At 43.3% G+C, this 59,593-nt stretch overlaps 2 protein-coding genes across 3 annotated transcripts; both read left to right on the forward strand.

Moving 5' to 3' along the window:
• The first annotated feature begins 11,660 nt into the window (after positions 1 to 11,660).
• Positions 11,661 to 44,829, forward strand: LOC119909429. Of its 2 annotated transcripts, XM_038727677.1 has the most exons (7): positions 11,661 to 11,977; positions 12,114 to 12,312; positions 12,788 to 12,946; positions 13,572 to 13,743; positions 13,926 to 14,026; positions 18,988 to 19,170; positions 43,581 to 44,829. In XM_038727677.1, the coding sequence occupies exons 2-6, from the start codon at positions 12,256 to 12,258 to the stop codon at positions 19,165 to 19,167; spliced, it is 669 nt and encodes a 222-aa protein (XP_038583605.1). In that variant the 5' UTR covers positions 11,661 to 11,977; positions 12,114 to 12,255; the 3' UTR covers positions 19,168 to 19,170; positions 43,581 to 44,829. The 2 variants fall into 2 exon arrangements, with proteins under 2 accessions (XP_038583605.1, XP_038583606.1); XM_038727678.1 differs by lacking the exons at positions 18,988 to 19,170; positions 43,581 to 44,829 and adding an exon at positions 14,114 to 14,636 and having other exon boundaries at positions 11,813 to 11,977.
• LOC119909419 (interferon-induced protein 44-like) lies at positions 33,675 to 44,826 on the forward strand. The gene is made up of 8 exons (XM_038727646.1): positions 33,675 to 33,782; positions 34,051 to 34,098; positions 34,213 to 34,246; positions 34,445 to 34,640; positions 42,056 to 42,202; positions 42,326 to 42,497; positions 42,705 to 42,805; positions 43,398 to 44,826. Exons 2-8 carry the CDS (start codon positions 34,053 to 34,055, stop codon positions 43,575 to 43,577), a joined length of 876 nt encoding a protein of 291 aa, XP_038583574.1. The 5' UTR covers positions 33,675 to 33,782; positions 34,051 to 34,052; the 3' UTR covers positions 43,578 to 44,826.
• Positions 44,830 to 59,593: the final 14,764 nt, after the last annotated feature.

Below are 59,593 nucleotides of genomic sequence, written 5' to 3' on the forward strand. Positions count from 1 at the left end.
TGCGCATATGCGTATGAGCACACATTAAAGCGCGACGTGGCTTTCTTTTCAGTGCTGCAGTTTATAAACATCAAGGCAGGTCGGCTGCTCAGCTGACAGAGAGATTCACTGCAGCTACACATGAACCTGCTCACATCAGACTGAGACAAGAGAACACAAGTTTACCTGACTGCTGTTCGTTAAAGTCAATCTCATTGAGTTATTTTCTTTTCTTGTGCCCAGAAGCATAGTCCCTCTTAGCCTTCAACATTGACTAGTTTTTTGTGACATTTCATATCGTAACAATGTCACTTTTCACATCAACAAGCAGTTTTATTTTGATATTGTAAGCAGATGTTGCATATATATTAATGCTAACGTGACCGGATGTTGCCAACTGTTGCTAACTTGACCGCGAAGCACTACACGTCCAAAAACGACGCTAAGGGGTCTTGAATTTTTCACTGGGGCACAGCACATGGATACAGGAGCACGTGCCCACTAAAAAGGGTCTAACGACTCCTATGGTGCACACAATGAATCCTAAAATTACCACCAGGCAACATCTTGCCTTGAACATCCCTGCATTATATAAATGGAAACACAAGAGGTTGTATTAATTCAGCACGTTACACATTCATTCATGTATTACTTGAACGAGGATACATCACTTACACATTTAGGTTACTGGTTAAGCGAGATGGTTGGTAGAAGTACCCGGAAGTAGACATGAACTAAGGTACAGGACTAAGAAGTAAAACACTGAACTGGGAACCAAGACACAGACAGACATGAATGACAGACAGAGACAAACGAGCGAAACCCAAAACACAACAGACTATATAACAGATACTGAACTGATCAAAATATCAAAAACCCACAGAGAGCTAAACTAAACATAGCCGACAGGCAGAATGTGACACAGATGACTACTACTACTACTACTACTACTTCTTCTTTTGCGTACGTATTCAGCATAGTGACTAAACACACTTGGTAGAGCAGTTTGTCTGTTTGGGCTACTGTAGCCTACATTTCTACATGGCGACGTCCATGTAAGAGGAGACACGGTGTATGTACATTTACATTTACTCATTTGGCAGACGCTTTTATCCAAAGCAACCTACATTTGAGAAACAACATACAAGAATCAACAAAGCATCAAATACAGCACGAGATCTACAATGGACAATACATACTAGTAAGAGCAGCAATAAATACTAGTAAGAGCTGTTAGCACATATCACATCAATGGGGTAAATACCTTGATGAAGAAAGAAAGTTAACAAAAATGCAATCAATACAAGATAATAATAAGGAGATAGAAAAAGAAGAGCACAGGACGTACATGTTAGAGGTTAGGAGTTGTTATAGGAGGAGTTGGAGTAGGAGTTGTTATGAGAGAAAGTGTTCTTGGAAGAGATGAGTTTTCAGGAGCTTCTTGAAGTTAGAGAGGGACGCCCCTGCTCTGATGGCATGTGGTAGCTCGTTTCACCATCGTGGTGTCACAGATGAGAACAGATGTGTGAAGGGATGGCAGAGCCAGGCGGCATTTGTTGGAGGAGCGCAGTGGCCAAGAAGGAACGCAGGCTTGTATTAAGGAGTTTAGGTAGATGGTGCAGACCCAGTAGTCTGTATGCAGCATTAGGGACTTGAAATTCAGGAGGCCACGGGGAGCCAGTGGAGGTCACTGAGTAATGGAGTGACATGAGTCCTTTTGGGCTGATCAAAAACCAGACGTGCTGCTGCGTTCTGAACCATTTGTAAGGGTTTCACTGCACAAGCTGGAAGACCTGCTAGGAGGGTACTGCAAAGCAGAGAGCAGAGAGCAAAGCGGCATGACCAAGAGACAGCAGCAACATGGTCTGAAAAGGACAGCTGGTCATCAATCATGACACCCAAGTTTCAACACCCTGGTGATGGTCATATAATTAGAATATCATCAAAATGTTGATTTATTTCATCAATTCCATTCAAAGTGAAACATGGAAATTCTATTCATTCATTACACACAGACTGATATTTCAAATGTTTATTTCATTTAATTGTGGTGATTAAAACTGACAACTAATGAAAGTCCCAAATTCATTATCTTAGAAAATTCGAATACTATACAAATACAAAAAAGAATTTTTAGAAATGTTGGCCAACTGAAAAGTATGAACATGTACAGCACTCAATACTTAGTTGGGGCTCCTTTTGCCTGAATTACTGCAGCAATGCGGCGTGGCATGGAGTCCATCAGTCTGTGGCACTGCTCAGGTGTTATGAGAGCCCAGGTTGCTCTGATAGTGGCCTTCAGCTCTTCTGCTTTGTTGGGTCTGGCGTATCGCATCTTCCTCTTCACAATACCCCATAGATTTTCTATAGGGTTAAGGTCAGGACAGTTTTCTGGCCAATTAAGAACAGGGATACCATGGTCCTTAAACCAGGTAGTTGTAGCTTTGGCACTGTGTGCAAGTGCCAAGTCCTGTTGGAAAATGAAAACTGCATCTCCATAAAGTTGGTCAGCAGCAGGAAGCATGAAGTGCTCTAAAACTTCCCGGTAGACGGCTGCGTTGATCTTGGACCTCAGAAAACACAGTGGACCAACACCAGGAGATGACATGGCACCCCAAACCATCACTGACTGTGGAAACTTTACACTGGACTTCAAGCAACGTGGATTCTGTGCCTCTCCTCTCTTCCTCCAGACTCTGGGACCTTGATTTCCAAAGGAAATGCAAAATTTACTTTCATCAGAGAATATAACTTTGGACCACTCAGCAGCAGTCCAGTCCTTTTTGTCTTTAGCCCAGGCGAGACGCTTCTGACGCTGTGTCTTGTTCAAGAGTGGCTTGACACAAGGAATGCGACAGCTGAAACCCATGTCTTGCATACGTCTGTGCGTGGTGGTTCTTGAAGCACTGACTCCAGCTGCAGTCCACTATTTGTGAATCTCCCCCACAATTTTGAATGGCTTTTGTTTCACAATCCTCTCCAGGGTGCGGTTATCCCTATAGCTTGTACATTTTTTTCTACCACATCTTTTCCTTCCCTTCGCCTCTCTATTAATGTGCTTGGACACAGAGCTCTGTGAACAGCCAGCCTCTTTAGCAATGACCTTTTGTGTTTTGCCCTCCTTGTGCAAGGTGTCAATGGTCGTCTTTTGGACAGCTGTCAAGTCAGCAGTCTTCCCCATGATTGTGTAGCCTACAGAACTAGACTGAGAGACCATTTAAAGGCCTTTGCAGGTGTTTTGAGTTAATTAGCTGATTAGAGTGTGGCACCAGGTGTCTTCAATATTGAACCTTTTCACAATATTCAAATTTTCTGAGATACTGATTTTGGGGTTTTCATTAGTTGTCAGTTATAATCATCAAAATTAAAAGGAATGAACACTTGAAATATATCAGTCTGTGTGGAATAAATGTATACATTATACAAGTTTCACTTTCTGAATGGACTTACTGAAATAAATCAACTTTTTGATATTCTAATTATAACCAGCACCTATAGTTTGATGTTGATGTAGATAGAAATGTCTCATTCTAAGGTAAGGTACAACGTAACGGTTCATTATGTAAGATCTTTCTACACCACTGAAAACATAGCTATGGATATTATTTTGCATTTCTGTCACTAGATCCTCCTAAATATTACACACTGGACCTTTAAGCTCTTTGTTAAATTTTGGTAATTGTTTTAGAGTTTTTTAAAGTTAAGAAATCTGGTATCTGCAGTACTGTAATAACCTTTGGCCAACCTGCCTACATGTGCACTCACTGCTCATAAACATGTGTTATGAGAGGAGGCCTGACAGGAGGGGTGAGATTTATCATTACCTTGCTGATAAATAATACAAAGTGCAAGAGTTTAAATAAGGATCAAATCTTGAGTTGCTGGTTTCTCATCTTGGAAAATGGTTTAAACTCACTTTGCTTTTTAACTTTCATTTTAAAAATGAGAATGTACAAGAACGTTTGCTGTGGGGTAGCTGTAGGGGTAGCCTCCCTTGTGTTGATGCAACAACAAGGGAGGCAAGCTGCCGTATGAAACGCCCCCGATTCCTACAGACGCTGAAGGGTACCTTTAGCGTAAAATCCTTACGCTTTGTCATGCTGACTGAAAGCGTCAGTTATGACGCATTGAGATGAGAACGTCTGTCTCATGTTGTCAGCACTAGTGCTGTCGGCCGGTGGTGGGTGGAGCACTGAATATCTTTCCTCAAATAAAAGTATAATAGTACTTGGTTAATAAGTTACTCAAAATTGACTTTGTGTGTTGTATGTGTATTGTTTGTGTGTGCCGGCCAGAGATCATCTCTTTTTAGAAGAAGAAAGTTTCATCCGCTGTGCATCATTGATGCGAGAGCAGCCTGTTGTTGAATGAAGTACAGTAATCCTACATGTAGGATCATGTGATTCAGCCCAACAGGACGGTTTTATCCACCCATATTTACTTTCTTCACCATGCATCTCAATAAATATTGTTTCCTGAATACATAACAACTACTGAGGCAAAGCCAAGGTCATTTTCACCGTGACATTCTATTTCACAGTCAAGGATCACAAATAGCAACTAATGTTAATGACAGAAAATAAATTATTTCCATCAAAAGAACGCTCTGAGCAACGAGAGGATTCTGGTGATATACCAGAATCAATCCTGTGACCATCTGATTTTACTGTGTAGCCTACATTTATTCTGCATGGACTAAATATGTTTTTAATACACTTTTTTTTACTGTTTTTTACTTGTTTTACTGGTGGGCCGCTGGACAAGTGGGCTGATAAACCAAATTGTGTTCAAATAGCTGCAGTTGAAAGTGATTAGTAAGTGGCTTGGTTGATTGGCCCATAGTGTGTGGTTACTGGTTCAGTGAACATGATGAAATAGTTCAAAAGCAGACCTAACCTCTAGCTCGGTCATTTGTGCTTCAAAAAATGGATGGATAAACATGTGACACAACACAAATGTGGTGCTGAAAAGCTGAGGGAGAAAAAAGAAATTGCTCGAGACAGCAAAACCAAAAGGGCCAGGGCCTTCCCAGTACGGGTTGGAGCAAGTTTCTGCAGCTATAAACAAAGTGTACACGTCATGAGCTTGAGTGTTTTTTGGTACAGATAGGAATGTTGTTCATATAAAATGTTGTTGTTCAAATACAATTTTATTTAGATGGCCAGTAGATTGTTGGTTTTTTTTGCCCTCTTTGGTTGCAGGCAGTATTTCTTAATTCTGCATTTGTCTAGCCTGACTAACAAATTGGTGGGTCCAAATTTTATTGCATCGATCATCTATTAATATGTAAATTATAGATGCATGGTCCGGATAGCCACTAGGCCGCAAGTAATTATTGATTTGTTGAGGAGAGCTTAAGTTTGAAAGGTCTCTAAAGACCCAGAGACACATGCTTGGACACATTGTTTTGCCTCTAACCAACATCAAGTCTGTTCAAGTCAAGTTCCCTTTCAGCAGAAGCAAAAACTTTGCTCAGAGGAAAAGAATGTTTGGATCTTCCAGTAGATAACTTTAGAAAAACAGATTCTGAAAACTGAAAGTAAAAGTCTTCTGTGGTTTATAGAGGATGTCTGTTAAGTCACGTGTTTTGGCTGAGGCGTGGAGGTGGTATGTAAATAACACACTAACCAGAGGTGACACTAGCATCAGACACATCAAATTCTTTCACTGTCTTTCAGCTGACCAAAGGTACGTTTCTATGATGTCCATGGACTTTGTTTATGCTTGTAAAACTGATCATCAGTAAACAGAGAAACTGAAGAAAATATCATTGTAAAATTAATCAACATACAAGATGACCTATTTTTTATAAGAAACTTGTTCTTCTGTTATAAAGTTTCTGTTTTGTTTACTCTCTAAGTTATTTATTGTAAATGTTCAATGTAATATACTATATAACATTAAGATTAAAATATCCAACCAGGTCATTTTGGTTTTAAAGCAAAAAAAAACCTCAGAGTAAATGCTTTACTTTCCAGCAATGGGAGATCCACCTCCACGTAAGATGGAGATTTACAGATTTTGTTGTGGTGGCAGCCCGGCTGACGGTGAGTGTCCAGGTTCCCCTTCGAGGGAACTCGAACTGCGTCGGTTACGACACTATGGGAACGCCTCTAGGCGAAGCAGGTCTGAATGTGAATGAAATCACTCCAATCCTATTGGCCTGTTGCTAGAACGGTAAGGTGTGACGGAATAACCGGAGGAGTATAAAGCACACCTGTACACACTCATCATTAGCTTTTTTCTATTCAGCAGGCGCTCTGTATGTTGTTTGAAGAAAGCTCCAGTCCTACAAGCAGTGTGTCTTACCTGAAGAAGAAGTCTACCAGCATATCCGGCAACCAGATGTACAGAAGGTGTGTTTTTTCTTGCCCTCGGTACATCACGGATGGAGATTCTCATGAGATGTGTGTCTCATGTTTGGGGATGGAGCACGCACGGGCAGCTCTCGAGGGGGCTGCCTGCGCCCGTTGCGAAGCCCTTTCCGTGCGGGTACTGAGGTACAGCATGGCTCTCTTTCCGAGGATGGCCGGATGTGTTTTCCCCGTGGTGTGGGCCCTGCGGCCGCTGAGGCGGCCCGGCGGCTTCACTCATGGGTTCACAGCGTGATCTGTCGGAGGATTTCGGGACAGCTGAGGCTTTTTCCCGACCTTCATCCGCTGGCTCCGACGCTTCCTTTCCTCGTTCGGGAGCCCATTCTCGGCTTCTCCTGCTCGCGGATTGGATCCGGAGACGCTGCAGCAATCGGACTCCGAGGAGGCAGACGTGCTCAGCGCAGTGGACGATGACTTCCGGGTGTCGGGGCGGCGTCATCTGGCCGCGCCCGACTATGACGTGCTGCTGGAGGTGGTGACTAGAGCCGTGGCTAAGCTCAACATCAACTGGCCACGGGAGGAGCAGACACCACAGGCTAGTGGTAGCTTGATGAAAGGTTTCTTAAGCACCACACGCCACCTCCACGCCGGTCTCTGCCATTCTTTCCTGAAAAGAAAGTGCATGATGAACTGAGTAATCATGGGGCAGACCCTTCTCTACATGGCTTTCCACACCCCGATCACTGAACTACAGTAATGTGATGGGGGTTAGGGACCGTGGTTATGGGAGGATGCCTCGGGTGGAGGATGAGCTTGCGAGCTATCTCTCCCCTCGACTTGCGTCCTCCCTGGAGAAGCCGGCGTTACCATCCAAACCATGTCGCACCACATCCACGCTCGTGGGGAAGGCGTACATGGCAGCGGGCCAGGCAGGTGCGAGCTTGCACACCACGGTGCTTCAAGCCTACCAAGCCAACCTGCTACAGGAGATGGTTCAGAGGGGGGGTCCCTCCGAGGAAGATCTGGCGGAGCTTCGCAGAACCACGAAGCGTTAGACGCAGTGCGAAGCATTCCGCCAGTACCTCCCTCGCCGGTCTGGACCCAAGGCAGCTGAGGCTGCCAGGCGTAGGTCCCTTCCCTCTACGAGCTCCTACGGAGAGGAGAGGAAGCAGAGTGTCGCTTCTCGGGGGCCCCCCCGAGGAGCTGGGGCAGCGAGACCGTCATCCAGTCCCGACGGAGCTCAGGGAAGACCGGGGTAGGGGAGTCTTTCTCCCCTCCCGTACCCCCCCCCCCCCCCCCGGAGGCCGACCGAGGTCCCCTCCGCCGTGGCAACAGGTGATGTTATCCCGCCGTTTACACGTTCAGGACGCACCTGCCACCATCGAGTCCGCGCCGTACTGCCTGCCCCGAGGGTCTGCAGGCGGACGGCACTCACCGTGGATCTTCGGCGGCTCCCCCCTGCCGTTCTGGGGCTTCAGGGGTCCACCAGAGGATCACACGAGACACCGACCACCAGCCCCGAGGGGCTGGTTCCGTTGGCAGACTTTGCAGACGCTTGGCGGAGCCTGACGAACATTTCTCCGCGGGTCCTGCGCACTGCCATCGATGGGTATCGACTACAGTTCAAAACCCGCCCTCCAAATTCAACAGAAGAGAGGGGGTGGTTTGGACTGTGGTCCGCCCGGAGCAAGGTCCGGTGTTGGGACAGGAAGTTCGTACTCTGCTGAGGAAAGGGGCCGTGGAACGTGTCTCCCCCCCAGACAGAGACGCCGGTTCTACAGCCGGTACTTCATAGTCCCCAAGAAGGACGGAGGGCTGCGTGCCCTATTTTGGATCTGCAGGTTCTAACCGGTCTCTGAGGAGATTCAGGTTAAAGATGCTCATCATCCCCGCCACCGTGACGCACATCCAATCTGAGGATTGGTTCGTCACGATAGATCTGAAGGACGCCTATTTCCAGGTCTCCATCCATCCTTCTCACAGGAAGTTCCTGAGGTTTGCCTTCGGGGGTGTGGCTTACCAGTATCGGGTTCTTCCATTCGGCCTGGCACTTCCCCTAGCACATTCACCAAGTGTATGGATGCAGCACTGGCCCCGCTGAGGCTCCGGGGCATCCGGATTTCAACTTCATCGACGACTGGCTCATCCTAGCCCAGTCTCGAGAGTTGGCGGTTCGGCATCGAGATGTCGTTCTGACTCGTCTGCGGCGTTTAGGGCTGAGTCTCAACGCAAAGAAGAGCGTGCTGGCGCCCACCCAACGGGCTACGTTCCTAGGGGTTGCATGGGATTCGACAACGATGTGGGCACAATTGTCTCCGGCACGTGTCGACACCATATTGGCTGCCGTGAAAGGGGTGAAGTTAGGCCACGCCATCACTATGAAACACTTTCAACGATTGTTGGGTCTCCTGGCGGCTGCGTCCAGCGTAATACCATCTGGACTGCTGCACATGAGACCCCTGCAGTGGTGGCTAAGGCACAAGGGTTTTTCCCCGAGGGGAATCCTCTCCGTCTGGTTTGGGTTACGCGCAAGTGTCTTCGTTCCCTATCAGTTTGGAAGGAAACTTGGTTCCTGTCCCAGGGGCCCGTGCTGGGAGGGTCTTGTCGCCGGCTGGTTATTTCGACAGACGCCTCCCTCACGGGCTGGGGCGCGGTCATGGACGGCCGCTTTGCAAGGGGATCCTTGCAGGTGCATCGATCCGAGTGGCATATCGACTGTCTCGAGATGTTGGCGGTGTTCCGGGCTCTAAGGAGTTTCCTGCCCGATCTCCAAGGCCACCACGTCCTGGTTCGTTCCGAGGAGAACAACACAGCGGTGGTGGCCTATCTGAATCACCAGGGCGGTCTGCGCTTGCGCCCTCTGGACAGACTGGCGCGTCAGATCCTCCTGTGGTCCCAGCAGAGGTTACTATCGCTCAGGGCGATGTATCTCCCGGTGACGCAGAATCAGGGAGCAGACCTGCTGTTGAGGCAGGGGCTGAGGCCTGGGGAATGGAGACTTCACCCCGAAGTGGTGGAGCTCTTGTGCGAAGAGTTCGGCCCCATAGACGTGGATCTGTTTGCGTCTCAAGAGACTACGCACTGCCCGCTATGGTTTCTCTCGTTCCTCCAGCCCCGTTGGGTCTGGACGCCATGGTACATTCGTGGCCGAGGCTACGTCTGTACGCTTTTCCCCCAGTCGCTCTGCTCCCGGGGTTCTGGAGCGGGTCCGCCAGGACTATGTCGGCCTACTGCTCGTAGCCCTGTTCTGGCCAACCCGGGTGTGGTTCTCGGACATCATGTCGCTCCTGGACGGCCCGCCGTGGCGGGTCCCTCTGAGGAGAGACCTGCTGTCCCAGGCGCAGGGCCGGGTTCTTCACCCTTGCCCCGCCATATGGCGACTGTGGGTCTGGCCCCTGAGGGGGCACAGTACCTAGAGGCGGGTCTAACAGCCGGAGCAGTCGAGACCCTCCTGAGCTCCAGGGCCCCGTCCACACGGAGGATGTACGGCCTGAAGTGGAGTGTTTTCTCCACTTGGTGTAGGGAGCGGTCGGTGGACCCTGTTACCTGCCCGGTGGTTCAGGTACTTGAGTTCCTCCAGGACCGGTTCTCTGCTGGTCTTTCCCCTTCCACCCTCAAGGTGTACGTGGCAGCTATTTCATCTTTCCACACCCCTCTGAGGGAGGGGTTCTTGGGGAAACTTCCCTTGGTTGTACTTTTCCTCCGTGGTGCCCGGAGGATGAGACCTGCGACTCGGTCCAAGGTTCCCACTTGGGATCTGGCAGTGGTTCTTGGGGCGTTGGCTGAGGCCCCCTTCAAACCCCTGGAGTCAGCTGAGGCTAAGCACTTGACCCTCAAGATGGCCTTTCTCCTTGCTATCACCTCTCTGAGGAGGGTGGGGGAGCTCCAAGCGCTTTTGGTTTCCCCGCAAAGCCTGGAGTTTGCCCCGGGGAATATTAGGGCTATCCTGCACCCTTGTTCAGGATACATCCCTAAAGTGCCTTCTTGTGCGGCAGGGTCCACAGGGTCCACAGGACGGGAGACTTCATCTGCTCTGCCTGTCAGAGCACTGAGTATTTACACTCTGAGGTCCTCCCGTTGGAGGAAGGCTGACCAGCTGCAAGTGTGTTTTGGGTCTCCCAGGGCCGAGCTCCCTGCATCCAAACATACTATTAGCAACTGGATTGTTCAGACTATTTCCCTGGCCTATCAGGTGCGCGGTTTGCCTTCACCTGTGGCTGTGAGGGCTCATTCTACCAGAGGCAAGGCGGCCTCTCGAGCCTTCCTTTCCGGGGCCTCTTGCAGGATGTTGTTTAGCGGCTGGCTGGGCCACTCCGCACACATTCATTCGGTTTTACAGTCTTGACCTTCCTTCGGCACCTGGCACTCGTGCGCTCTCCTCTTAGTCGTGCCACTTTATTGCACACAGGGGCAGGCGGGGTTTTCGGCACGGTTTAGTGGGTATCTCGTTCCCATAGTGTCGTAACCGACGCAGTTCGAGTTCCCTCGAAGGGGAACGTCTCGGGTTACGTATGTAACCCTGGTTCCCCGAGAAGGGGAACGAGAGACTGCGTCGGCCCGCCGCACCTCTCTCCCCGCCTGAAGCGCCTGCTTCATAGTTTAAGCTAATGATGAGTGTGTACAGGTGTGCTTTATACTCCTCCGGTTATTCCGTCACACCTTACCGTTCTAGCAACAGGCCAATAGGATTGGAGTGATTTCATTCACGTTCAGACCTGCTTTGCCTAGAGGCGTTCCCATAGTGTCGTAACCGACGCAGTCTCTCGTTCCCCTTCTCGGGGAACCAGGGTTACATACGTAACCAGAGACGTTTCTGCCTCTTAAAGGAAGTTTTTCCTTGCCTCTGTCTCCTAGTGCTGCTCTTGGTGGGAACTGTTGGGCTTCTGTAAATAGCATCATAGAGTACGGTCTAGTGAGATAACTGTTGTTGTGATTTGGCGCTATATAAATAAAATAAAATTGAAGTGAATTCTGTTCCCTTTCCATTTAAAAGAAAAAGCAGAAGCAAAAACTTTGCTCAGAGGAAAAGAATGTTTGGATCTTCCAGTAGATAACTTTAGAAAAACAGATTCTGAAAACTGAAAGTAAAAGTCTTCTGTGGTTTATAGAGGATGTCTGTTAAGTCACGTGTTTTGGCTGAGGCGTGGAGGTGGTATGTAAATAACACACTAACCAGAGGTAACACTAGCATCAGACACATCAAATTCTTTCACTGTCTTTCAGCTGACCAAAAGTAAGACGTTTCTGTGATGTCCATGGACTTTGTTTATGCTTGTAAAATTAATCAACATACAAGATGACGTGTTTTTATAAGAAACTAGTTCTTCTGTTTAAAAGTTCAGTTTAAACTGTTTTTTGTTTACTCTCACAAATCACATTTACAAGTTAGTTATTGTAAATGTTCAATGTAATATACTATATATAACATTAAGATTAAAATATCCAACCAGGTCATTTTGGTTTTAAAGCAAAAAGAAAAATGATCTTTAAATGTGAACTCGGAGTAAATGCTTTACTTTCCAGCAATGGGAGGAAGAAATTCTAAACCTGCAGATCCACCTCCACGTAAGATGACTTACAGATTTTTATTATTTAATCACATGTTGCACTGTGATATCAGTGATCAAACATTTTGTTTTGTACTTGTCAGTTCTTGATACGCCATGGAGAAACATAAACTGGGAGTGAGTTTGTGTTTTTTTATATTTCACAGAACCTAAAAAGCTCAGTTATTATTTTTTTACTCTTTTACTGCTCAGTTGTTGCACGTTATCTCAGTTTTTGTTTTGAATGTGATGTTAAGTTTCCTTCCCTGAGCAGAGACAAACGGAGCGCTTTGCGGTATGTCAACAACTACAAACCCCAACCTGAAAACCGGCAGCTGAGGATTTTACTTCATGGTCTGGTTGGAGCTGGAAAGTCCAGTTTCATCAACTCTGTCCGCAGCGTGTTAGAAGACAGAATGTGCAGTCAGGCTAGGGTGGATAATACAGCTTCTACCTTCAGTTGCACCAAAACCGTATGAAGAAAAGTTTAATTCTGTTGATATAGTGAGTAGGAAATAATCTCAAATGTACTGTATATGCAAAGCTTTGGAAATGTTTATAAAACCTAACAAAGCTAAGTAACCATTCATAGTCCTCATCCCAACAACTAACACTGATGCCGCTAGTTCTGTGCACATAAACGGTTTAACACATTGTCCAAACAGACTGAAAGCAGCACATTATCAGCGCAGCAACTTCAGCCACAGCTCTGCATCCTGTTTGTCCACACAGGATGTGGTCCGTCACAGTCCAGTAGTTCCACATTTTGGCAGTGCTCAAAAGTCAACATACAATCACTGTACTTGCATGTGTAAAACTGGAAACATCGTCAGAATCTGTATGTTTAAATGTTTTAATATTGATGCAGCAGAACCAGAGATTACATTACCCACAATGCTAAAAGACTACATGCTTAATAACTGCGTTTTGTCTACATGTGGTTCACAGTACACAACCTACAGGATCCAAAAAGGAAGCAGGAACACCTTTTACCCGTTTGTCCTCAATGACATGGCAGGCCTGCGAAACACCAGCTTCAAAAACAGAAGAAATCACATGAAAGACGTCAAACGGGTGATGAAGGGACATGTGAGAGACGGTTACACGGTAGTTACTGCATTTTTAAAACTTTGACATTATTTAGTTAAAACAAAACAGTTAATCAGTTTCTCATTATATTAATCTTAGTTATTGACATCTTTTAAAGGGTATTTTCCAACCTGGACCCTATATTCCCGTGTCTTTGTGACTTACTGGGACAACATTTTTGAAACTGGTGCAGTTTTAATCTAGTGCGCTGCAGTTGGCAACAGTGAAACAGAGCTGTAATCTTTGCACCCCGTCAAAGTATGTCCTCTAAACAGTGGCGTGTCCAGACGTTTTTAACAGCAGTGGCATGAACTACTTCCGTGCACTCACACACACAAACACACCAGAATAGAATTCCCTTAATGTCCCCACTGCTCATATTTATGTTTTAAAGGGTTGAAAACACCAAAGTCACACAATAACACAAATAAACTAACCAATCAAGGCAGCAGTAGACCAGTAACTCCTTCGTTCAGCGAGGTAAAAGGCGAGGTCTGGCTTTGACGAGAGTGATGTAACATTATAGATTAAACAAAAGGTAAGTTTGCCCAATTAGTCACATTAGACACAACAACATGGGAAAATAGGATCCAGGTTAAAAAGTAATGAAGTTACCTCAACTAGATCTGACTTTGTTTTTCAGTTTAATTCTGAACGTAAGATATCAAAGGAGGATCGATTCTACAACACAGATCCAACTGCCAACGACAAAGTGCGCATTCTGGTTTGTGTCATTGATGCCAGCACAGTGTCTCTGATGAAAAAAGATGATGTAGAAGCAATACAGCACATCAGGGAGGAGGCCAGTGATCTGGGTGAGAGCAGAAATCAACTTTTACATTCGTATCCACACTGAGGTCGATGGAACCAATAATTCAAACACTCGGATTAATTTACCTCCTGTAGGTTTCTATAGTAGTAGAACAGCAGCTGTGGTCTGGCTGGATAAAAGTCAAATGTAATTGGTCCACCTTAATGTTTCCTGTTCTCCTGGCAGGAATTCCTCAAGTGGCCGTCCTCACCAAAATTGATGCAGCTTGTCCTGAAATCAAACAAGATGTAAAGAACGTCTACAGGAGCAGGAAACTGAAGTCATTGGTAAGTTTTTATGAGTTTACACATCTCCACTTGGCACAAAGCTCTGAGCTGTAATTTGTGAACTGAGATGTGATTCTTTTATCTTAGATGGGGACGTTCAGTGCAGAAGTGGGTTTTCCCATGAACTGCATCTTCCCTGTGAAGAACTACCATGAAGAAACCGACTTAGACAACGACACTGACTCACTGATCCTGAACACGCTGACGCACATCCTCGACTTCGGAGAAGAGATGCAACAACAATAAGACGATGCGTAATGTTCACACAGCCATCCATCATCTATAACCACGTATTCTGCGTAGGGATATCATTCTATGACATTCAGTAGATCTTTGTATTTCTGTTTGCAGCTTTTTTAAAACATATACTGTAGACTACCTACATATTCATTCGCTGTATTACACGCTGTTAATTATTCAAATGAACAAACCATCATAACTTTATTTTAAGCTCTTGTAGAGCTGAAGATGCAAAATACATATTTCTTTGGTTTGTAAATCTAAAACTTCTTCACACTGGTAATGTCTGGTAATTCATCATATTTCCCTTTGATGTAAAGGTGCAGTGATAAATAAAATACTCATAGTGAGAAAACACAACCAAATACAGTTGTTGCCATTTGTGACTTTTATAGTCGGCTATCTGTAAGTGGTGCAGGAAAATAGGCTAAAATGTCTGTTTTTGGACAACAAGCGCGTCCCAAACAAGCAGCGAGCTGCTGTGCTGGAATGGATTGTGAGCTGTAGTTCCCCTGATAAACACCTCGATCTCTTTGGCTTTTACAGATAGGCTCTTTGCGGCTGGACGGTCTCTGCGTCAGTCTTGCAAGATTAAAGCGTGATGAGATTTCTTCTCAGGTTAAAAACTATTTTGCGTGATTTACACAGTTGACATTTTCAGAACTTGTTGCACAAGGGGTCTTGACAAAGCAACCATATGTGAAGAGATGGAAGTGAGAACATGTTGGTGTTGTCATGGCTACAGGTGTGCAGGAAGCCTTTGAGATGTTGACACCTCTACGCATACCTGATGCATTAAAATCAGAGGACATAATAAACTCAGCATATTCTGTCTGTGATTATGCCAACGTTACATGGTGAACAACAAATTAAGAATACAGAAATCCTGTGAGCTCCCACACATACAGAGAAGTGAAGATTACTGAGGTGATGACAGCTTGCTACTGTAAGGAGGCCTTAATGCATAACATTCATCAGTAAAACGCCAATACTTAATCAATATACCTGTTAAAGTGTATAGTATATATTGACTTTACTGTTGCTGCTCTAGAAACAACATTTAGTTATATTTACAATATTCAATTCTAATCCTGTCTGAATTTATTCTAATTAATGTAACGTTAATCTGGATTATTTTAACAATTTATGTATTAATTGTGGTAGACGACATGCGAAAAGTAGAACATCATGTTGGATTTGAATAAGCAGCTTGATCTCAGCAATCTTTGTAATTTTAAGTAACTTTAGTGAGATATTTTAAGCAGCAATAAAAAACAAATGTCTTTGGTTATTAAGCGTTTAACTCTCAAAACCTTAGTTAATCTTTGTTTTAAGGAGTGTGTATAAATAGAGAAGTGAAATTCGGATAAATGGAGGACCACACGTATTATTTAGCACAAGAGCCGACAGAGCGTCGGCCACCGTAGCTTCTCCTCCGATACCAATACGGAAGTATCTGAAACTGCAATTCATCGAGTGGCCACTTGAGGCTGGCTGCAGAAGGGAGTCAATCTCCATTGACCCCTATGTTAAAAAGCCCAACTTTACAGCAGAATAAAACATGTTTACAGCCTGGTTCAAAAAATGGTTTTAGTGCATATCGCTAAATTTGCCCTTTGTGACAACTGTGAGGGTGGTGAATTTTTTTTTTATAACTCACCTGTTTAAATTATATTAAGCCTTAAAATTCTGCATTATTTGGGGTGTGGCCGCTTTGATTGACAGAAGCCAAAATGTAACGCTATTAGATTAACCTTAGTGTTAGACATTAAGGTGAGAATGCTTTGAAGAAAAGGCGTCTGTGTGAAGTTGTAAAGGCTCAGCTCTCAGTTAGCTGACGTTATGTTAATGGTAAACTTTACAAACAGGCAATGTGAGATTTAGCTACCTCCTGTAATGGAGTTACTGTTCAGTCAGATACTATTATAAGTGCTGAACCTGAACCCGATGGACACGAAGGATTTAAAGGCAGAGAGCCGAGCGGCTGCGGAGTTCTGCCTTAAACTGTCACACCGAGGAGCACCAATCCCATACATTTATCTGACGCTTTTATCCAAAGCGACTTACAATTGCTATACATGTCAGAGGTCGCACGCCTCTGGAGCAACGAGGGTTTAAGTGTCTTGACACAAGGTGGATGGCTCACTGTGGGAATCGAACCCAGGTCTCCCACACCAAAAGGCAAGCATCTTATCTATGCGCCATCACTGCAAACAGCTGATCACTCATTTTCTGTGATGAGTGATCAGCTGTTTACAGTGTGAGGAGTTGGTTTTACCTCTAGATGCCACTGAAACTTACATACTGAACCGCAATACATTTTCATTGTTATGCAGATGATACTCAATTATCTATCGATCAAGCCAGATGAAACCAATCAGTTCGCAACTTTGAGGCCTTAAAAATGTAAAACCTGGTTGACCTGCAATTTTCTAAGCCAAAACTAGCTTAAATATCACAGTTTGTGATTTACAGATAAACCTTGATAACTGAGCAAGCTAGCTCCACCTTCTCATCTGAATATGATCTCTTTTGGCTAAAAAAAAAAAAACGAGATGGCGACGGCCAAATGCCAAACTTGAGGCTTCAAAACGGTAGTCAACAAACCAACGGGCGACGTCACAATGGCTACATCCACTTCTTTTATACAGTCTATGCAGGCTGGATTACTGCAGTTCCTTATTATCAGGCTGCCTGAATGTTGCAGCACGTGAACTTACAAGAATCCTTCTGCACACCTACAAAGCCCTTAATGGTCAGGCACTGTCATATTTTAGGATTAGCAAGTGATTGTAATCCAATACACTTTTTTGTTAAAATTAAGTGACTATTTCCTCAATAGCTCTCCGTTTTGTATGTACCGCCTTTTCCTTGCCAATGTAGCCAAGTGCTTGCTCATGGTGGGAATTGTTGGTTGTCTGTTAATAAAATTACAAAGATTATGGTCTGGAACTGCTGAATTCTGCTTTATCATGAGAAGTCTAATGAGATAACTTCTGTTATGAATTGGAGCTATAGAAATAAAATTTCATCGCAGATATTTACATGTGCATTATTCCGGTTTGTGTTGTGCAGACGTGTTGTGGAATAGGATATTGTGTAAATAAATATATAAAAATATACCACAACAAAGATGAACAATTAACAACACATATGTCCAATGTGCATCATATGAAATGAAATAATATTTACATGTGCAGAGACGATTGTATTATTTGAAAGGGGGAGTGTCAGTGGGGGACCTGGGCCTTGTTAATGAGGCTGCAGACGGGAAGAAGCTGTTTATGTGGCGAGAGGTTTTGGTCCTGATGGACCGCAGCCTCCTGCAAGAGGGGAGAGTCTGAAACAGTTTGTGTCCGGGGTGGGAGGGGTCAGCTGCAATCTTTCCTGCTCGTCGGAGGCGTACAGGTCCTGAAGTCATGAAGTGAAGATTGCAGCCAATCACCGTCTCTGCAGAGTGAATGATACGCTGCAGCCTGCCTTTATCCCTAGTGGTGGCAGCAGCGTACCAGATGGTTGAGCAGCAGAAGACGTACATGAAGCAAGAATGGGAAAAGATTCCACTTTCCAGCTTCCAGCTGTAAATCAAATAAAAAAGTTTGATGTGTTTCCAGCAGTTTAGACATTAATGGCTGTGTGATGTGTTATTTTGAGGGGACAGCAAATTTACACTGTTATACAAGCTGCACACTCACTACTTTACTTTCACTTTCACTACTTTTTTTCGTAGCAAAGTGTAATTTTAGTGTTTAGTCTTTAGTGTTGTCACATGAAAAGATTTGATCAAATATTGACAAAAATGTGAGGGGTGTACTCATTTTTGTGAGATACTGTATATGCTCGCTGGGTATTAATGTGTCTATGTTTGCTCTATAGTGGTAATAATATAATAACTGCCCTTTTCTCCATATGTGCTTTACAGTACACAACCTACAAGATCCAAAAAGAAAGTCCACAGTCATTTTACCCTTTTGTCTTCAGTGACATCATGGGTCTGGATCCAAACAAAGGTGTCAAAGTGGAAGACATAAAACAGGCTTTGAAGGGACATGTGAAGGACATATTGAATTGTTGTACGCAGCCTCCCAATCCTGACAACAGAAAGTCATTGTTGCAACAGATATCTTGTCTTAGATCAAGCCAACTTCTGTTGATGTTAGCTAACCGCTAACGGCAGTCTCCATTTTCAGTTTCACAGTAAAGGCCTACCACTGCATGTGGTGGTAAAAATTGCTATTATGCTTAAATTACTATTATTACTTATATGCATGCTTAATACTCAACCTTCTTTGTTATTATACTGTCCAATATGCTGTTGAATTGTTTTCTTCTTGTTCCCTTCCCAAAGTTTCAAGGCTGAGAAAGGCTCCTCTGTAGACAAAACATTTGTGCCATTGTCTTAAAAAGTTTATGCAGCTCTTTCCACATGGTACACATCTGAGCCAGCTGAACTCTGTTCTTTTCTCATTTTTAATAAATTAGCCCAAAACAACAGTTTGTTGTAGCCTAATTATTTTATTTGTTCAATTCTCCACCGGGAAATATACAATTTCCACGACACTGCCTTCGTTGTAAAATGCATGGATCGGTTACGTTTGGCCAACACCTGATCCACTTAATAAAGTTGTTATCAGTTGTCCAGTCCAGATTGGTGCAGTGAGCACAAAAAGCCTTTAAAACTCTGAGATGTTAACTGAGCTGTTGATCTTTTTAAACTGTAGATGGAGCAGTTCAGTGCAGAAGTGGGTATTCCCATGAACTGCATCTTCCCTGTGAAGAACTACCATGAAGAAATCAACCTCAACAATGATGTTGACTCGCTGCTCCTGAGCGCACTGACAAACATCATCAACTTTGGAGAAGACGGCATCAACTTCAAAAAGAGTCAGTCTGAATGTTGAGACATGCTCCTCAGTGTTCTCAGATAACAGAGGTCCTGCATACTCAGCAGCTATAATACCAGGTGTGTGCTTCATGTAAAGTGCTGCCAGTGAATAATGTAGCCAGAAGTTCCTTTTTACTGGTGGTGTTCAGCTTCATGTTGGGTCAGCAGGACATTTTTATGGATCAGGGTAACAGATTGATAATGTCATTTGAAATGGCATTGTTACTTAAGCTGTTTTTGTTTTTTGATGTGGAGTTTTTTTTTATTTCTTTAATTGTGGTGATGTGCTTTTGGATTTTAGTCTCATGCTTCTTTCTGTTTTCTTTGTTTTCTAACATCGTGGGGCCATGTTGAAAACAAATGTTTTCCTTTAGATATTCGTACTGTGCCTGATAATCTATAAAATCAATGTTTGAATGCAGCATAAAAAGGCTGTATTTCATTACAAACAATCAGGTTTTATAACAATCTTGTATATGAATTCCTGATTTTTTGAATATTTGTATGTTTTAGTGTAAAGCCCCTGAAAATGTGGCTTCAAATGTTTTTAGTATTTCTTCCCAACATGAAATATTTATGACTAAATTAGCAACAATTAAGGTTTTAAAAAAACAAAACAAACATCTTTGGTTATTCTTTCTGAAGAATCTAACAGTCAGAACCTGAGCTAATCTGGTTCTATAGGAGTGTGTGTGTGTGTGTGTGATCAGATTTAACTGACTAACTATTTGAGTCCTGCCCACTCAAATCAGAGAAAATTGTGAAATAACTAAAAGTGCTAAAAACAGAATGGAGTGTTCATGTAAGATTTCATCGCTTATAATGAGTAGCTCTGAGAAAAACTAAAAGGGGTTCGTTATACTGTATCAACATTACTTCACAATCAGTGTCTTTTAAGTCTTATTAAATATATAAATATAATACTATGTAGGAGAATATTAATGCGATTTATCAGACATTTACAAGCTGCACAATGTAAAGCTTCAAACATTTTGTTTTATTGCAGCATAAAGAAAAAAAATGACACATTCATCAAGACGATTCTATTGTTCCTGTTTGTTTGTGTTGTAAATGCTATTTTTATCTTCTCTTTAAGGTGGAATGTGCAGGAATAAGTGTCTTTATAAGTTACTGAATTTTAATCTTAACAGAACAAAGTGAAGTCTTAACAGTGAGCTGCTCTCATAACTTTAATTAACTTTTTAGTGGACTTCTTTATCATGCATATATGTGTGAGGCCTTAAATTCAGAGATTAAAGGAGCCCGAATTTATATTAAGGAACATATAGAATACATCTAGAATAATAACACATCTTTACAGACTTTTGTTTTGTTCACTTATGAGAGATGAGTCATTAAAATCAGAATTTACATTAACTCTCATTTTGATTAATTTAATCTCTGAAGCTCAAAAACCCTCCTCTACCTCAGAAATGCTCATATCTGCTCATCACATGGTCACAGCGCCTCTCACAGGCTGAAACACATCGTTACAGCTTAAAAATTAGAGATTAAAATTTTTTAACCATCTAAATAATCTGCAAGCAGACATTGTCCTACTACAGGAGACTCATTTACCCAAGACAGCAGATAAACTAACTTCACCACAGTTTCCTCACTCGTATTCAGCCTGTTATCAGACATTTACACTCCCACCAAATCCTAGTACTAGTAGTAGTAATCCTAGTGCACTTTAACTCGACGAACTAAGCCATCACTACTTTGAACAGTCTCAATCACTTGTCCAAGTTGCCACTGATTTCTTGGGAGATTGTCATCTTTAATAATGACAATATCATTCACTTTGAGGTTGCGCTGAGGTGAGTGCCATTTCTGTCTTATGGACAAGTTCAACAGATACTCCTTTTTCCAGTGGCTCCAAAACTGTTCGATAAGATACTTAACTCTTCTCCACCTTTTTGTCGCATACAGGTCCTCCTTGACAAATACTCCAGGAGGAGGAAGAGCAACTTTAGATTTCATCAGTATGAGGTGATTCGGTGTTATAGGCTCCAGTGCCTGAGGATCATTGATTCCATCCACTGTTAATGGGCGGCTGTTAACAATAGCCATGGCCTCATATAGCAGTGTTCTGAGGGAGGTGTCATCAAGTCGACCTGGGCACTGTGCAAAGGTGGCATTCAGCACGTTTCTAACAGTTCTGATCTGGCGTTCCCAGACACCGCCTGCGTGACTGTCAGAGGGAGCATTGAAGACAAATTCTAACTGCTTCTCAGTCAGGAAGATTTCCAGCAGCTTAGTGTCACATTGTTTAAGTGCTTCCTTGAGCTCATTCCTGGCGCCAACAAAATTAGAGCCTTGGTCAGAGCGTAGTTGTTGAACAGCTCCTCTCAGGCTGATGAAGCATCTCAATGAGTTGATGAATGAGTCTGTTGACAAATCTTCGAGCATTTCAATATGAACAGCTCTAGAGTACAGACATGTGAAAATCAAGCCGTATCTTTTGTATTCTTTGCGGGCTTTCTTTACAATGAACGGGCCGAAACAGTCCATGGCGCTGTATGTGAAAGGTGCTGAGGCTTCGACGCGTTCTTTGGGAAGTTCGGCCATTTGCTGTGTCTCTGTCGGCCGTCGCAGTTTCCTGCAAAACACACAAGCGTGTATCAGCTTAGCAACCAACTTGCTCCCACCAATTACCCAGAATCCGTTGGCCCGAAGCTCCATTAAAGTCTGGCTTCGCCCCTGATGATATGTCTTAGCGTGGAAATGGGACACAATCAGCTTGGTGATGATAAGATGACTGGGTGCTTAACTTTGTGACAGAGCGATGACTGGTTCAATCTCCCACCAACACAGAGGAGTCCTTCAGACCAGATAGGGTCGAGACGGAAAAGAGAGTTTGATTTTGGAAGGTCTCTTTTGCCCTGAAGCATCTTTATCTCCTGGGGGAAGGCTTGCTGCTGTAAGATCTTAATCACTTCGTCTGCAGCCTTCTCACGCTCCTTAACAGTCACATACTCACTGTGTTGTTTCTGTTTAGACCCCAGCCTCTTGATTCTTGCCACCGCCTTAAGAATTGTTGTCCAGGAGGAAAACTGACTCAAACGCCTGAGGATGTCATTGTAGTTTTTGACTTCTGTTGCAAGCACCTGAATTGTCTTGACTTCTGGATCACCCACGAGTAATTCTGATGGCACGAAGACCTCGGGAAGCATGATCTGCCGGGTTTTCTGCGGTGTCTACATAGTGCCACTGACTGGGATCATTGTTATCCCTTATCAGCTGAACACGGTTCGCAACATATATGTGGAACCTACGGGCATCATTGTTAATGTACCCAAGCACAACTTGTGAATCTGTCCAGAAAACCTCTTCATCAATCTTTATGTCAAGTTCACCTTTTAACATGACACTGACTTTTGTAGAAACCACAGCTGCCGCGAGTTCTAGCCTCGGGATACTTGTGACCTTTGAGGGTGCAACTCTTGCTTTCGCCAACACGAGACTGCAATGGACTTCATCCTTGTCATTTTTATACCTGAGGTAAGAACATGCACCGTATCCCACGCAGCTGGCATCCGAAAAGTGGTGCAGCTCTACTCTGACAATGTTGTGGAAGTCATATGGGTGGTAACATCTCGGAATTGAAACCTCTTTCAACCTGTGAAGCCCATTTATCCACTCCTCCCACCGTGGCCTCATATCTTCTGGGAGTGGATCATCCCATCCGATGCCTCTGTGACACAGCTCTTGAAGTATACGCTTTCCAGTTAGACTGAATGGAGCGATGAATCCAAGTGGGTCATAAAGAGAGGCAATGACAGAAAGGCAACCACGCCGGGTTGAAGGCTGATCTTTTAAGTTGCTGCTAAAGCTGAAAGTGTCCGTTTTAATCGACCATTGAATGCCGAGTGCACGCTCTGATAGGGTTGGATCGAGTCCCAGAGGTTTGATGGTTGCTGCTCTTTCTGAGGGATCTAAGGTGGCGAGGGCTGCTTCCTCATTTGAGTTGAATTTATGGAGGCGTAGGCCTCCTCTTTTGCACAACTCCTGTGACTCAGTGATCAGTTTCTTGGCTTCCTCGACCGATGGGATGCTGACTAACCCGTCATCAACATAAAAGTTCTTCTCTACAAATGTTGATGCCAATGGATAGGTAGCTTTGTGTTGCCGTGCCAGATGTTTCAAGCCAAAATTGGCGCATCCTGGGAATGAGGCGGCTCCGAAGAGATGAACCACCATCCTGAATTCCTGTGGTTCCTTCTCCAAATCTCCACCTTTCCACCAGAGGAATTTCAGATAATTCCGGGACTCAGGAGTAACCGAGAACTGATAAAACATTCTTTCGATATCACAGATAATCGCTACGGCCTCCTTCCTGAAGCGGCAAAGAACTCCTACCAGAGGATTGATAAGATCAGGCCTAGTTAAAAGAGTGTCGTTTAGAGAAACCCCATGGAATTTGGCTGAACAGTCAAATACAACCCTCAGCTTGTCTGGTTTTCTGGGGTGATAGATGACGTGATGCGGAAGGTACCACTCAGTCTCTCCAGCAGATGTTGTAGGGGCAGGCTCTGCATCACCCTTGTTAATTGTTTCTTCCATGAATGTTTTGTATTGATTATAATATTGTTTGTTGGTCTTTAATTTCTTCTTAAGGCACTGCAGGCGAACTGTGGCTAGTCTCTTGTTGTTTGGTAGGTTGGGTGGACTGTTTCCCTTGAAAGGGAGGGGCATCTCATAATGCCCATCTTTCTTCTGTGTGATGTTGTCACTGAGGAACTGTATGAAATGAACATCGTTCTGGGACGCATATTTATCTTCATAAGCTCTCTCTGTGAAGTCTGATTCTAGGGCTTTTAGAACATCTGTCGCCGATGGAATTGGCAGTTCTTTTACTGTGAGCCAATGCACAAAGCTCTGACTTCCTTGTCTATCTAGGTGAGGGTTTGATGAGCCTATGATACTCCATCCTAGTTTTGATCTCTGTGCAAACGGTTGATTTTTCTCCCCAATGATGACCTCAAGAGGAGCCAGTGCTGATGGACAGTCATATCCAATCAGGAGCCCTACATCACATTCTTGAAGGGGTGGTAACTTATCTGCCAAATGTCTGAGATGAGGCCACAGTAATGCGGTTTCCTTGTTGGGATGTAAGACTTGTCCACCGGGATAAAGTCACGGCTGTAGGCCTGCTGTACTTGGATGTGGTTCTTAGAGTGCAGTCCTCGAACTTGTAGACCATGGACGTTCTTGCTGGATATGATTGTGTCAATAGCCGTCATAGTACTCAGTTTCAGTTTTACTGGCTGGGCATCCACGTTCAGTTTGTCAAGTACATCTTCTAAGACAAACGTGGAGTCACTCTGTGTGTCCAGTATTGCATATGTAAGTACTTCTCTGTGTGGCTCTTGTATTGAAGACACAAGGACTGGGACAATACTTGAGGTAGCGGCAGCACGTTGTGTTGATGTATGGGACACGACCTTGTGCGTTTCCAAGATTGCATGGTTTTCTGTGGTATTCGTTGTTGCTTCCACAGGTCTTTGTTTCATGTCATCGTGCAAGCAGGTTGGGTAATGACGGCTGCATATGTTGCATGTGTGTCGCCTCTTACAATCTTTGGTCATGTGACCCTTCCTCAGGCACCCAAAGCACAGCCGATTTTCACAGATGAATGCCCTCTTATCTTCAGCACTCTTTGCTGCGAAGGTGGGACACTTGATGATGTTATGAGCTTCACTTTTACAGACGGAGCAAGGTGATTTTGGTTTACTGCCGTTTGTTTCTTGTTTCTCCTGAGCGAAACTCTTCGTTTGTGCTTTTGTATTGAAAGCTTTGGCTCTCTTTAGTGATCTTTCATCTATGGCCTTGAAATTCATCAACAGTGGAGAAGCAATAGGGTTACAGGCTATCCGTGCCTCTTTGCTCAGGAACTTTGTGAAGGATGCAAGGTCTGGATAGCTTCCGCATGTGTCAAGTTCCTCTACAACAATTCGACTCCACTTGCGCACTATCCATTCTGGTAGTTTTTTGAGCAACTTGTGGTTTTACTCACAATCATTAAGGATAGCTAATCCTTTGACGTGTGGGATCGCCTCAGTGCAGCCTTGGAGGAAGTCAGCGAACCCTTGTAGAGCTAATGGGTCGTTTGTGTTGATTTTTGGCTATCTCATGAGCTTATCTCGGAAAGCCTTTTGAATGATGAACGGGTTCCCATATCTGTCTTGTAAGGCTTTCCATGCTCCATTGTATGCGCTCTCTGAATCTCGATAAAAGAAACCTTCTACAGCTTTGCGCGCCTCTCCAGCAAGATAATTTTTGAGGTAGAACATCTTCTCACTTGGTGGGAGAGGTTTTCGGTCAATAAGAGCTATGAATGACATCTTCCAATCTGTAAACTGTAAAGGGTCACCACTGAACGTGGTTGGTTCGGGAACCGGCAAGCGATTCATGCTTAATGAGCTGGCGATTGCTTGGGCTAGACTGACAGACTCCTGGGTCATTGTCACTTCAGGAGCAGCTTGGTGAAGTTGGAAGGATGCAGCATCAGGATTTAATCGAGGTTCAGTTTCCGTTCTGTAGCAAGCAGAGTTAGTTTTGTCAATCTCCTCATCATGGTTCTCAAAACCTTCAAAATCATCATATGCTCTCACACGAGCTGCTGCTATGGCAACGTCTTTTGCTGCTTGTAACTGCTGCAATTTGGCTCTCTCTTGTTCCAACTGTTGTTGCATTTCCACCTCTTTTTGTTTCATTTCTACTAACATTTTTGCCTCTTTAAGTTTCCATTCATTCTCTAACTTGTGAAGATGTGCTTGCTGTGCTTGGTTTCTTTCATGGCTTTTGATTGTTCCAGCTTAGCCGCAAGCTCTGCTTGTGCATCTACTCTACTGCTGTGGGTACTGGCTGAGCTGGAGTGGTTGCTCAATCTCTCCGGTGACTCCGCAGAGCTTACCGTTTCAGTTTTAGTGTGGACAAAGACAGACCCATATTCATCTTTGCTTAATGTTTCTCTTACCCTTTCCTTCTCAAGTTGGTCATTATAATCTTGATTAATGGTCTCTAGATGGTTACTTATGAGGTCACAAATGTCTTTTGTTAGCGTAACACAGGCATCCATTTTCTTTACAGTCTCTGGTGTGGTGTTACCGTTACGTAGGATAGGTTCATACTGCTGGCCTACGTCATCATGCTTTGCTTGAATGTCTTGCTGTAATTCATTAAGGTCTTCTGATGAACAGAGGGTTTTTAATTTTTTCCTAGTCTCCCTTACTACGAGCTTCCAAGAGTCATAGGTCTTGTTAAATGCTTTCTCACGTTTTCTGGTGTCTTGGTCATGCATCTCTTGGCCTTTCTCTGTTAGCTTTCTTTCACGTGAGCTGGACCTGCATGGTGTGTCTTTACGTGACATCTTGTTTGTTTGTGCTGCTGCTTTAAGTCGAGTGTAGCCTTTGATTGTCCTACGCCTGAATTTGCACTTGTAAGCTGCAGTTATCTTTTACTACAGAGTAATTTTTATGCCAAGCGTTAACAAATTATGGACATCTAAAAGGATTTTAGCATAAAACTGCAGTAACAACAAAATTCACCCTTCAACCTTTTCATAAATAGACATGACACAAGCACATTGGTCTTGAAATAGTCACAATTTTTAGAAGCGTTAGGAACTGAGAATTAGCTCACAAGTTATTTTGACCTTATAATACCACGTTATTATTTAAGTCACTTCAGTTATGCTGTAAGTTTGCGTGTGAAGAAATTGTCCATTTTTTAGCCTCTTTGCTCCTTGGCATCCAGTGTCTCTTTTTGCATCTCTAGTTGTACCTTAAGCATGCTGTCCATTTCAAGTCTTGCCTGGGTGCAGGAGTTGGATGGAAGCGATGTAAACTGGCTGGTATCAGGTTGGTAGTTGGACCTCGGATGTGATGGCGTCACCTTCTCACCAGGGATGACAGGGCTGGTGCAGCGATGAGTTTTCACTGTAGCGGCCCCTTGGATTTATTGATCAAGACGCAGAGAGTTTCAAACGGGTGTCGATTTATTATTCCTTTCAACGTGCACCATGAACACCGTGAAAACTACAGAATAAAACAGAAGAAATACAAAAGGCTTCTATGTAGCTTCACAAATAATTTGCACATAAATTGTGTTCACATATTAATCATGTTTACACACAATACAAATCATTTTAACTAACAACCAATATGAATATGAAATGAAATGTTTTTAAGCCTTTATGACAAATAAATATCACATGCTTTTAAATGAAATACAATAGAAATAATATTGCTTTTATATTGATGACATGTGCAATATGCATGATCATATCTTCTCATCACATGGTCACAGCGCCTCTCACATCATTACAGCTTAAAAATTAGAGATTAAAAATTTTTAACCATCTAAATAATCTGCAAGCAGACATTGTCCTACTACAGGAGACTCATTTACCCAAGACAGCAGATAAACTAACTTCACCACAGTTTCCTCACTCGTACTCAGCCTGTTATAACTCAAAACAAATTTATGATACATAGAAAAACACACTTCAAACATAATACCACTACTATTGATCCAGAAGGTCGATTTATTATTGTTAACATTTCTTTTCAAAATACTCCTTTATGAATCGCCAATATCTATGGCCCGAATGTTGACGACCCCTCCTTTTTTCATGCTTTCTTCAACTCACTCTCTGCTAACTCAGACACAGCTCTTATATTAGGAGGCGACTTCAACATGGTATGTAATCCAGCAGTTGACAGGCTCAGTACGGCAGGTGGTCACCGTATTTGGAAATCAACAGACACCCTTAAACAATACATGAGCGATTTTGGTGTCTGCGATGTTTGGCGTTCTCACCACCCCACTCTTAGAGAATATACCTTCTTTTCACCAGTCCACCACTCATATTCTCGCCTTGACTATTTTTTGGTTAGCAGCTCAATTATGACATTTCCGACACTCAGATTCACCCTATCACTATCAGTACTAAAAAAAGGGTCACACGGCCAACTAGTGGTTGGAGACTTAATGCATCATTGCTTAAAGATCTAGATTTTATAATGTCTTCTTTGGGAGGCAGCACAACAGTCATAAGAGGTAAAATAATCCTGCCTTAGAGATCTCGTGAGTTAGAGCTAGAACAAAAAATAAAAACAGAAACTACCCTTGCTGCCTCCCCACAGGAACACATGCTGAATGATCTGAGAAAATTAAAACTTGAATTAAATGAAATTATTGATAAAAAGACCCAATTTCTGTTGCAGAGACTACGCTTGGAGAACTTTGAACATAAATCCAGCAGATTCTTAGCCAACCAATTGAAATTGAATAAAGATAAAATAACAATTTCCTCTTTAAAGAACTCAGCTGGGAATCTGACTCATAACCCAGAGAAATCAACAATGCATCCACAGATTTTTATAAAATTTTATATACACTGCTCAAAAAAATAAAGGGAACACTAAAATAACACCTCCTAGATCTGAATGAATGAAATAATCTCATTAAATATTCCTTTCTTTACATAGTTGAATGTGCTGACAACAAAATCACACAAAAATTATCAATAGAAATCAAATTTATCAACCCATGGAGGTCTGGATTTGGAGTCACACTCAAAATCAACATGGAAAACACAAGTTTACCTGACTGCTGTTCCTGCACTTCACTCTCATTGAGTTTTTCTCTGCTCGTGCCTAACCCTATTCATCCTCTCATCAAAGTTGTAAACATTCGCGTTCACCCTTGACAAGAAAGTGAGGCAGGGCCGTCCAGCTCTGTGCTGGACTGTCTCTGCGTATGCTACAACAACTAAAAATACTCAAGTAAAGAACAGATACCGATTAAAAACTACTTAAGTAGCCTACAGTAACAAAGTACTTTGTCAGCAGGACATTATTATGGATCAGGGTAACAGATTGATAATGAAATTTGAAATGACAATGAAACTGTTTAGTATTTATGTTGAATGTCATCTGATTCTCTGTGGGGGGTTTTTGTCTTTCAACATCTTGAGACCATGTGGAAAACACGTGTTTTTACTTTTATCCCTTCTGTGTCTGACAATCTATAAAATCAGCCAATCAATGTTTGAATGCAGCATAAAAAGGCTTTTTTCATGATAATCCATCAAGCAACACCAATAGGATTGGAGTAGTTTCATTCATGTTTCAGCCCTGCCATGCCCAAAGGCGTTCCCATAGTGTCGTCACCGACGCAGTTCGAGTTGCCTCGAAGGGGAACACCGGGCCCCAGGTGGCTCCAATACATGTTGATGACGACGACCCCGCCTCCTGACACCTACAACAGAACACACACATAAACACTCCACAACCTGACAAGGTTTTTAAAGGGTTAAAAATACCACCATAACACAATATGCAGCAGTAGACCAAGTAAAGTAAAACTATTATTTTTATCAATGGAGTCTGGTGGCGTTGACGAGAGTGATAGTTCAATTCAAATTCAATTCAATTTTCAATTCAATTTTATTTATATAGCGCCAAATCACAACAACAGTTATCTCACAGCGCTTTTCATAAAGAGCAGGTCTAGACCGTACTCTATTTACAGAAGCCCAACAGTTCCCACCAAGAGCAGCACTAGGAGACAGAGGCAAGGAAAAACTTCCTTTTAAGAGGCAGAAACCTCGAGCAGAACCATGGCTCAGGGTGGGCGGCCATCTGCCTCCACCGGTTGGGGTGAAGGGGGGGGAGAGAGAAAGAGAGAGAGAGGGCAAGAGAGAGAGCGAGAGCTCAGTGCATCATGGGAAATCCCCCAGCAGTCTAGGCCTATAGCAGCATAACTAAGGGATGGTTCAGGACTCACCTGAGCCAGCCCTAACTATAAGCTTTATCAAAGAGGAAAGTCTTAAGCCTACTCTTAAATGTGGAGATGGTGTCTGCCTCCTGAGGTCTATAGTTGGCTAAAACATCCGGATCAAGTTTGGGCTTTTTCAGAAGAGGTTTAATTACAGCTACTTTAAAGTACTGTGGTACATAGCCTGTTGATAAAGATAGATTGATCATATCTAGTATAGAGGTGCTGACTAAGGGTAAAACATCTTTAAGCAGCCTAGTCGGGATGGAGTCTAAGAGGCAGGTTGATGGTTTAGATGAAGAAATTATTGAAGTTAGTTGGTAAAGATTGAGGGAAGCAAAACAGTCTAAACATGTATCTGGTTCTATAGCTGTTTCTAAGGTTCCTGAGTTAAGAGATAAGTCGGTGCCAGTTGAGGGCAGGTCTTGGTGAATTTTGTCTCTAATAGTTAGAATTTTATCATTAAAGAAGCTCATGAAATCGTAACTACTGAGAGCTATGGGAATACTTGGCTCAATAGAGCTGTGACTCTCTGTCAGCCTGGCTACAGTGCTGAAAAGAAACCTGGGGTTGTTCATATTTTCCTCTATTAATGACGAGTAGTACGCTGCTCTGGCATTACGGAGGGCCTTCCTACAAGTTTTAAGACTATCTTGCCAAATTAAACGAGAATTTTCCAGTTTGGTGGAACGCCAATTCCTCTCAAGTTTCCGCGATATTTGCTTTAATTTGCGAGTTTCAGTATTATACCATGGAGCTAACCGTCTTTGTTTTAGTATTTTCTTTTTTAGAGGGGCTACAGAGTCGAGTGTCATTCGCAGCGAGCCTGCAGCACTATCAACAAGATGATCAATTTGGGAGGGTATGAAATTAGCATAGGAGTCCTCTGTTACTTTGTGACTAGATAATGAATTTAGAGCTGATGGAATCGCATCCTTAAATTTAGCTACAGCACTATCAGACAGACATCTTGTATAGAAATTTTTGCCCAATGGCGAGTAGTTCAGCAATACAAACTCAAAAGTTATGAAACAGTGGTCGGACAAAGAGGGATTCTGTGGGAACACCACTAAATGTTCAATTTCAATACCATACACCAAAACAAGGTCGAGGGTGTGGTTAAAACAGTGAGTCGGTTCATGAACACTCTGAGAGAAGCCGATGGAATCTAACAGAGAGATGAACGCAGTACTGAAGCTGTCATTCTCAACGTCCACGTGAATATTAAAATCCCCTACAATAATAACTTTGTCCGTTTTAAGGACTAAAGTTGACAAAAACTCTGCAAATTCAGATAAGAATTCAGAGTACGGGCCAGGTGCTCGGTACACTATAACGAAGAGAATTGGTTGCAGTGATTTCCAACTTGGGTGCGAAAGACCAAGAACAAGGCTTTCAAATGAGTTATAGTTTGGTTTAGGTTTAGAGCTGATTAGTAGGCTAGAGTCGAAGATAGCTGCAACTCCACCTCCTCGGCCTGTGCCTCGAGGAATGTGAGTATTAATATGACTGAGGGGTGGATTCATTTAGGCTAACATATTCTCCATCACCCAGCCAGGTTTCAGTAAGACAAAATAAATCAATATCATAATCTGATATTAGTTCATTTACTAGTACACCTTTAGAAGAGAGAGATCTGATGTTTAAGAGTCCACATTTAACTCTCCTATTAGTTTGCACTATTGCTCTTTTGGTTTTAATTTTTATGAGGTTTTTATGCACAGCTCTTCTTCTGTTTACCTTTGATTTAAATAATTTCGATGGTCGGGGGACAGACACCGTCACTATAGGATTTTCACTAAGTAACTCCTGAAATGGAGGAGCAGAGAGGTGTGTTAGACTGCGATTCTGCCTCCTGGTCTCAACTCTGGGTTGTCATGGATTTGGTCCACTAATAAACTTGGCCAGATTTCTAGAAATGAGAGCTGCTCCTTCCCAAGTGGGATGGATGCCGTCTCTCCAAATCAGACCAGGTCTTCCCCAGAAAGTCTGCCAATGATCTACAAAGCCCACATCACATAAACACAATCCCAGGTTTCTGTTTAAGACTGTGGATCAGCTGGTAAACCCAACCCCTCCTTGTGCCTCAGCTGGAAGTAATGATGACTGTGAATTGTTTTTATCTTATTTTACCAATAAGGTGGTGTCAATCAGAGCCCCTATTACCCCCGCGGCCTCTTACTCAGAGGTTCCTCACCAGCAACAAGAGAGTTTTAACCAGTTTTATCCCATCGACTTGTCTGAGCTTTTGAAAACAGTATCACAAATGAGAGTGTCCTCCAGCCCACTTGATGTAATACCTACAAAGTTTTTACTGAAAGTAATGGATTCTGTTGGGCCCCATTTGATCTCTGTTTTCAACAGCTCCCTATCTACTGGTTGTGTCCCTGATTATTTTAAAACGGCTTGCGTGAACCCACTTTTAAAGAAACCTGGTTTAGATCCCTCCCTCCCACAAAATTTTAGACCAATTTTAAAACTGCCTTTTATTGCAAAGATTCTAGAAAGAATTGTGTCCAAACAGCTGCTCACTGTACTGGAAAATAACAAAATATTTGAAAAGTTTCAGTCTGGTTTTAGGAAGTACCACAGCACTGAGACTGCCCTGCTTAAAGTCACCAATGACCTTTTAATGTCTGCTGATGAAGGCATGTGCTCAGTCCTTGTACTCCTGGACCTCAGCGCTGCTTTTGACACCATTGATCACAACATCATGTTAGACAGACTGAGGCACTGGGTGGGGATCTCTGGTACTGCCCTAGAATGGTTTTCATCCTACCTGTCAAATAGGAAGTTTTGTGTGTCTGTAAACAACTATGTCTCATCGTTCTGTCCAGTTAAATATGGTGTGCCTCAGGGGTCGGTCTTAAGATCCATTTTTTTTTCCTTGTATCTGCTTCCCCTTGGACATATTATCCATAAACATGGTATTTCTTTTCATATTTATGCTGATGACACACAAATGTACTTGCCTGTCAGATCCACAGACCCTGGAATGCTGAGTTCACTTAACAACTGCCTTAAAAAATGGATGTCAAATAATTTCCTCCAGCTGAACTCAGACAAAACAGAAATTCTGGTCATCGGGTCCCAGCTGATGGCAAAACAAATACTGCCATCTGCTGGTTCCCTAGTAAAGAGGTTTCCACGTACCTGACCTTAGGGGATCATCCCCCTGCATATGGAATATGTAACAGTGGAGAGATAGTCTCTCCACTTAGAGAACCAAGGTTACAAAAACTATTGTCTGTGAATCATCGACCCACCCACAAATGCAGTTTGAAACCATGCAAAGAGGAAACTGTTTATAAACCAGATCCAGAAACTTTTGCAGCCTGCTGTGGACCTGAGCTCATTTATAGGAGTCAAAATTTTTATTTATGTTTGGAAATCATGGACGCTGTGTCCTCCGGGCTAAAGAGGAGAAGGACCATCTGTCTTTTAATAAGTGAACAGTGTAAAAACCAGCATCTGTGATGGTATCGGAGTGCATTAGTGCACATGGCATGGGTGCTGAACAATATAGGTTTTGGAGCAACGTATGCTGCCAAGTAGACAACATGTTTTGCTTATTTCAGCAAGACAATGAAAACAAATTCTGCATGTGTTGTCAGAGTGCTACATTCATCTCAAAACTGTATTGCTTCAAAAGAAAATGTCTTGCACTGTGAAACTGAAACTGAAAACGTGTGGTTTAAGGGCCGGAAGAGACTAAGGGGAGGTTCTCTTAAGATACGTGCGTCTTCATAATGAAAATTACATAACTTATGTCTACATAGATTTCTCCCTTAGTCCAAGGCTCATATTCAGTCTTTCACTTTGTTCCAGGACCCAACAACACAGGTACTATGCTTCTGTTCCATTCATCCTCAAATGTGTTAATGTGTGTTTCCTGTGATTGTGACAGTGCTTTATATCTGTCTGTTTTAATACCAGCATCGTGATTATTGAAGAATAAAAATAGGACCATTGTACGAACTGATGTCAACATGACAAAATGAATCATATTTTAAGCTTTTTTTCATTGTGTTCCAGGTGTTTTTGTTTTTTTAGTTTTGAATAAATTCTGATAATATCTAATTTTGATGTATTTAACTATTTTATCCTACAGCCATGGGAGATAAACCCTCCAAATCAAATGCATCCAAAACTTCTCCACGTAAGATTGTCAAAAAAAATTTCTTATTTTTGGATTATTACATATTGATGCAAGAAGAACTGTGTTTTTTCATTATCTTTTGTCTCATGTGAACATGTGTTGTGTATTTGTCAGTTCTCAACGAACCATGGAGGACAATAAACTGGGGGTCAGTGTGTCCATACCATCAATGTTAGCTTGAAATTGAAATCTTTCACAGCAGAAACCGCAGAAATTTCCTTGTGATTGATTGTTTGTTTTTCCCTTTTTCCTTGTTTGATGTACTCCTGATTAATTTCTCTGTTAATATGTGACATATGTGGGAGTTTTGTCTATACTCTGATGTAATGTTTCCTTCCTTGAGCAGAGACAAACAGAGCAATCTACAGTATGTGAAGAACTACAAACCTCATGATGGAGGCCAGCAGCTCAGGATTCTTCTTCATGGATCAGTTGGAGCTGGAAAGTCCAGTTTCATCAACTCTTTTCAAAGCCTGTTACATGGCAGAATGTACACACTGGCTTTGGCAGATAACATCTCTCACGACAGTTTCACCAGGAAGGTATGAAGAACCTTTCATTGTGTTGATAAAGAAAATATCACAAATTCATTATTCCCTAATAAAAACATAGCAATTATATGGTGTATTATTATAACTTCATTACTTCATTATTATTATATCATTTTCAACCAGCAAATACAAATTGCCTTCTAGAGGTTTCTGCCTTTGCAGTGGGAATAAAAGTAAATAAAGTGTTATAACAAAAGTCAAGGTACATTGAGAACATCAGCAGTTGGGATATTTTCCAAAATGCAATGCCAAATGCAATATCTGTGATTTGTTAATTCATGTGAAAATTTATTTAACTGACAAATATACAAAGAACAGTTTTTCAATAATTTTACTGACCAGCTTAATTGTATTTTGTAAATATAAACAACATTTAGACAGATGCATGTTTACCATTGGGTTACATCACATTTCCTTTTAATAACACTTTCTAATGGTTTGGGAAGTGAAGAAACTAATTGTGACAGTTTAGCAATTGGAATTTTTGTCCATTCTTGCCTGATACAAAACTTCAGCTGCTCAACAGTCTGTGGTCACTGTTCCCCTTCGAGGGAACTCGAACTGCGTCGGTTACGACACTATGGAAACGCCTCTAGGCGAAGCAGGTCTGAACGTGAATGAAATCACTCCAATCCTATTGGCCTGTTGCTAGAACGGTAAGGTGTGACGGAATAACCGGAGGAGTATAAAGCACACCTGTACACACTCATCATTAGCTTTTTTCTATTCAGCAGGCGCTCTGTATGTTGTTTGAAGAAAGCTCCAGTCCTACAAGCAGTGTGTCTTACCTGAAGAAGAAGTCTACCAGCATGTCCGGCAATCAGATGTACAGAAGGTGTGTTTTTCTTGCCCTCGGTACATCACGGATGGAGATTCTCATGAGATGTGTGTCTCATGTTTGGGGATGGAGCACGCCCGGGCAGCTCTCGAGGGGGCTGCCTGCGCCCGTTGTGAAGCCCTTTCCGTGCGGGTACTGAGGTACAGCATGGCTCTCTTTCCGAGGATGGCCGGATGTGCTTTCCCTGTGGTGCGGGCCCTGCGGCCGCTGAGGCAGCCCGGCGGCTTCACTCATGGGTTCACAGCGTGATCTGTCGGAGGATTTCGGGACGGCTGAGGCTTTTTCCCGACCTTCATCCGCCGGCTCCGACGCTTCCTTTCCTCGTTCGGGAGCCCGTTTTCGGCTTCTCCCGCTCGCGGTTTTGGATCCGGAGACGATGCAGCAATCCGACTCCGAGGAGGCGGACGTGCTCAGCGCAGTGGACGATGACTTCCGGGTGTCGGGGCGGCGTCATCTGGCCGCGCCCGACTATGACGTGCTGCTGGAGGTGGTGACTAGAGCCATGGCTAAGCTCAAACATCAACTGGCCACAGGAGGAGCAGACACCACAGGCTAGTGGTAGCTTGATGAAAGGTTTCTTAAGCACCACACGCCACCTCCACGCCGGTCTCTGCCATTCTTCCTGATTTACATGATGAGTAAATCATGGGGCAGACCCTTCTCTACATGGCTTTCCACACCCCGATCACTGAACTAAAAGCAAAAGAAAAAAAGAAAAATAGAAGAGACAGTAATGTGATGGGGGTTAGGGACCGTGGTTATGGGAGGATGCCTCGGGTGGAGGATGAGCTTGCGAGCTATCTCTCCCCTCGACTTGCGTCCTCCCTGGAGAAGCCGGCATTACCATCCAAACCATGTCGCACCACATCCACGCTTGTGGGGAAGGCGTACATGGCAGCGGGCCAGGCAGGTGCGAGCTTGCACACCACGGTGCTTCAAGCCTACCAAGCCAACCTGCTACAGGAGATGGTTCAGAGGGGGGGTCCCTCCGAGGAAGATCTGGCGGAGCTTCGCAGAACCACAAAGCGTTAGACGCAGTGCGAAGCGTTCCGCCAGTACCTCCCTCGCCGGTCTGGACCCAAGGCAGCTGAGGCTGCCAGGCGTAGGTCCCTTCCCTCTACGAGCTCCTACGGAGAGGAGGGAAGCAGAGTGTCGCTTCTCGGGGGCCCCCCGAGGAGCTGGGGCAACGAGACGGCGCTCTCACCCTCAGCCGTCTGAGAGACGCGATCTGAGGACCGTCATCCAGTCCCGACGGAGCTCAGGGAAGACCGGGGTAGGGGAGTCTTTCTCCCCTCCCGCACCCCCCCCCCCACCCCCCCCGGAGGCCGACCGAGGTCCCCTCCGCCGTGGCAACAGGTGATGTTATCCCGCCGTTTACACGTTCAGGACGCACCTGCCACCACCGAGTCCGCGCCGTACTGCCTGCCCCGAGGGTCTGCAGGCGGACGGCATCCCGACTCACTCACCGTGGATCTTCGGCGGCTCCCCCCTGCCGTTCTGGGGCTTCAGGGGTCCACCAGAAGATCACACGAGACACCGACCACCAGCCCCGAGGGGCTGGTTCCGTTGGCAGACTTTGCAGACGCTTGGCGGAGCCTGACGAACATTTCTCCGCGGGTCCTGCGCACTGCCATAGATGGGTATCGACTACAGTTCAAAACCCGCCCTCCAAATTCAACAGAAGAGAGGGGGTGGTTTGGACTGTGGTCCGCCCGGAGCAAGGTCCGGTGTTGGGACAGGAAGTTTGTACTCTGCTGAGGAAAGGGGCCGTGGAACGTGTCTCCCCCCCAGACAGAGACGCCGGTTCTACAGCCGGTACTTCATAGTCCCCAAGAAGGACGGAGGGCTGCGTGCCCTATTTTGGATCTGCGGGTTCTAACCGGTCTCTGAGGAGATTCAGGTTAAAGATGCTCATCATCCCCGCCACCGTGACGCACATCCAATCTGAGGATTGGTTCGTCACGATAGATCTAAAGGACGCCTATTTCCAGGTCTCCATCCGTCCTTCTCACAGGAAGTTCTTGAGGTTTGCCTTCGGGGGTGTGGCTTACCAGTATCGGGTTCTTCCATTCGGCCTGGCACTTCCCCTAGCACATTCACCAAGTGTATGGATGCAGCACTGGCCCCGCTGAGGCTCCGGGGCATCCGGATTTCAACTTCATCGACGACTGGCTCATCCTAGCCCAGTCTCGAGAGTTGGCAGTTCGGCATCGAGATGTCATTCTGGCTCGTCTGCGGCGTTTAGGGCTGAGGCTCAACGCAAAGACGAGCGTGCTGGCGCCCACCCAACGGGCTACGTTCCTAGGGGTTGCATGGGATTCGACAACGATGCGGGCACAATTGTCTCCGGCACGTGTCGACACCATATTGGCTGCCGTGAAAGGGGTGAAGTTAGGCCACGGCATCACTATGAAACACTTTCAACGAGTGTTGGGTCTCCTGGCGGCTGCGTCCAGCGTAATACCATCTGGACTGCTGCACATGAGACCCCTGCAGTGGTGGCTAAGGAACAAGGGTTTTTCCCCGAGGGGAATCCTCTCCGTCTGGTTTGGGTTACGCACAAGCGTCTTCGTTCCCTATCAGTTTGGAAGGAAACTTGGTTCCTGTCCCAGGGGCCCGTGCTGGGAGGGTCTTGTCGCGGGCTGGTTCTTTCGACAGACGCCTCCCTCACGGGCTGGGGCGCGGTCATGGACGGCCGCTTTGCAAGGGGATCCTGGCAGGTGCATCGATCCGAGTGGCATATCAACTGTCTCGAGATGTTGGCGGTGTTCCAGGCTCTAAGGAGTTTCCTGCCCGATCTCCAAGGCCACCACGTCCTGGTTCGCTCCGAGGAGAACAACACAGCGGTGGTGGCCTATCTGAATCACCAGGGCGGTCTGCGCTCGCGCCCTCTGGACAGACTGGCGCGTCAGATCCTCCTGTGGTCCCAGCAGAGGTTACTATCGCTCAGGGCGATGTATCTCCTGGGGACGCAGAATCAGGGAGCAGACCTGCTGTTGAGGCAGGGGCTGAGGCCCGGGGAATGGAGACTTCACCCCGAAGTGGTTCGAGCCCCATAGACGTGGATCTGTTTGCGTCTCAAGAGACTACGCACTGCCCGCTATGGTTTCTCTCGTTCCTCCAGCCCCGTTGGGTCTGGACGCCATGGTACATTCGTGGCCGAGGCTACGTCTGTACGCTTTTCCCCCAGTCGCTCTGCTCCCGGGGTTCTGGAGCGGGTCCGCCAGGACTATGTCGGCCTACTGCTCGTAGCCCCGTTCTGGCCAACCCGGGTGTGGTTCTTGGACATCATGTCGCTCCTGGACGGCCCGCCGTGGCGGGTCCCTCTGAGGAGAGACCTGCTGTCCCAGGCGCAGGGCCGGGTTCTTCACCCTTGCCCCGCCATATGGCGACTGTGGGTCTGGCCCCTGAGGGGGCACAGTACCTAGAGGCGGGTCTAACAGCCGGAGCAGTCGAGACCCTCCTGAGCTCCAGGGCCCCGTCCACACGGAGGATGTACGGCCTGAAGTGGAGTGTTTTCTCCACTTGGTGTAGGGAGCGGTCGGTGGACCCTGTTACCTGCCCGGTGGTTCAGGTACTTGAGTTCCTCCAGGACCGGTTCTCTGCTGGTCTTTCCCCTTCCACCCTCAAGGTGTACGTGGCAGCTATTTCATCTTTCCACACCCCTCTGAGGGAGGGGTTCTTGGGGAAACTTCCCTTGGTTGTACTTTTCCTCCGTGGTGCCCGGAGGATGAGACCTGCGACTCGGTCCAAGGTTCCCACTTGGGATCTGGCAGTGGTTCTTGGGGCGTTGGCTGAGGCCCCCTTCAAACCCCTGGAGTCAGCTGAGGCTAAGCACTTGACCCTCAAGATGGCCTTTCTCCTTGCTATCACCTCTCTGAGGAGGGTGGGGGAGCTCCAAGCGCTTTCGGTTTCCCCGCAAGCCTGGAGTTTGCCCCGGGGAATATTAGGGCTATCCTGCACCCTCGTTCAGGATACATCCCTAAAGTGCCTTCTTGTGCGGCAGGGTCCACAGTGCTGCAGGCATTTCATCCTCCACCTCATGTGACGGCGGAGGACGGGAGACTTCATCTGCTCTGCCCTGTCAGAGCACTGAGTATTTACACTCTGAGGTCCTCCCGTGGAGGAAGGCTGACCAGCTGCTAGTGTGTTTTGGGTCTCCCAGGGCCGGGCTCCCTGCATCCAAACATACTATTAGCAACTGGATTGTTCAGACTATTTCCCTGGCCTATCAGGTGCGCGGTTTGCCTTCACCTGTGGCTGTGAGGGCTCATTCTACCAGAGGCAAGGCGGGCTCTCGAGCCCTCCTTTCCGGGGCCTCTTGCAGGATGTTGTTTAGCGGCTGGCTGGGCCACTCCGCACACATTCATTCGGTTTTACAGTCTTGACCTTCCTTCGGCACCTGGCACTCGTGCGCTCTCCTCTTAGTAGTGCCACTTTTATTGCACACAGGGGCAGGCGGGGTTTTCGGCACGGTTTAGTGGGTATCTCGTTCCCATAGTGTCGTAACCGACGCAGTTCGAGTTCCCTCGAAGGGGAACGTCTCGGGTTACGTATGTAACCCTGGTTCCCCGAGAAGGGGAACGAGAGACTGCGTCGGTCCGCCGCACCTCTCTCCCCGCCTGAAGCGCCTGCTTCATAGTTTAAGCTAATGATGAGTGTGTACAGGTGTGCTTTATACTCCTCCGGTTATTCCGTCACACCTTACCGTTCTAGCAACAGGCCAATAGGATTGGAGTGATTTCATTCACGTTCAGACCTGCTTCGCCTAGAGGCGTTCCCATAGTGTCGTAACCGACGCAGTCTCTCGTTCCCCTTCTCGGGGAACCAGGGTTACATACGTAACCCGAGACGTTCTATGATTCTCCTCTTAATGATGCTCCATACATGTTCAGTAGGAGATATATCTGGACTAGCAGCAGGCCAGTCAGGCGCACACACACTCTGTGTCTATGAAGCCACACTGTTGTAGCCCATGCTGAATGAGGCCTGACCTCTTGTAGCCACAACAACCTTAGTTAAAGCAGCCAATAAACCAGAGGTGTAATGACAACTGTCTGGGAGATGAGTATGATATTTTGTTTGAATGTAAGAATGAAAGCATAATCAATTTCAGAGCAAGGTATTTGCAGTCCTATGTAAGGTTCCCCTTATATGCATAAATTCATTTAGTTGCTACAATCAGATTAGTCAAAATTTATTGGGAAACTGGGCGTCTTTTTGAAGAATGTTCTTCCTCTGTTTATGCAATATTTGCTGTTTTGTGCTAATCCAGCTGTATGCTGGATCTGTCTGTTTGTTGTTATTTGTTATTTGTGCTCCATACCATATGATTGTGGTCCTGAGCCTATAAATAAATTTTCCATTTGACATCACTAACAATTTTATCATGAATTTTGGCACAAAATGAACCACAACACCTAACCCCCTACTTGCAAAGGCTGAACCTTTTGCGGATGCTACTTTTATGTCATGACATAACCTGCTACCATTTAGCCTGGTTTTTGTGCAGTCTACCAAACAGATGTTACTTGCACTTTTCGATCTTATTTCAACTCTGTCCCAACTTTTGCTGAGTGTGTTGCAGGTGTGAAATTCTAACTTTGTTTATATTCACAAAATACAATTACACTGGTCAGAAGATTATTGAAAATATGTTTTTTGTAGGCCTACTTTTTCAGTTAAATAAAGGTTCAAATGAATTAACAAATCACAGATTTCTACGCATTTTTGAAAATATATAAACTTTTCTGGAAATGTTTGTTTTTGTAAAACTATAGAAAGGAGATCATAGCATTATGTTGTAAGACAAGAACCTATTACTCAAGAAGGTAAGTTTCTGAAAATTTGCAGCAGTGACACAGCTACTGCAAATGAACTGTTAGAACCCACAATCAGCAGGAAGCACTGAAACTGCGGAAGCTTCATAGCTCAACTGACTTCCTGTTTTTGCTGCCCTTGTGGTTAGGGTATGATCAAGTTTAGGCAACTACAACTGCTTCAACGTCTCAGTAAAAAAGAAAGAGAAACCAGCTTTGACTGTTGTGATAGAAGATGTGTGATTTTAGAATGTATTAAATGTGTGTATATGCAATATATATAGCTAGATTATATTATATAGCAAGGTCAAAACTGTTAAATGACTAAGTTAACTGTCAGTATATATTTCACTTTTCACAACTTCACATTTTCTGTTCTGTTTGTAATGTGCTGTGTTATTGTGAACATAAAACTAGAGCTGCCACTTGTTCCACACAACAAGAACTAACGAGTGTTTATCGAAGTCTCATCGAAAGCATTCTAACTTTTAATATATGTACGTGGTATGGCAATAATCTTTCTAAATTCCTAATGTCTCTACACTGGATAACTTTCTGGTATGGTGTGTACTGTGTATGTTGTGTTATTTATTTTTTGTATTATGATTTTTAAAGATGGGGTTTTTAAACCCCAAAGTCAATTTTCCACATTTGTGGACAATAAAGGCATTCGAACCAAACTGGAAAAAAGGGGTCTTATACTGTTTACTGTATGCTGTGTGCTTTTCTCCATATGTTTTTTTTTACAGTACACAACCTATAAGATCCAAAAAGAAAGTCCAGAGTCCTTTTACCCTTTTATCCTCAGTGACATCATGGGCCTGCAAACAACCAATGGTGTCCAAGTGGAAGACATCAAACTGGCTTTGAAGGGACATGTGAAGGACGGTTACAGGGTAAAGTTGCTACAAACTTTGCAGACTTTTCTCACAACTGAGCTCATATGATTAATTTGAATGATATTATTTATTTATACATATTGTAACTGTAAATTAACTTGATTTTAAAACAATTTCCAGTTCAAACCTGAATCACCGTTGTCAGAGGGAGATCAATTCTACAACAAATATCCCACTGCCAATGACAAAGTGCACGTTCTGGTCTGTGTCATTAACGCCAACACAGTGTCTCGAATGACAGAGTTAACTGTGCAGAATATTCGGAACGTCAGGATGGAAGCCAGCAACCTGGGTGAGAGCAGGAATCTCTGTTTATTCTTCTCTTTATTGGATATTTAATGAAACACACTGATTGGTACTCCACTCAAAATGTTTGAAAGTATGGAAGACTCCCCTCCTGCAGCTGTTTGTAGTTTCCATCATCACAGAGAAGAGCAGCTGTGGTCAGTTTCAGTTTATATCAGTTACATGATTCAGTAGTTTTGTGTTCTCCTGGCAGGAATTCCTCAAGTGGCCATCCTCACCAAAATTGATGAGGCCTGCCCTGAAATCAAACAAGATTTAAAGAACGTCTACAGGAGCAAGTTCCTGAAGAATAAGGTTGGTTTAATAGGTAATATTATGAATTCGCAGAGGTGGAATCACATTTGAAGTTTGAGTCAAAACGTTTTCAATATTTGCGCACTGTCCGACTTTTTCTCTCCTTATACTGATTCTGTTATGCTTAAATTACTATTATTACTTATATGCATGCTTAATACTCAACCTTCTTTGTTATTATACTGTCCAATATGCTGTTGAATTGTTTTCTTCTTGTTCCCTTCCCAAAGTTTCAAGGCTGAGAAAGGCTCCTCTGTAGACAAAACATTTGTGCCATTGTCTTAAAAAGTTTATGCAGCTCTTTCCACATGGTACACATCTGAGCCAGCTGAACTCTGTTCTTTTCTCATTTTTAATAAATTAGCCCAAAACAACAGTTTGTTATTATTGTAATTTTATTTGTTCAATTCTCCACTGGGAAATATACAATTTAAACGACACTTGCAAAATGCATGGATCGGTTACGTTTGGCCAACACCTGATCCACTTAATAAAGTTGTTATCAGTTGTCCAGTCCAGATTGGTGCAGTGAGCACAAAAAGCCTTTAAAACTCTGAGATGTGAACTGAGCTGTTGATCTTTTTAAATGTAGATGGAGCAGTTCAGTGCAGAAGTGGGTATTCCCATGAACTGCATCTTCCCTGTGAAGAACTACCATGAAGAAATCAACCTCAACAATGATGTTGACTCGCTGCTCCTGAGCGCACTGACAAACATCATCAACTTTGGAGAAGACGGCATCAACTTCAAAAAGAGTCAGTCTGAATGTTGAGACAGATGTACGGGTATGCTCCTAAATGTTCTCAGATAACAGAGGTCCTGCATACTCAGCAGCTATAATACCAGGTGTGTGCTTCATGTAAAGTGCTGCCAGTGAATAATGTAGCCAGAAGTTCCTTTTTACTGGTGGTGTTCAGCTTCATGTTGGGTCAGCAGGACATTTTTATGGATCAGGGTAACAGATTGATAATGTCATTTGAAATGGCATTGTTACTTTAAGCTGTTTTTGTTTTTTGATGTGGAGTCTTTTTTTATTTCTTTAATTGTGGTGATGTGCTTTTGGATTTTAGTCTCATGCTTCTTTCTGTTTTCTTTGTTTTCTAACATCGTGGGGCCATGTTCAAAACAAATGTTTTCCTTTAGATATTCTTACTGTGTCTGATAATCTATAAAATCAATCAATCAATGTTTGAATGCAGCATAAAAAGGCTGTATTTCATTATAAACAATCAGGTTTTATAACAATCTTGTATATGAATTCCTGATTTTTTGAATATTTGTATGTTTTAGTGTAAAGCCCCTGAAAACGTGGCTTCAAATATTTTTAATATTTCTTCCCAACATTAAATATTTATGACTAAATTAGCAACAATTAAGGTTTTAAAAAAACAAAACAAACATCTTTTGATATTATTTCTGAAGAATCTAACAGTCAGAACCTGAGCTAATCTGGTTCTATAGGAGTGTGTGTGTGTGTGTGTGTGTGTGTGTGTGTGTGTGTGTGTGTGTGTGTGTTTGATCAAATTTAACTGACTGACTATTTGAGTCCTGCCCACTCAAATCAGAGAAATTGTGAAATAACTAAAAGTGCTAAACTTTTGCAGAATCATGTAAGATTTCATCGCTTATAATGAGTAGCTCTGAGAAAAACTAAAAGGGGTTCGTTATACTGTATCAACATTACTTCACAATCAATGTCTTTTAAGAAATTTTGGGCACTAATATGTATATATACAGTATAAACCAGCTGGGGAATGACGTGTCCTCATCCCTGTCGCAGTGCAGTGTGTGAAGCGTTCTTCTTCCTCTGTGATCAATACCTGACAGAGAGTTTGTTACAGGACTTCCTGTCGCTGTGAGCCTTAAATATACGTGTGTGACTCTCTAAATATACATGTATTTGTACATTTGGTTTTCTCCATCGCCTCTGGAAAAGGCATCAACAGGAAAGCTGCACAATGTAAAGCTTCAGACATTTTGTTTTATTGCTGCATAAAGAAAAAAAATGACACATTCATCAAGACGATTCTATTGTTCCTGTTTGTTTGTGTTGTAAATGCTATTTTTATCTTCTCTTTAAGGTGGAATGTGCAGGAATAAGTGTCTTTATAAGTTACTGAATTTTAATTTTAACAGAACAAAGTGAAGTCTTAGCAGTGAGCTGCTCTCATAACTTTAATTAACTTTTTAGTGGACTTCTTTATCTAGAATAATAACACATCTTTACAGACTTTTGTTTTGTTCACTTATGAGAGATGAGTAATTAAAATCAGAATTTACATTAACTCTCATTTTGATTAATCTCTCCTCTACCTCAGAAATGCTCATATCTGCTCATCACATGGACACAGCGCCTCTCTCAGGCTGAAACACATCGTTACAGCTTCCAGGCAGCAGCCTGGTAAAAGACATTACTAAGCTTTAAACATTTTACTAAACATTTCTTCTCAATTTCTCAAGTCAAACGGTTGGCGTCCCTTTTTCACCACTTCTGCGGCAAATCACTTCAGTCAAACATGGTTACACAGACAACCTTAAACTGTTTGTATTTTATGTGTTTTGAATTTAGTTGTCAAAATCTCACAGTGAAGTCTGTTTAGCAGCCGTGAATTAACAAGAAACCTCAAACTCCTGCGAGAAGCTCTGACCTGCAGGAAGTAAACCACGGTTGCTGATGCTGATCAGTCTGACAACAACAGTTTTAGGTCTGTATGATTTCAAATACAGGATCAATAAACTTACAACAATACCATTTGTATTAAAGACTAACTTCTGTATTTTTCTCACTGGGCCCTATTTTACCATGTTCTTGTGTCTACTGGACTAATTGGGACATTTTTTGAAATTGGTCCAGTATCACTCTGGTCAAAGTCACCAGACTCAGTTTGAAAGTATTGGAGTTGCTGGTCTACCGCTGCCTCGGTTGGCTCTGTTACTGTTTGTGTGACTTTGTTCTTTGTGTTCTTGGATGACTTTGGTGTTTTTGATGTGGTGGTAAAAAAACGCTAACGTCACCCATTAAACCCTTTACAAAGGTCTCCTCATCAATGCGTGAGGATCTTGAGCTGAGGAACTTAGAACCCTGGGAACACAGATACGCTCCAAACAGAATGGGAACAGTTTAACATCAGAGGAGGATTTATAGAAAAACTTAGACCTGTTGTGCTGGAGGGGCGAAAGTGAAAGGAGAAATGTGTGTCGAGGGAATAATCGTAGCAACTTATGTAAGTTATACAGTCACTGGTAATAAAGTAATATAGTAATTTATATATCAATTATTGATTCTACTGTAGCGTATTTCTGAACGTCCCAGCCTCTTAATGCCACTCTTCAGATTTTCTCTTTAATCAGCCCAGTTCCTTTTTTTCTGGACTGTTACCTCTAGCCACATCTGTGACTTCTACATTCTCTACATGAGTCAATCACTGCAAATTTAAATTAATAGGGTGGGGCTGTTTGAAGTACTTAGGTAGGTCCACAGTCGGTGTATCACCTGCATCAAATGACAGCAGCTAATGTGTTTTATTCACCTAGTAAATCTGTATCAGATGATGTGCTTAATATATTCAGACAGCCGTGTTCGTGTGGTTTCCTCCAGGTGCTCTGCGGCGGCGTTTCTGCATACAATTGATGTATGACTTCCTCTTCGCTTATTACAGTTTCAGGTTGCATTTCTGGATGACCGTGTTGACAATGGATTACATTATTATTGAAGTACACCCGAGCCCATGTGGTTATAATTGTCCCAGAAGCATGAAGGTTTCTTAAGCAGTGCTGCTTGCAACAGTGGTTTCCAACCTTGCCCTTTATGCACTGAGATAAGCAGAAGAAAGTAAGAATACTGAGAAAATGTTTTATTAGAAAACACACATTAACTTTAATAGGTTAATAGATATAAAATACAGTTCACGTCTCAACAGTATAGGCTACTGTGGTTATCTGACTACACCGTCTGATAATGTTCTGTGTATTTCTCTGTTTTTGTTTCACTGTTTCTTTTTCCTGTTAATGTTGCTCTTTCTCCACCGTTTACTCGTCGATTAGCTGCGCTATTTTCATACAGTTTAATTCACAAACAGTCGGGCAACGCTAGCACATACACAATAGGCACACATAGACACACATACAGGCGTGTACACACACCACACACAAGGATACTGCACACACTAGCCTTCACCACATCCCTTAGTTGAATGATGACCTCACTTATAATCACCTCTTGGAATGTACGCAGAGTTGGTTCAAGGGAAAAGAGATTAAAAATTTTTAACCATCTAAATAATCTGCAAGCAGACATTGTCCTACTACAGGAGACTCATTTACCCAAGACAGCAGATAAACTAACCTCACCACAGTTTCCTCACTCGTACTCAGCCTGTTATAACTCAAAACAAAGAGGGGTCACCATTATGATACATAGAAAAACACACTTCAAACATAATACCTCTACGATAGATCCAGAAGGTCGATTTATTATTGTTAACATTTCTATTCAAAATACTCCTTTATGAATCGCTAATATCTATGGCCCGAATGTTGACGACCCCTCCTTTTTTCATGCTTTCTTCACCTCACTCAGACACAGCTCTTATATTAGGAGGCGACTTCAACATGGTATGTAATCCAGCAGTTGACAGGCTCAGTACGGCAGGTGGTCACCGTATTTGGAAATCAACAGACACCCTTAAACAATACATGAGCGATTTTGGTGTCTGCGATGTTTGGCGTTCTCACCACCCCACTCTTAGAGAATATACCTTCTTTTCACCAGTCCACCACTCATATTCTCGCCTTGACTATTTTTTGGTTAGCAGCTCAATTATGACATTTCCGACACTCAGATTCACCCTATCACTATCAGTGATCATGCACCGGTTTCTATCAGTCTTGCTAAAAAAAAAGGGTCACATGGCCAACTAGTGGTTGGAGACTTAATGCATCATTGCTTAAAGATCTAGATTTTATAATGTCTTCTTTGGGAGGCAGCACAACAGTCATAAGAGGTAAAATAATCCTGCCTTAGAGATCTCGTGAGTTAGAGCTAGAACAAAAAATAAAAACAGAAACTACCCTTGCTGCCTCCCCACAGGAACACATGCTGAATGATCTGAGAAAATTAAAACTTGAATTAAATGAAATTATTGATAAAAAGACCCAATTTCTGTTGCAGAGACTACGCTTGGAGAACTTTGAACATAAATCCAGCAGATTCTTAGCCAACCAATTGAAATTGAATAAAGATAAAATAACAATTTCCTCTTTAAAGAACTCAGCTGGGAATCTGACTCATAACCCAGAAGAAATCAACAATGCATTCACAGATTTAAAAAAAAATTATATACACTGCACAAAAAAATAAAGGGGACACTAAAATAACACATCCTAGATCTGAATGAAATAATCTCATTAAATACTCCTTTCTATACATAGCTGAATGTGCTGACAACAAAATCACACAAATACTATCAAATTTATCAACCCATGGAGGTCTGGATTTGGAGTCACACTCAAAATCAAAGTGGAAAACCAAACTACAGGCCGATCCAACTTTGATGTAATGTCCTTAAAACAAGTCAAAATGAGGCTCAGTAGTGTGTGTGGCCTCCACGTGCCTGTATGACCTCCCTACAACGCCTGGGCATGCTCCTGATGAGGTGGCGGATGGTCTCCTGAGGGATCTCCTCCCAGACCTGGACTAAAGCATCTGCCAACTCCTGTACAGTCTGTGGTGCAACGTGGCGTTGGTGGATGGAGCGAGACATGATGTCCCAGATGTGCTCAATTGGATTCAGGTCTGGGGAACGGGCATTGTCTTGCATTAGGAGGAACCCAGGGCCAACCGCACCAGCATATGGTCTCACAAGGGGTCTGAGGATCTCATCTTGGTACCTAATGGCAGTCAGGCTACCTCTGGCGAGCACATGGAGGGCGCCATGTGCGGCCCCCCAAAGAAATGCCACCCCACAACATTACTGACCCACCGCCAAAGCGGTCATGCTGGAGGATGTTGCAGGCAGCAGAACGTTCTCCACGGCGTGTCCAGACTCTGTCACGTCTGTCACATATGCTCAGTGTGAACCTGCTTTCATCTGTGAAGAGCACAGGGCGCCAGTGGCGAATTTGCCAATCTTGGTGTTCTCTGGCAAATGCCAAACGTCCTGCACGGTGTTGGGCTGTAAGCACAACCCCCACCTGTGGACGTCGGGCCCTCGTACCACCCTCATGGAGTCTGTTTCTGACCGTTTGAGCAGACACATGCACGTTTGTGGCCTGCTGGAGGTCATTTTGCAGGGCTCTGGCAGTGCTCCTCCTGCTCCTCCTTGCACAAAGGCAGAGGTAGCGGTCCTGCTGCTGGGTTGTTGCCCTCCTACGGCCTCCTCCACGTCTCCTGATGTACTGGCCTGTCTCCTGGTAGTGCCTCTATGCTCTGGACGCTACGCTGACAGACACAGCTCGCATTGATGTGCCATCCTGGATGAGCTGCACTACCTGAGCCACTTGTGTGGGTTGTAGACTCCGTCTCATGCTACCACTAGAGTGAAAGCACCGCCAGCATTCAAAAGTGACCAAAACATCAGCCAGGAAGCATAGGAACTGAGAAGTGGTCTGTGGTCATCACCTGCAGAACCACTCCTTTATTGGGGGTGTCTTGCTAATTGCCTATAATTTCCACCTGTTGTCTATTCCATTTGCACAACAGCATGTGAAATTGATTGTCAATCAGTGTTGCTTCCTAAGTGGACAGTTTGATTTCACAGGAGTGTGATTGAATTGGAATTACACTGTGTTGTTTAAGTGTCCCCTTTATTTTTTTGAGCAGTGTACATCACAAATTGATCCATCTAGCTCTAACATCGATGCATTTCTGAACAATATAGATTTGCCAAGGTTAGATGATGAACAGATCAGGTCTCTGGATTCACCTGTTTCAATAGCTGAACTCTATGAAGCCCTTTTCCATATGCCGAATAATTAAGCCCCTGGGCCAGATGGTTTTCCAGCTGAATTCTTTAAGGAATTCTGGGAAATACTTGCGCCCATATTCTATAGGTTGGTAATGCAAATTAGGGGTACTTTCATGTTGTCTCCAACAATGAACTCTGCTAATATCTGCTTGCTCCTAAGAAAGTACTACACTCCCGTTCAGTTATCGCCCAATATCACTTATTAACGCAGATCTTAAGATCATCTGCAAAACCCTAGCAAGAAGGCTAGAGAAGGTCACTCCTGGTATAATACACCCCGACCAAACAGGATTTATTAAGGGCAGGCACTCCACCAACAATACACGCAGGCTACTTAATGTAATAGACTATGCCGCTATTCATAACCTGGAAACTACAGATGTTTCTTTAGATGCAGAGAAAGTATTTGACAGAGTAAATTGGAAATTTCTGTTCGCTACTTTACATAAATTTGTGTTTGGAAACTCTTTCATAGATTGGATTTACATCTTATTCAGTTCCCCGAGAGCTTCTGTCAGGACAAACTATCATACTTCTCCAAGCTTTAGTCTTCAGAGGGGTACCAGGCAGGGTTGCCCACTCTCCCCCTCGCTATTCGATATTTTTATAAAACCGCTAGCAGCTGCTGTCAGACAAAATAAAAATTTTAAAGGAATTCAAACAGAAAATTTATACCATAAGATAAGCCTTTATGCAGATGATGTATTACTCTTCCTCCTAAACTCGCAAACTTCTCTTTCTGAGACAATTACACATAGATAAATTCTCATCCATCTCAGTCTACTCAATTAACTAGAGTAAATCCATTGTTTTACCTGTAATGTGTGATTTCCAGAGTATATCTACCACACCGCTAAAGTCTGGGAATATTAAATATCTGGGTGTCAATATTTCCTCCAGGCTGTCAGAAGTGACATGGCTAAACTACACGCCTTCACTTAAATCAATAGAGGATGACCTTGTACGATATCAAAAACGAAAATCAATTTCCTGTTTTCAATGTTTCCCGCAAAACCCTGCTGTCCGGTTTAAATCACTGGACTCAAACATCTCTAAATTTTTGTGGAAAAATATAATATAATATAATAATAACAATAATAATAATAAAAATATCAATCAGTTGTTTAAAAACTACAAAAACCAAAAGATTGTGGTGGTTTAGAATTGCCAATTTTTCTCATTACTTCCTGGCCAATGGACTACAATATATCTTAAAATGGATCAATCAGAGCCCCCTGGACCACTCATGGATGGACATAGAACAAACATTCTGTAAGCAAATTAAAATCTCCGATATGGCATTCATCAGTTCCAGCATCAAACGTCAAACCTGCTTTAAAAGCATTAACATAAGCACTTCCCTGGCAGCTTGGTGGGAATTTCTCAAAATATCTGGGTCTTCACCTATCCCATGCAGACTCACTCCAATCTGGAATAATCCTGATGTAACCGGCAGGTTAAGGTCATGTGAGTCACCACCCGGAAATATATGCCCATCGTTCCGCTGTTGCTGCTGTATGGTGTGGTTGTGTCTCACTGCTCTGTCATATCGCCTGGTGTCTGCGACGTCTCCGGGAAAGACAGCCCGTGAAACATGGAAATGTTTACAGAGACTCGGAGCACAGATTGCCAGTGCTGCTTTATGTAGCACGGCTAAATTAGTTATGAATTTTGATACATTTATGAGAATTAATACCCAATTATGAATTTTAATATTAATAAAATCAAAAATTATTCCTCGTTTCGGGGCACCACCGGAGTTGTTATAATCCTAGAGTCTCCACATGGCTTGGTCTGACCTCAGTGAAGTTGGCTCAACGAACAAGCTTAAAAGTTCGTTCCTGAATTAGACCAGTGTAACTTAACGGACTATATATATATACATGTTACTGTTAAAAACAGTAACATGTATATAAACAAAACAACGTGCAATCTCTCTCCCATTCTTAAAGTGGGAGACAGATCTATACATTAGTCCAGACCAAAACTTCTGGATGCAGATGCGTTTAAATACCTTTTAGAATGACTACAAATCCCAATCTACAACTGAGACAATATAAAACTCTCCATAGAACAAACTATACTGGACAAAGGATGTTCAGAATGGGTCTTATGCAGTCAAACATCTGCCGAAACTGCACAGGTAACATACCTGATAGTTATATGCATGCTATGTGGCAATGTGCACCTGTTCAGGCAGAAGATATGTAAAGACCTATCGATATGGCTAAGTTACCCCGTCCCAGTTTTCCCATCACTCTGCGTGCTGGGGAACCTAAGTGAAATTAGTATAAAGGTTGACAAATCTCCTTATAGATCACATTAGCATGGAGAGAATGTCTGCTGTAAAAAAAAACAAATTGACAAAATTCCAGTGTCTCTAGTCCCCCTTGATCAACTTTATCACTTAGTGGGGGTGGGTGTTTACGGCCTTGCTGCTCAGGGTCCCGTTAAAATGTTGATTGATGGTGTGCCGGAGCCTCGTGTGGCTCCCCCGCCGTGGGGGCCTGCTCTATACCTGGGGGTCTGGGGACTCAGGCCTTTGGCTTTTGCTCATTTCTGGGGCCTGGGGGCCCGTGGTGTTGTTGGGGTGGGTTTTGGCTCTCTTCCTTGGGGGTGGCTCACTGGGGGGGCTGGGCACCTTCGGTGGGGACCGGCCTCGGGTTCATGGAGCTCGGGGACTGTCAGTGTTGCTGGTCGTTGCTGGTTTGGCTGGCGTTGCAGTTGGCGTTAATGTTGATGATTGCGTGGCATTTTGGCGGTTTGGTTGCCCATTCCGCGGCGGTGGGGTGCTGGGTGCGCACTGGCCTCTGTTGTGTGCGCGCCGCTTTCTCTCTGTGCTGTTTATGTGGTGTTTCTATTCCCCATCCCCATGTCTGTCCCCTGTCTGACTAATAAATTTGAATAATAAGCGGGTTGGCCGTTAATCGGAAGCTCGGCGGTTCAATCCCTGGCTCCCCCTGGTTGCATGTCGAAGATTTGCGCCTGGCGGCTGTTCCGCCAGTATGAATGAGTGTGAATGTTAGTTTCTGTTTGAGCACTTAGGCTCAGTGTATGAATGTGTATGACTCGTGAATGCAGATGTAGTGTAAAAGCGCTTTGAGTGGTCTAGAAAGGCGCTATACAAGTACGGAGCATTTACAATAAATAACAAAAAGGAGTATATGAATACTCTGTTGTTAAAGTAAAATCTGTCTGGCACAATATGGTATCCAGCTCCTCGTTCTCAAACCAGGCTGCCGGGCAGGTTAAAAAAAAAATAAATTAGACAATTGTCTCCGGGTCTCCGGGTGTGTGCTGGAGAGGCAGAGGGTGGCGCTTCACTGAGAAACTACAAATTGAGGCATTACTTGGCCAAAGGCCTACCCATCACAATAAGAAAATGGATAACCACACAGGCTAACTGATTCAGGGACATACAGCCTTAAATTTATACAGCTAGCCTTGTTATAAAACTGAAACCATCTGTTAATATTTAGTTTCCTCAGTGTTATTAAGCAGCTAGCTATCTGTAGCTCACTACTGAAACATAAAGAGGTGGCCAAATAGAAACCTGCAGACAAAACTAAATATGGCACTATTTTCTCAAGGAACAACCAGTAGACACAAACAAAGTAGTTTTTTGTTTTTTTAGTTACCAATCTGAGGAGTCATCAGTCTGATGAACACCAAGCTTTGTATGGACATTAAGCCATTCATTTACAAACACCTCAGAAGAAAAACCTTTTAGAAATTCCCTCTGTCACATCACAGAATATCACCTACTTCTAATGACATTTCCTCACATCTGATACAAATGAGCAAACTCAGAGCAGGATTGAGTTTTCTTCCTCTTAACATATCAAACATGTCCCTCAAAACAAGCAACAGTCATCCATCCATCCACAGACATCCCTCACACTTTCTTAATATTGTAACATGTCTGCAAAGATAAAGATAAAACCACATCGACGGCGCTATACATCATTTTGAAAACAAATTGCAACAAACACAAAACACACAAAATGAACAGGAACATTAACTCGATCCAGATACAATCGCATATTACATTCAGCCTCCAAAAAACAGATAGGATGACCAAGTAAATAGCAGATTTCCCCCAATACTCAAATGTTGTCCCTAATTCCTTTAAAGCCCCGTTCTTGGTTAACGTTCTTTCTCAAACAGAGAATAGGGGTGTGATTAATAGTCGGACGTAATACAGTACCATGACAAACAAACAAAAACCTGAACAGCACACTAAACCAAGAGGAGGAGAGTAAAAAATAAAATAAAGACCCATGACATGAAATAAAGAGGCATGACAGTTTTTTAACGAGGCACGACAGTGCGCCTGTGCAAGCTTGGAGAATGACTTATGGAATTAATATAGTCATACGTCACCACCCCGTTTTAACAACTAAACAACTTTTGCAACTTTAAGCAAAAAATTAAGCCATTTGTCAAAAAATATTTGGCAAACTATGTGGGTAATCAACATTGTATGGAAATGACTCAAAAATATGGATGGATTATCCAGCGATACCCAGACCCTGTCGCAATGTATATATTCCTCATCACCTCCTCCATGATCTTTATTACAAAGACTGACCCTTCAGTGTTTGTGCTCAAGTATTTTATTTCCAAGGACATACACGACATATCCAACAGTGAGGATTACACGTATACACTTTTCACAAAATCAATACAGGCACCTATGTTTTTACAAACCAAATATTCAGTTAAGCAATACATCACATCAGCAACATCGACATGTTGTTTTCTGGTTAGCATTAAAACACACAAATCAATACTAAAAGTACAAAAACAAAACACATGACCTGTATGAAAATCATTATCCTTCACAGGAAAAACATTTGCTACATCGAGCAGATTTCACATCTGAATATTTATCTGCTGTCTCGTCTAACACATTCTGTCTGTTTGTCAAATCTAGAACAACATAGTGTCCCATCTGTGTCACATATTGCATTGTTAACAGCTTCACACAACAGTGCTCTCATCTTACACATGATGTATCTCTATTTGACATAGTTTAGTAGACTAGACACATTCCCTATTGTCTTTTAGTGTTGTTCCCCCTTCCAGATGTCCAGAGATTCCTTGACTACTGTGCCCACACTGTCCTCCACTCTAATTACCCTTTTAAGTGATGCAATAAGAAACAGGTTCCTCAACCAAATCTGTAGAGCAGCTGCAGCAATATCCCGAATACTGCATTCACGATCACAAGACCACGCAGTACATCCTTTTGAGCATCAGCGAAATTTTTTTTAAAAAGCTTCTGCGTGATTTCCCCCTTATGATCTTTAATATAAAAGAAGGGCAGCGTGTCAATGCATGTGTGAGGTTGTTTTCTACTCCTCTCATCTGTATAAGCGCAATACACACGTTTGTTTAGCTTTTTGATGCAGTATGTCATATAAATAATAAGCTACGGTTACCCGTATAATACTGCTAGCAGTAGTGTTAGGAGGTCTTTACAGACTTTGTTTCTGAAGTAATTCCAGTCTTTGGCTGAAAAACTAATGTGCGGTGTGCTTTCACAAAGAAAAGATGAACTGTTCCATACTCAAACAAGAATCCTGACATTCTAAAATCTTCCACTGCCCATTCAAACTGAGGCGCCCAAGCTGAAGCTTGAGCTGAACTCAAAGATCTAAGACAGTGGTTGGCAATAGGTGGCCCGCAGCCAGATTGCTTTGATAGCAGAAAAATAAAAAAACACATTATTTGATAACGGCTGGTGCAGAAAGAGATCTCAGTCATGACAGCAACAGTTACTAACATAATCACTTTCTCTTAAGTGATTGTGCCTCTAAAATAAAAGCGCCAGAACGTCTTTTGCACTAATGCTTCATGTCGAGTTTATTAAGAGCTTTTACTTTGAAGAGTTCTGAAGGACTTTCAGAAGAGTCTCTGGCGTGCTTGTCACACCTCTGAGAAAGCTGTCAATAAACGTGGGATTGGATTCCCTTGAATTTCCCAGGGAAATGAAAATAAGTGTCCATAGGTGTGAAATGCGGATCAAACGCCAGAACGCACACACTGCAGCACACTGCATTATGTGCAAAAGTGTCTTTTTATTCAATTTGTTTAACAAGGGAGAAAAAGATATCCGCAGTAAGTTGGAATGTTTCTTACAAACTACCTAATGGGAGTCCCACACAGTACCGACTGAGCTTAACATGCACATGATCTGAAATGATATGACTTTGTTCTGCCCCGCCATGTAACAGCTTGAAAAAACTTTTCTCCGATGCCAGACTTATTTGCCGACCCCTGATCTAAGACTTTCTCTATGTACACATTTCTCTCAAATATTGTTCACAAATATGTCAAAATCTGTGTTAGTGAGCACTTCCCCTTTACCGAGATAATCCATCCACCTCACAGGTGTGGCGTATCAAGATGCTGATCAGACAGCATGGGGATTGCACAGGTGTGCCTTAGGCTGGCCACAATAAAAGGCCAGTCAAAAATGTGCAGTTCCATCACACAGCAAAACACCACAGATGTCGCAAGTTTTGAGGGAGCGTGCAGTTGGCATGGTGACTGCAGGAAGATTTCAGTTCATTCACCCTGGACATGGTCTTACACTCACTCTGTTGGACCTTAAGAAAGTTCTTTACATTGTCACTCATTTTGAGAGTAATTCAGACTCACTTTGAGTTCTTCTAACTAACCCAACACTCTTTTGTTGGCTGAGTCCAGAATCAGTTGAGTGAAACTTTGAAATGCAGCCTCCTGCCTCTTCAACAAATCCTCATCACAGCTCTTCTGCTGGTCCAGCTATTCCTTTAGAGTGTCTAATGTCACATATTCAGGATAATCAATCGGAGTAGCTTTGTTTGTTTGTTCTACCGCAGCTATCCATGGTTGTGGTGTAGCCCGAAACCAATCCTTCAAATATCCTTGATTGTATAAATCATCCGCAATGTTAGGTAAGGTAGTGAATCTCTTCCAACACACTACAAATGTCAAGCAAAATGTTCATTAATTACATGGCAGGTATCAAGAAAAATATTTGTTTCAAAGTGTCTCTTTCCCTCCTCCTCTCCTCTAACAGGAAGTGTTTGACAGGAGACCACTGCCTAACTCAGCGTTATTTTGTCCAGAAGAAGAAACTTAACAAAACCTAAAATAATTACAACAACAAAATTTAGCAAAGAGCTTAAAGGCAGAGTAGCTAAGTTTGAGAAACTAATAAGAGACTACATGATTTGAAAGTATCCAACAGAGAAACTCCCACCTCCTCGCTTCTGGGCTCCTTCAAAAGCCACGCCCCCAAAAGACGTGAACGCGCGTTACCGACACCACTGGAGGACGAGCACAGTGTTATGAGGAGTTTTGACATCCTTAAAATTTTATGTAATTTTCAGCTAACTATGAATTCTGAGTTTTGCTGCAATTAGTTCTCAAAGCTGTGATGATGGCTCATTTTTCACAAATCTAATTTCTTCTCACTAAATGTGGTTCACATGTTCTCGGGCCGGCTCTGAACGTCCCTGTGAAATCTTGAAACACTGCTTAAACGAGTCAACAGGTTAATTTGTCAAAACTGAATGAAAGATTCTCATTGAAATTGAGTCACAGTGTCAAACTCACCACCTGATCTCTGCTTGTGTTGATCAAGTTGGAGTTTAAGAGCAAATTATCCCAGTTTTAGCAAGTCTGCGCTGAAATGGCGTGATGTTCTTGCAGTGGACTTACAGAACTTACAGTGATTTTGATTGCAGGTAAATGTTTGGGGTCATCGGGGAGCTCCTGCAGAGGGCAGCGTGCTGTTATTTTCTTCTGTCAGGATTTGTTTTTTAATTGTGAACATAGATTTCTACCTATGAGGGACCAGAACCAGCTGATTTAAACCCCTTGATAAAGGGGAAATTGCCTACAAGATATTAATGTCAATGTGTGTTTTTTTTTAAATGTATTGTTATTCATCTTTTACTATTAAAAGAAGGAAAAATTGACAGTTGGAGAAATATCAGAAATGTGATTCCCCGTTAGCTAGCCAGAGGGGCGTGTCCCTGCCTGTTATTGATTGACAGCAGTACCGGTGTTACACCAGACACTGTAAAGTATATTGTGCAAAACCACAGCCTGTGGCTACAGGTCTTGTGCAGACAGCGTATTATTGGTGGTCCTGAAGAGTCAGAACCACACCAGCATCTAACCGGGTCAAAGCCATGCTGCAGAATGTGCTGTAGCTGAGTGAACGTTTATTTTGCTCAACAAGCAGCAGGACAAGACGCGTGTTACTGTTTGTAATGTAGATAAGAGGGGGACTTATTATAAAATGTATTAAATTTTATGTTACAATGGACCGATACAATGCCACTCTGTCAATTTGTGCTCCTTCTAGCCGCCTCCTCCTGAGAGCAACATGTTCCCCTTGTTCTGTTTTACATCTATTTTATTAAAGGTACTAAACTACTAAGTTCCTATGCCACAAGCTGCAATGCCCAAATCACAGTAGAGTTTTCTTTAAGGAGAGTTTTTAAAGCTGTTTTTCACGTAACAAAGATTCAAAAAAATCTGTCTCAATGATTTAAAGAGTTTTTACAATATTTTAAGGCCCGTGCTGTTTCCAGATACCAAGGTCTTCTCTTCCATAGTCCTCCACTGGTATTCACATGGTAATTAAACACAAGAGGAGAGCACACACACACACAGTATACAGGTGAAACTCAAAAAATTAGCATATCGTGCAAAAGTTCATTTATTTCAGTAATTCAACTGAAAAGGTGAAACTAATATATAATATAGACTTATTACATTAAAAGTGAGATATTTAAAGCCTTTATTTGATATAATTTCGATGATTATTGCGTACAGCTTATGAAAACCCCAAATTCAAAATCTCAGATGATTAGAATATTACATGAAATCAATAAAAAAAGGATTTTAAATACAGAAATGTCCTCTGCCCTCTGAGAAGTATAATCATGCAGATGTACTCAGTACTTGGTTTGGGCCTGTTTTGCATGAATTACTGCCTCAGTGCGGCGTGGCATGGATGCCATCAGCGTTATGGAAGACCAGGATGCTTCAATAGCGGCCTTCAGCTCTTCTGCATTGTTCAGTCTCATGTCTTTCATCTTTCTCTTGGCAATGCCCCATAGATTCTCTACGGGGTTCAGGTCAGGCCAGTTCGCTGGTCAGCAGTAATCCCATGGTCACTGAACCAGGTCTTGGTACTTTTGGCAGTGTGGACAGGTGCCAAGTCCTGCTGGAAAATGAAGTCAGCATCTCCATAAAGCTCGTCTGCTGAAGGAAGCATAAAGTGCTCTAAAATGTCCTGGTAGACGGCCGCGCTGACTCTGGACTTAATAAAGCACAGTGGACCAACACCAGCAGATGACGTGGCTCCCCAAACCAACACAGACTGTGGAAACTTCACACTGGACTTCAAGCATCTTGGATTGTGTGCCTCTCCATTCTTCCTCCAGACTCTGGGACCTTGGTTTCCAAATGAGATGCAAAATTTGCTCTCATCAGAAAAGAGGACTTTGGAGCACTGAGAAACAGACCAGTTCTTTTTTTTCTTCTGACGGTTTGTTGTTCAGGAGCGGCTTGATTTGAAGCCCGTGTTTGAACCAGACTGAGAGACCAATTAAAGGCTCAGGAACCCTTTGCAGGTGTTTTGGATTAATTAGCTGATTAGAGTGGGACACTTTGAGCCTACAATACTGAACCTTTTCACAATATTCTAATTTTCTGAGATGTATAACAGGGGCGTAGGAGTGACTTTGAACCTGAGGGGGCGCTTAAATGCTCATTTCTAATGACTTTTGAAAACAGAAAGTACTTAGTGTGGCTG

The sequence above is a fragment of the Micropterus salmoides genome, unplaced genomic scaffold (genome assembly GCF_014851395.1).
Source record: "Micropterus salmoides isolate LMB-PRFRI ecotype aquatic unplaced genomic scaffold, ASM1485139v1 Ms_hic_scaffold_18, whole genome shotgun sequence".
Lineage (NCBI taxonomy): Eukaryota > Metazoa > Chordata > Actinopteri > Centrarchiformes > Centrarchidae > Micropterus > Micropterus salmoides.

Bases quoted from the DNA above. Each gene is read 5' to 3' on its own strand.
- LOC119909419 (XM_038727646.1), top strand. From the start codon at position 34,053: ATGGGAGATAAACCCTCCAAATCAAATGCATCCAAAACTTCTCCAC. The intron at 34,099-34,212 runs GTAAGATTGTCA...TGTATTTGTCAG, and splicing joins TGCATCCAAAACTTCTCCAC to TTCTCAACGAACCATGGAGG. The intron at 42,498-42,704 runs GTGAGAGCAGGA...TTCTCCTGGCAG, and splicing joins GATGGAAGCCAGCAACCTGG to GAATTCCTCAAGTGGCCATC.
- LOC119909429 (XM_038727677.1), top strand. From the start codon at position 12,256: ATGTGCAGTCAGGCTAGGGTGGATAATACAGCTTCTACCTTCAGTTGC. The intron at 13,744-13,925 runs GTGAGAGCAGAA...TTCTCCTGGCAG, and splicing joins GGAGGAGGCCAGTGATCTGG to GAATTCCTCAAGTGGCCGTC. The intron at 14,027-18,987 runs GTAAGTTTTTAT...TTTAAACTGTAG, and splicing joins GCAGGAAACTGAAGTCATTG to ATGGAGCAGTTCAGTGCAGA.